Genomic DNA, 64,759 nt, shown 5'->3' with positions numbered 1-64,759 from the left:
CCTGAGACTCTTTCTTGGATGTCTGCCACTGTGATGGTTACTGGATTCTGTTCAGGGAGGTTGCTATGTTCTTTTCTTAGAGAGACCAGCCACTGGGCATTGCTGTTATGTGCTGTCTCTTTCTCCCATATACTATTCCAGTACTGTTCAGTTTCTAGCCTTGGTGGGTCTGCTCGGCTGTTTTGACCCTGCCACTGAGCGTACACTTTTGCAGGTTGAATTGCGAAGAGCCTGTTTATTCGTCTGGCTTCATTGTCTCTTGTGTACCTCTTTAGGCGGCTGCTCAAGGCTAGGAGCCTTTGTTTGGCAGTTTCCAGTGCTTCAGGTATGGACATCTGGCTGTATCTCTAAGGTACTTGCTTTCTCATTGTACCTCTTTGAGCCTCTGTCAGCTTACTCACATCCTTCCGAGTTGCCTTGATTTTGGCCTCTAACCGTTGCTTCCATGGTGGGTATTGTTTTCTTCCATGGTTGTTCTTGTAGCCAAGCATCTCAAGGATCACTGCTGCTGAAGTGTAAACCAGTTCATTGGTTTCTGTGATGGTTGTTGTAGGAATTGCCCTCAATGCTTCATTCACAGTTTCCAGTAGACTTTCAGGTACGTCACTTAACCGTTGTAGCTGGTGTCGGGGTTGCCTAGTGTTCATTGTAGACATGATCTTGTCTTTCAGGTCAGTTGCTGCCTCGCTCAGCGTAATTGTGGTTATTGGGGCTGTGTACCCAATCTCAGGGTGGGAGTGTGGCATAATCTCCTCTCTTACCTGTTGTTCTGGCTCTCCCGTGGCATTGTATTGTATCGCTTCAATCTCAAGTTGTGATAGGAGTTGCCGTTTGTGGATGTTAGAGCACTGAGCTATCAGTTGTTTGGCAGTTAGCCTTGATTGTGGGTTTCGAAGCATCCATTCATTCCACATTCTCTGCATGTAACCCCTCTGGGTGGGATTAGGTTGGATTTTTGGTTAACAAATGAAAATCAACAGAATTTTACATCAATAGCCAATATTTCTGCTGCACTATTAAGAGACCATTCTATGATTAAGCTCATTATTCAACCTAACAATAATCCTAAAAACAAAGGTTACTGGAAGTTCAACTCTAGTCTATTAGAGGATGAAGTTTATTCTCAGGCGATTAAATGAAATCCAAAAGATAACTAATGACAGACAGTTCACCACTCAGAGGGAAAAATGGGAGTTTTTAAAATTCAAAGCAAGACAGATTTCCATAACTCACAGCAAAAGATTGAGTAGAGATGGTAAGCAAAAAGAAATGGAAATTATCAGAGAAATTAACTCTATTTGTTGTAAATCTTTATTGAGTGAAGGTGAGAAACAGAGACTTGCATTACTGCAAACCTCACTGGATAATATGTACATCTCTAAAGCCAAAGGTGCTTTTATTAGATCCAGAGCTAAATGGGTTGAAGAGGGAGAAAAAAGTTCAGCTTACTTTTGTAGACTGGTAAAAAGGCGACAAGAGAAAAATGCTGTTAACAAATTAGTAATCAATGGCAGGGAAAGTTCAAATATGGAAGAAATTAAGAGAGAAATTTTCCAATTTTACAGCGGGTTGTACTCTTTCTCTTATTCATCTCAGGATGCTGATCACTTCTTTAATCACATAAAGGATTTGGCTCCTAAAGTAGATGAAAACTTTAAACAAGTGTGTGAAGCAGAAATCTCTATGGAAGAAGCAGAAAAAGCCATGAGAAGTTTAGCTGTAGATAAATCTCCAGGATCTGATGGGCTTACTATTAACTTTTACAGACATTTCTGGGATCACTTGAAAGAGCAGTTTCTGTTGGTCATAAAGGAAATTTCTAAATGGAACATCCTTCCAACTACCATGAAGCAGGGCGTCATTACTCTGATTCCTAAACCTGGGAAAGACGCCAGACTAATTGATAATTTGAGGCCAACATCCCTCCTTAATAGTGATTATAAAATTTTAACCAACATTTATGCATCTAGATTAAAAACAGGACTGAATCAGATCATCTCAGACACACAATCAGGATTCTTAAAAGGACGATCAATTCACAATAATATCCGGTTAGTTCTTGATCTGATTGACTATAATCATTTAATTGAAGATGATGGCTTCATTTTATTTTTAGATTTCTTCAAAGCCTTTGACACGGTTGAACACAAATTTATGTTTCAGGCTTTAGAAATATTTGGATTTGGACCTAATTTTATAAGTTTTGTTAAAACAATCTATAACGATACAAACAGTGTAGTTATTTTACCAAATGGCTTTTCTCCCAGATTTTCAATTAACAAAGGAATTAAACAGGGCTGTCCAATTTCACCATTACTTTTTATAACAGCAACAGAAATGTTATCAATAATTATAAAAACTCTGTTTTCTGTAAACTTAATGTTCTGGGAGAACAGTTAGCCATCACTCAGCTGGCAGACGACACGGCCATATTCATGAAGGACAGTCATCAAATACCGGAGATCATTCAGACCGTGGATTTCTTCTCTAAAGCATCTGGTTTAAAACTAAATCTCAGCAAGTGTGAATTGTTGCCAGTTCACCATTCTGAACAGTCAGTAATTCATAGCATACCTGTTAGGACTGTTGTGAAATATCTTGGTGTTTATATCACCAAAGACAGTAAAACAATGGAGGAAATGAACTTATGGAAAACTTTAGAAAAATGTAAATTCAATCTAAACATGTGGTCACAGCGAGATATTTCTATACTGGGCAGACTGTTTCTCACTAAATGAGAATGTTAGTCCAGATTCATTTATCCAGCATATTCACTCCCAATTCCTAAATCTGCAAGGAAAGCAATAAACCTGGCCAATTTCAACTTCATTTGGAAAAACAAAACTCATAACATAAAAAAAGGAACAATAATTCAGGATTACAGTGAAGGTGGACATGAAGCCATAGACTTTGAAAGTTTGGATGGTATGATTAAAATTAATTGGCTTAGGTCTTTTCTGCAAAATGAAAGAAATATTTGGTTTCATATTCCTTCAAACATCTTTTCTCATCAGGGCCATTGAATTGCTTCTAAAATGTGACTGATTACAGAAAACTTCCTGTTAAACTCTCTACTTATCATCAGCAGGTGTTACTGTACTGGAAACATAACTTTAGTCCACACAATACTCCCATATGGAACTGTCGGTATGTTTTATGTAGAAACAAATCTTTATTTTACAAAAATTGGATTGATAACGGCATTTGGTCATTAATACATATTATGGATGACAATGGAAACATTATCTCATTTGAAACTTTTTCCAGTAAGTTTAAATTAAATGATAGAAAGCAATATAATAGTGTGATCAAAGCAATCCCTCAAACTTTGGTCCAAATTCAATTTAATTCAATTCAATTTTATTTGTATAGCCCAAAATCACAACAACAGTCGTCTCGATGGGCTTCGAAGTAAAACATGAAATCAAAAGGATCACGAATACAAAGAGTTCAATAGAAAAATACTAAAATGAACTAACAAACTGACTAAGCTATACTGGCATCCCTGCCCTTAGACCCCCCTTCACGGTAAGGAAAACTCCCAAAAAAAACGGATTCCGGAAAAAACGAAGAAACCTCAGGAGGGATCCTCCCCCAGGACGGACAGGCGATTTACCAGAACTCTTAGAGAAGAATTAACTTATCTAAATCTACAACTACATAGATAAAATTCCAGCAGACGAGCTTCATCCAGCCGTGGTTGTGGGGACAGTCAAAGGCGCGAGTCGAGCCGGAGACAGGAACCACAGCCAGGTGTAGGAGCAGGAGCAGAGGCGAGGTACTCGGTCAGGTACAGAGCAGAGACGAGCCAGAGATGAGCCAGAGGCAGGATCCACAGCCAGGTGTAGGAGCAGGAGCAAAGGCGAGGTAAACGGTCAGGAACTGGAGCACGGATGAGCCAACTGGAGTCTGGAAGCACTCCCACTCCCCAGGAGGGGAGAGGAAAAGAGGGACAATACATGAATCGCACTGTACCAAACAGAGGCATGGAGAACTAAATGATAAATTATGATCAAGAATAGAGGAGAGGAAGGGTAGAAGTAAAAAAGGAAAGAGGACAGAACCCCAGTGCACCATAGTTACCCCAGCTTCAACTTCTAGCAGCCTTTTAAAAGAAATAGTTATTAAGTTTAATTTAAACAAATTAACATTAAGTTAAATAATCTCTGAATACTAACTAGTCTGACAATAAGCCTGTCCAAAGAGGAATGTTTTCAGTCTAGCTTTGAATGTAGAAACTGAGTCGGCCTCTCTTACATGAGCTGGGAGTTTATTCCATAAGACAGGGGCTTGGTGACTAAACGCTCTACCTCCAACCGTACTTTTACTAGTTCTAGGAACCACAAGCAGTCCTGCATTTTGCGAGCGAAATGTTCTCATTGGGTGGTAAGGGACTATGAGGTCCTTAATATAGGACGGGGCCATTCCATGTAAGGCCTTATAGGTTAACAGGAGGATCTTGAACTTGATTCTGGAATCAACTGGGAGCCAATGGAGCGAAACTAACACAGGAGTGATGTGATCTCTTCTGCTGGTTCCAGCTAACAATCTAGCAGCTGCGTTCTGAACAAGCTGGAGACTTCTTAAGGAACTCTTAGGACACGCTGCTAACAAGGTGTTACAGTAATCCAGCCTCAACGTAACAAATGCATGGATGAGTTTTTCAGCATCACTCTCAGAAAGTATATTTCTGATCTTAGCAATATTCCGCAGGTGAAAAAAGGCAGTTCTGCACGCCTGAGATATGTGAGCCTTAAATGATAAATCCTGGTCAAGTAAAACCCCAAGGTTTTTAACTGTGGAATTGGGGGCTATACTTATGCCATCCAGGGAGACTATCTGAGCAGAAAGAGTATCTCTGAGGTTTTTAGGACCAAGTATAATGACCTCAGTTTTTTCTGGGTTCAAGAGGAGGTAATTAATTGTCATCCAGGTCTTGATGTCTCTGATGCAGGCGTTCAGTTTCTCCATCTGGTCATTCTGGTCAGGCTTCATGGATAAATACAACTGCGAATCGTCGGCATAACAATGAAAATTAATGCTGTGTTTCCTGATTATGTTTCCTAGGGGTAGCATATAAAGCGTAAACAGGATCGGTCCCAAGACTGAGCCCTGAGGGACTCCATAGTTGACTCGAGTGCACTGAGAGGAATGGCCATTTACATTAACGAACTGATACCTATCGGACAGATAGGATTTAAACCACTGGAGAGCAGATCCTCTGATCCCTATGTCCTGCTATAATCTTTGGAGTAAAATACCGTGGTCGATAGTGTCAAAGGCTGCACTGAGGTCCAACAGGACCAGAATAGAAAGTAGTCCCTTTTCCGAGGCCAATAACAAGTCATTAGAGACTCTAACTACTGCAGTTTCCGTACTGTGGTGAGGTCTAAACCCCGACTGAAAGTCTTCAAAGTGGCTGTTGTCCTGTAGGTGGCAGTAAAGCTGCTTAACTACAACTCTTTCTAGGATTTTAGAAATAAAGGGGAGGTTTGATATCGGTCTATAGTTGGCCAAGATGCTAGGATCCAAACTGGGCTTTTTCAGAAGAGGTTTAACAACTGCATGTTTAAAATACTGTGGCACGTAACCCGTTTCCAGAGAGGCATTAATCATTGTTAATATGGGATCATTAATTAGGGGAAAAGTTTCTTTAAAAAGTCTAGTGGGAATTGGGTCTAACAGACACGTTGAGGATTTGGAGGACGTAATAATTGATGTTATTTCCGCTTGATCCACAATAGTGAAGCAGTCTAATGTTACAGAGGTTTCTATGGATGCCTCCATTTCTAACGCTTCAGCCTGTTCTGGGCTGATAGTAGGAATAACTTGATTTAACTTATGTCTAATATTTGAGATTTTACTATCGAAAAATGTAAGAAAATCATCAGAGCTGAGAGAAACAGGAACATGTGGTTCTACTGAGCTCTGACTGTGAGTTAATCTAGCAATAGTGCTAAAAAGAAATCTTGGATTATTTCCATTCTCTGATATTAAGGTTGAATAGTACTGGCTTCTAGCTCTACGCAGAGCTTTTTTATAATTTAATAGGCTATGTTTCCAGATATCCAGAGACTGCTCTGAACCGGAGCGGCGCCATTCTCTTTCCAACTTACGGGTTTCTTGTTTAAGAGAACGAGTTTCAGCGTTAAACCACGGTGCTACTCGGTTTTGTCTGACAAACTTAGGTTTCAAGGGGGCAACAACATCGAGTGTACTCCTGAGGGCTTGTAAGGCATCATTAACAAAGTGGTCATTTATACTAGGACTGATACTATGGGAGCTGGTCTCAGAGTATTTTCTCAGAATATCACTAAGTACTGGCTGAACTGTGTGTTTAAACTCAGACACAGAACGGTCAGTTAAGGTTCTTCTAAGCTGTTTCTTATTCACTGGGGCAGAAGGATGTTCCAGTGTAAACTGGAAGGTAATCAGAAAGTGATCAGAAATGATGGGGTTAAGAGGAAGGACACTCAGCTGGCTGATCTCTATCCCATGGGTTAGAACAAGGTCCAGGGTGGGCTTATGACAGTGAGTGGGTTCATTCACACTTTGGGTGAAACCAACATCATCTAATAAAGCTGCAAAAGCCTTTCCTAGGCAGTCACTGGGGTCATCAACATGAATATTAAAATCCCCTAATATTATAGTTTGATCAGAATCTAAGACAATAGTCGATAGGAAGTCGGAAAACTCAGTTAAAAATTCTGAATATGGGCCGGGGGGGGGCGATAAATAATTATGAGTAAAACAGGTTTTCGAGTCTTCCTGTTTGGGTGATTTATAGACAGTATGATGTTTTCAAATGAATTATGAGCATTTTTAACTTTAGGGCTGAGAAGTAAGCTAGACTGTGATATTACTGCCAGACCACCTCCTTTCCCTGAAATCCTGGATTTCTGATAGTTAGCATAAGTGGGGGGGGTTGCTTCATTCAATCTAACATAGTCATCCTGATGGAGCCAAGTTTCTGTTAAGGCTAAAAGACTAAGATTGTTATCAGTAATTAACTCGTTGACTAAGAGGGACTTGGAGGAAATGGATCGAATGTTTAATAAACCGCATTTAATTACATCATAATTCTGCTTGTGAGAACTGCTGTCTGTCACTTTTAAGTTTCTATGACACGCTCCTTTCATTTGTCTTTCAGCACATAAGCTAAAGCTCGAACCTGCTTGACTTTCCCTGCATGGGTTTTGCACCGGCACTAACCCCAAGGGAGGCTCAGAGGAGCGTTTTACACTGCTGCTCTGCGCCCGGGTCTCGTCTCTGGATTGTCAGGTTGACAGAGTCAGGCTAGCAGAAATGTTTCTAGAAAGAAGAGCGGCACCGTCCCGGGTGGGATGGACGCCGTCTCTCCGCATGAGACCGGGCTTCCCCCAAAACGCGCTCCAGTTATCCACAAAACCAACGCCGTTTTCTGGGCACCATCTAGAAAGAAAATGTCCTCCAGTTTGGTTCATAATGTTCAAGTTCCGCTTCCATCTCTGTTGTTTGATGGTCGACCAGTTAATTCAAAACTTCCAAACTCATTTATACGATCTTTATTTGTTAGAGAACTGTTTGCAACATTTGACAAAAATCATTCTATGTCACAGCATTACACAAGAGAGGAAATAAGCAAGTTAAGATCCCAGTTTATTAAATATCCAATTTTCCCAAAATACAAAGAAATCCATTTTAAAATAATGAATGCAGTCTGTCTGTGCAAGGAACTATTACATATACGTTTTGGTTTTCCAGAAAATAACTGTTCTGTTTGTGATATAAATATTGAAACACTTGATCATCTGTTTTTTGAATGTATGTATGTTTACAGTTTTTGGGAGGATTTCTTTTTTTGGTGCTCTTCAAAGTTTCCCTTTCCTATTTCTATTCAATTACAAAAGCACATTATATTATTTGGAGTAGTTTCTGGTGATAATCTATTTGATTTGACATTCAATACCTTATTAATATCTGGGAAATTTTTCATTCACAAGTGCAGATTCTTAAAAACCAAACCATTATTCAATACATTTCTTAAAGAGATCAGTTTATATTTTAAATCTCTGACATTGATGTGTAGGAAATTAAATTCACTACATTAACGTGGTTGTTGAGTGGTTTTTATCTCCCTTGGTGTAGCACACATCCAATTGAATGGTCAAACTGTAAATACAGAATGTTGAAAAAAAAAAAAAACAACAACAATAATAATAATAATTCTTGGAAAAGATAAACAAATATATATATATTAAACAGCTGTTAAACTGCTCCAAAATATTCCATTGTACAGACATAACCAATATTAAATTTTACATACACATTTTCAGTCATCTATAGCAAACTGAGACAACTGACAAACTGTGAATACTGCACTCAATCCACTCATCACTCAAAAAACAAACAAACAGTAGATCTAACTCTTACCACGCTGGGGAGAGGATCACAAATTCTGATAAATGTTGCTGTTTCTTTAAATTTTTCTCTTTTTTTTTTTCTCCACTGCATCAAAACAAAGGCTAGAAGCTTTGAAACTGCTCCCGCGGGGGAGGGACCAAGATGGCGGCCTGAGCAGACGCTCCTTTTCATCCAGCTGCGCTAAAAAGTTATTATTACTTTGGAAAATTAGCAACTTAAACGCTGAATAATCTTTTCTGCTGACCCTGAACACCCTGAATGTTTACTGCTCTTAAAATGGATTCCCGAGATAGAAAACGAAGCTCAAAGCAAAAAAATAAAAGTTTGGCTAATGCTAACAACACAACTGCTAGCGGCTGTGACTCGGGCAAGGCGGATCATGACTACGTTAAAGTTCCTGACGACCAAAATATGTGTGGAGAGGAAGAATTCCCTCCCTTACCTCTCTCAGAGGACGGAACACCTTGCAAAGAACCTGCGCTCAAGAAGGCATTGTTTGCAACTCCCAAAGGCAAAGGTGAGAAAAGTGTTGACGGCAACCAGGAAATTGTAGCTGTTTTATCAGAACTGATCAACACTCGCTTTGACAGCTTGGAACAACTGATTAATACCAACTCACTTAAAATTGAAGACCTTAAGAAATCAGTTGACTTTGCTTTTGGTGAAATCCAAGATTTAAAGAAGAGAGTTGACGTAATTGAGAGGAAAACAAACAAAGATGGCGCCACCATCCTCCAGCTACAAGAAAGACTTATTGAATCCGAGCGCTACTCGAGACGCTGGAATCTAAAACTGTACGGAGTACCAGAGACTGTGGCCAAAGAAGATGTAAAGAAGGAAACCATCCGAATCTGCCAGAGTGTTTTTCCTGAAGCTAAAAGCAAACTGCCTGACGTGATTGACGTTGTTCACCGGTTGGGAAAAATGAAGGAAAATGAAAGGAAACCCAGAGGAATCATCGTACAGTTTACCTCCAGAACCCTCCGAGACGCCGTGTGGAAAGCTGCGAAAAACAGCTCTTTTCTGAAAGAGCGCCATCTCCACTTCACCGAAGATCTCTGTGCGGCAGATCGCGAGAGAAGAGCGGCGCTGTGGCCAATGATTGAGGCAGCCAGACGAGAAGGGAAAACCGCTTACTACGTCGGTCCTCGAGCATATATCAATGGTAAAGAAGTCGGCCTGCCTGAGACCTAAACACTGGTCTGTCTACCCGACGATATCAGCTCATCCATCTTTTTGTTCTCTAGCGGTTTGCAATCTAACTTTGTTGAAAATTGGCCATTCATGTTAATATCTTAATATGGTCGTCAGGTTTTTCTGGTTCATAAGTTCAAGTCACTTTAAAGTTGAGCCTGAATGTGTTTAATTCAGCATATTTTTTCATCCATTTGAATTTTACATTAGCGTAAATGTAAAAATTGAACGTTTATTTTCCTATTTTTTATTTATTTTTAGCACACTGGTTGATGCAACACAGCTCACCAACTAAAGTTCTTACTTTATCATCTTCTCTTTGTTATGTCTTTATCTTTAGGTTCATTGAATGCCAGGGGGTTAAAAAATGCTACAAAGCGTAAAGCTCTTTTCTTGTTTGCCAAAAAGTTAAACACAGATTTTTTCTTTTTTCAAGAGTCTCACTCTACAAAAGATGATACCAATTTTTGGAGATCTCAATGGGGTGATAACATTTTCCTCTCTCATGGTAGTCAGCACTCAGCTGGCACTCTTACGGTAAAACATAAATTTGAAGGTGACATTCTTTCACATAAATGTGACACTGAGGGTCATTTTGTCTGTATGACCTTGGCCTATGAAAAAAAGACTTTTATAGTAATAAATGTATACGGTTACAATACAAAACGTGACAACTCTCAACTCCTATCTATAGTAGAAAATGATTTAATAGAATGTTTAAACAAATATCCCAATGCAATTATTATCATTGGAGGAGACCTGAATATGGTGTTAGACTGCCAACTGGATAGATGGCCACCACAAACTGATAATCATAATGCCGAACTTCTCTCATTTATGCAAAAATTTAATTTAAAAGATCCTTGGAGAGAGAAATTCCCAACAAAATCAAGTTTTACATGGAGCAACAAAAATGGCTCCCACCAGTCTCGTATAGATTACTGGCTTGTTTCTGATTGTTTAGATACAGATGACATTAATATTGATATTTTTCCTTCTCCTCTTACTGATCACAAAGCAATACAGATTTCCATTAAATTAAACCAAAATAACTCTAGAATTAAAAAAGCATATTGGATCCTTAACAATTCTCTACTTAAGCTTGCTATCGTGGAAAAACAAATTTCTGAAAGTGTTTCATATTACTTTGAAAAAGCTGTAGCTGAAAACTCTTATAGTAATAACTGGGAATTATTCAAATATGATATTGCAAACTACCTTAGAAAACTTAGTTCTAATTTAAATAAGTCCAGGAAGGAAAAAGAGGATAAAGTCATAAATGACATAACAAGATTATCTCAAATATGTCCAGCAAATCAATCTGAAGATGACAAAATTAACTTAAATTCTTTACAAAATAAACTGGATGAGATTTATAAAAATCGTGCTGAAGGCGCTTTTGTCAGATCTCGACTAAAATGGCTGGAAGAGGGTGAAAGCAATTCTTCTTACTTCTTCCAATTAGAAAAGCATCGTGCTAAATCAAATACACTACACCAGTTAAATATTGATGGCCAACTAAACTCAGACCCCTCTGTTATTGCTAAATTTGTTAGTTCTTTCTATAGTAAACTTTATGCTGTTAATGATTCCACTGACAATCCCCAACAGTTTTTAGATAACATTAATTCACAATCTATTAATCCCTCTGAACGTCAAATCTGTGACTCCCCTGTCACTGTTAAGGAAATACTGACTTCTATAAACAAACTGAAAAATAACAAATCTCCTGGACCAGATGGATTAACTGGGGAATTTTACAAACAATTTAGTATCACAATTGCTCCTTTTTTAACGCAGGTTTTCTTAGAAAGCCTTCGCCAAGGCACTCTTCCTCCAACACTGAATCAAGGAGTGATCACTCTCCTCCCAAAACCCAAAAAAGACACTCTCAATATTGATAACTGGCGCCCGATCAGTTTATTGAATAATGATTATAAAATTATTGCCTCTGTATTTGCTCACAGACTGAAATCAGCCTTGGACTCTGTAATTGGAGAAACCCAGTCAGGATTTATGCACAGAAGACATATTTCTAATAACATCCGGCTTGTACTAGATATTTTAGATTATTCACATTTAATAACAGATGAAAGTTACATTCTTTTTTTGGACTTCTATAAAGCTTTTGATTCAATTAATCACACGTTTCTTTTTAGCTGCCTTCACAAATTTGGTTTTGGCTCTTATTTTTGCGATGCAATAAAACTGTTATACAGTAATGCTAACTGCTCAGTAAAACTAAAATATGGTACTTCTCCCCGTTTTAATATTAAAAGAGGAATACGACAGGGTTGCCCCATCTCGCCGTATCTATTTTTATTAGCCACTCAAACTCTGGCAGATTACATAACTATTAATGATTTGAAAGGCATCTCTGTCTTTGGTAAAGAGATTCTTATTAGCCAATTAGCTGATGATACGACCCTTTTTTTGAAAGATAGCAGTCAAATTCCTCGAGCACTAAATCTAATAAAAGCTTTTTCTAATGTCTCTGGACTTCATCTTAACATTAAAAAATGTGAATTAATATCTATCAAAAATGATCAAACAGGATCCATATGTGAAATCCCCATCAAAGAAAGTGTAACATATCTAGGGATTACCATCACCAAAAACGAACTAGAGAGAAGTTCTTTAAATTTTAGTTCCGTAATAGAGAAAACCAGAAAACGTTTTAACTTATGGCTTCAAAGAGACCTGAGCCTAAAAGGCAGAGTCCTGCTGTCAAAGGCAGAGGGAATCTCTCGACTCACTTACTCTGCATTATCTCTGTACGTAGACAATCAAACATTAAAATCTGTTGACCAAATTTTATTTAACTTTATCTGGAAAAACCGTATACATTATTTAAAAAAATCTGTGGTAATGAACTCGTACGAGAATGGAGGACTAAACTTTCTTGATTTTACAACCCTAAATAACACATTTAAAATAAACTGGATCAAATCTTACCTAAAAAATCCTACTTCAATTTGGAATATATTTCCCCATTTTATATTTTCAAACTTAGGCAACCTTAACTTTCTTCTCCTTTGTCATTACAATGTTGAGAAAATACCAGCTAAACTATCAGCATTCCACAAACAAGCTCTTCTTGCATGGGCACTTCTATACAAACATAATTTCTCTCCCCATAACTTCTTTATTTGGAACAACAAATATTTATTATACAAGAATAAATCTTTATTTTTTCCACATTGGTTTGAGAAAAAAATTCTAGTGGTGAGCCAACTTTTTGACACGAACGGGCATTTATTAAGGTATACTGAATTCAACGCTAAATATAATCTGGTTGTGACTCCTAAAGAGTATGCCATTGTGTTTGATGCTGTTTCCAAAGAAATATGCCAAATGTTTAAAACAACTGCTACGAACGAAGAAATGCCCTCTATGGATGCAACCGCCACCACCACAGGAAAAATTTGTTTTACCCCTACACACAAGAATAACAACAAAAAAATACGTGTGTTGTTTCAAAGGGACGTCATTTCTGTACCGTGTACTAAAACCTACTGGAGACGTTTTGTTCCCGACAGTATCTGGAAGAAAGGATGGAGTGTCACCCAAAAATTTATGATAAATAATAAAATGAAAGAAGTATCTTTTAAAATAATTCACAAAATTTACCCCACCAATAAATTTATGCTAAAATACATTAAAACAATTGACCCTAACTGTATTTTTTGCAAAGAATATCCAGAAACAATTAACCATCTTTTTTGGAATTGTGCTATAATTAGAATCTTTTGGAAAAAATGTTTACAATTTATTAGAAATCGCATTCACCCCAACTTTAATCTAAAGTTTGAACATATAATTTTTGGCTTTCATAATAAAAATTTGGACTCAAATAAAAAACTCATAATTAATCTTATTATTATTTTTGGCAAATTCTATATACATAAATGTAAATTTTCTTCATCTTCAATTTTTTTCCCTGTTTTAATGAAACAAATAGAAATGTATATTGGTAACATCTCCAAGAGTCTTAATCAGAAAGCTGTATGTCTATATGAAAGTTGCAGAAACATGAATGTTTTTATGTAAAATGTATTTAATATGTATGCTCCCCTGGCATATTTGAAGTTTATTTTGTAAAATTGTGTTTTGTATTGTACTTCCGTTTTACACAATAAAGTTGTTAAAAAAAAAGAAAAAAAAAAAAAAAAACTGCTCCCGCGGCAAATTCAAAATGGCGGCGCCCACAACATCAACTACGGTGGCTCTTAAATGCCAAAATAGGCAGGCGCCCAACAAACATTAATTATAGCGGCCTCTAGCGGCCGTAACATCCCGGCCCCGATGAGCGATTGCGAAAGTAAATCGTTTATCCCTAGTTTCTACAATTCCCAAATGTATTAAAGAAGCAAATTTATAGTACTAAACAGGCAATTGCATGTGTGGCAGAATCAAATTTTAACAAGTGCTCATATATTCAAGTCTCTTATGCATCAGTCATAGCACCCAAAAGTCACAGATGGCAGTATGGAACTAGACCTTGGGCAGTTAAGTCTTTGATTTATTTAGATTCGCCCACCAGATTGGCCTCCAGCAGACAAATCTTGGCAGTAGGACGATCAAGTTCACCTGAAGCTGTTTTCACTCGAACACTTCGAACTAGTCCATCTTCGCCCGGGTGAGTAGCAACCACGAGCCCTAGGGGCCAGCTGTTGCGTGGAGTGTTCTCATTGAGGATGAGAACCAGATCACCCACTTGCAAGTTGCGCCTAGGATGAAGCCATTTCTGACGCTTCTGGAGTGTGGGTAAGTATTCCTTCAGCCATCTCATCCAGAAGACGTCAACGAGGAACTGAACTTGACGCCAGCGACGTCGGTATAAGTCCTTCTTTACAAAGGCGCCAGGTGGAAGAGACGGACCTGCGCGAAGTAGCAGTAGGTGGTTGGGTGTCAGTGGTAAGTGGTCAGTAGGGTCCTCACTTAGCTTGGTGATGGGGCGGCCATTGAGGATAGCTTCAATGGTGCAAAAGAGCGTGGCTAGCCCTTCATCATCAAGTGGCTGAAGTGCGATGACAGCGTTGAGCACAGAGCGAACAGATCGTATCAGCCTCTCCCAGACACCACCCATGTGTGAGGCACCTGGTGGGTTGAAGATCCACTTGATGTTGCTCTGCAAAAGGTGGTCTGCTATCTTTCTCTGGTTCCACTCAGCAACAGCCTGACGAAGTTCGCGCAGACCTCCAACAAAGTTGGTTCCATTATCAGATCTGATTTCTTTGGGTTCGCCTCTCCTGGCGATGAACCTCTGCAGAGCATTGAGAAAGGAATCCGTATCGAGGGTGTTTGAGACCAACAGGTGGATAGCTCTGGTTGTAAGGCACGTGAATAGGCATCCGTACCTCTTGAGTTCGCTGCGGGCTCGCTTTACCAGCAGAGGGCCGAAATAATCAACGCCAACGCGGCTGAGGCATGGTTCACTTGGAGTTACTCTCGAGTCAGGCAAGTTTGCCATCTGCTGGTGGTCAGGTACTGCCTTCAGCTTGCGACACACCATGCATGATTTGAGGACAGCATTGAGAGCATACCGTGCCTTTAAAATCCAGAAGCGTTGGCGAATTTCTGAGAGAACCCGTTCCATGCCTGAGTGCCCGAGCCGAAGGTGGTAGTGTTTGATGAGTAACTTGGTGATATGATGGCATTTAGGTAGTATGACTGGATGCTTTGCTTCAAAGGGGATTGGTGCATTCACAAGACGTCCTCCCACACGTAGTAGATCCGTCTTGTCATCCTTGAATGGCTTGAGACTGGCGATGCAGCTTGATGGAATTTCACCAGAACCGAAGCATGAGCCCTGTATATTCTGGAGTATAGCTACTTCTGCAGCTTGTATCTCCTCAACGGTGATAGGTTCTAGGAGTTGCTTGCCTGGTTTCTTGCATAGCAGGCTTTTCAGCCGTAGCAAAATGGCTACTGCACGTCTTAGACGGTGCCAGTCAGAATATCGCTCTAGCAGGTTGTCCAAACCATCAGCTGTTTTGCAACTGGCCATGTACACTGCTTTGGTTTGTTTGATCTCGGCTATCTCAGGTAGGCTGCCCAGCTTGGGCTGAGTGGGCCAGTCTTCCTCTGAGCCTTGAAGAAACGATGGTCCTGAGACCCATCGTTCACTTGACAGGATGTCACTGGCAGACATTCCTCTCGAGACATCATCTGCAGGGTTGGATGCTGTGTCAACATACTTCCATTGATGACGCTCGGTGCGTTCCTGAATCTTTGCTATGCGGTTGGCAACAAAGGTGGCAAAGCGTCGTTCTTGATTGTTAATGTAGTGAAGCACAATAGTGCTGTCAGTCCAGAAGAAGGTTTGATCCACAGGAATTTCTAGATGGAGTTTGATATGCTGGTCCAGATCAGTTGCAGTGACAGCAGCGAGCAACTCCAGGCGCGGTATGGTGGTTGGGTTTAATGGGGCCAACCTAGCCTTGGACATGATGAGTGTGCACCTGTTGTTCACCCTGAGGTAGGATATAGCACCGTATGCAGCCTCTGAGGCATCAGAGAAGTGATGCAGCTGGACTTCTGAAGAATTGCCAGGCGTTGTTATTCTGAGGCATCTGGGAATAGTCAGAGCAGATAGGAGGGGTAGATCTGTCAACCACCTCCTCCACTGATCTGCAATGGCTTCTGGAAGTTGTGCATCCCAGTCCAACTTCTGACGACACAGCTCTTGGAAGAGCAATTTTGCTTTTAGTACGAAAGGACTTGCAAACCCCAAAGGGTCGTAGACGGAGCTGGTTGCGGACAGCAGACCTCTTTTTGTTGCTGGTCTGCTGATGGGTCTAGCATCAAAGGTGAAACAGTCCTGCTCCGCATTCCACAATACACCCAAGGTGCGCTCATAAGGTAAGTCGTCCTGATCAAGGTTGAGCTCGCACACAGACTTGGCCCATTCATCAGCTGGGATGGATTTCATCACCCTTTTAGAGTTGCTCAACCACTTAGTAAGCTTGAAGCCCCCGTTGGCAAGTAGTTGACGGAGTTCTGAGGCGAGTGCGATAGCCGCGTCCTCTGTGGGTAAGGACTTCAAGCAGTCGTCGACATAGAAGTTCCTCTTCACGGTTTGGACCACATCATCACCGTAGCTGCCCTTGTTGTCTTCTGCAGCTCTTTGTAGGGCAAAGGCAGCAGCACTTGGACTCCATACACCCCCAAAAAGGTGAGCAGTCATGCGATATTGTTTGGGTGGTTTGTCTGGGTCATCATCTTGCCACCACAGGAACCGAAGTGCATCTCTTTGGTTTGGTGGTACTCTGACCTGGTAGAACATGCCTTCAATGTCGGCGTTCAGTGCAACAGGCTCTTGTCTGAACTTTAGAAGTACGCCCAGTAATTTATTAGTCAAGTCTGGGCCTTGATGTATGCGGTCGTTCAGAGAAGCTCCTTGGTAGCGAGCAGCACAATCATAGACTATGCGCACCTTGCCTGGTTTTTTAGGGTTTAGCACAGGATGGTGTGGCAAGTACCATATGGCTCCATCTACACCATCTTTATCTTTCACTTCCTCAGCATACCCTTTCTGCAAGGAGTCATTAATGCTCTGTTTGTACATCTGTTTCAGGTCTGGATCCTTAGTCAACCTTTTCCCTAATAGGTCCAGCCTGTGCTTGGCCATTTGGTAGTTGTTTGGTAGTTGAGGAGGATGCTGTTTGAAAGGTATGGGCAACACATAATGTCCATCTTCTTTGGTAACGTTCCTCTTCCAAAGTTCCAGAACTTCTCGATCAGAAGCTGATGGTAAGTCGCTATTTACATGAGCCGGATTATCAAGCTTCCAGAACTTTTCCACAACTTGCTGCAGAGCTGTCTCCGCTTGAGTGCAGTTAGCTGAAAAGGTATCTAGGACACCAGAGACTGGACCATTGAGAGTCCATCCGAGACCAGTCAAGGTTGCATAGGGCTCACCTGCCTCACCGCGTCGGACTTCACGTGGGGCCAGTATGTCAGGTTGGTCAAGCCCAATTAGCAGGTGAACCTCATCGGCTAAATCAATGTCCCCAGGACATATGTTTTCAGCGATGTCCTGTAGATGGGTAAACTGAGATATTTCCTCCACCGTGACCAGGTTGTTAAGGCTGATGTTCAGGCGGTCACGACTGAGAACACCCTTCAGCAGGTAAGATTCACTGCGTTGATGGTCTTCCACCCGTAAATCCACGGACAGGGTGTCAACGTTGACATTCTTTGACTCCATAGTACTCAGTTTAATGTTCATCCTATGTGTCTCAAGCCGTAGTGCACGAATCAGCTGCTTGGAGCAGAAGGTGCCATTTGCGCCATTATCTAGAAGGGCGAAGGCGTTGATCGAGAAGTGGTTGTCTGGATCGGAGACCACGACTGGTAGAATGGGTAGAGCAACTTTCTGCCCATTACGGTGGTTACGCTTCCTGGTAGCAGTGGCCTGGATCTCTGGTTGTTGGTTTGCAGTTGGTTCTTCTATACTGGCTGTAACAGGTGAGTTGTTGTTGGTTGTTGTGGTAGATTGGTTGTTGTTGGTTGTTGTCGCTACTATTGCAGAATGAAGCCAACTGTTATGCCTTTGTCCACACCCAGGCACCTTGCAAACCCATTTGCGCGTGCAGGTTTCTCTAGTATGCCCCGTCATGAAGCAGTTTTGGCAAAGTTTTTTCTGTCGCACCAGTGTCAGCCTGTCTTGTACTGTCATGCCTCTGAAAGAGGAGCACTGGTTAAGGAAGTGTTCTCCGCTGCACTTGGGACATTTGAGGGTACCGCCTTTGGCCTTGGAGCTGGTGGCCTCTGACTCTGTGGCAAAGGACTGTGCCTTCATCGGCTTTGATGATGACTTGGATGATGTGCTGGTTGACATGCCGTGGGTGAGGAGAGATCCAAAGATGGGATCTGATCTCTTCTCAGCTTCCTCTTCAACAAGTTTAACAACATCATCCAGCCTTGGTAGGCGGCCCGATCTTGTGATCTCATAATTAACTGTCAGCCACTTCTTCTTGAGATCATATGGCAGTTTTTCTACTATTTGTAGCAGTGCACGCCCTCCATTTAATTCCTCCTCACACTTCATGGCTTTTAGTGTGTCTCTGCAGCTGCGGAGGGTGTCAGCAAAGCCTTGCAGCTGTGTGTTGTCCTTTATTGACTTGTAAGTCAGAACCTTGCCAATCCAGGCCTGGGAAATGGTGTATGGATTGCCGAATCGTTTCTTGAGCGTTGCCATGGCTTCAGTATAACCCACACTTGGCACAGGGTGATACAGACAGTGGCAGATGGCCTCCCTAGCTTGGCCGAAAGTGTAGTGGTGGAGCCGAATAAGCTTTTCTTCATCTGGGACTGTGTCCTTATCGACCAGGGTGGTGAAAAGTCGCATGAACTGCCAGTATTTCAGTGGCTCTCCATCAAACTTAATAATATCAGCAGGAGGTAGTCGCATTGTGTCAATATGTGCCTGGTTTTGTCGCCGTGACAACTCTAGCAGTTCGGCTACTGATGTTTCATTGTTGGCCGATGCCCCTAGTGGTGATGAAGGACCCAGGTTTCTTGTACTTGACTGCAGTTGCCTGCCAGACTGTAAATGCAGCTCACTGCGTAGTCGTTCCTCCTGCTCCACCATGAGCTTGGAAAATTCTTGCTTCTCATGTAGCCTGTGCTCACGGATCTCTTTGAGCTCAGCAAAGATCTGTTCTAGAAAAGGAGTGTCGCTGGTTGGTCGACTAGTTGATGCCTGCTCTGCATCTTGGCCGTCATGGGTTTGTTGTCCCTCCTCATCTAGCCAGGTCATAGCTGCATGACGCAAGTCATGGATGTCACGTAATACAGCTGACAAATAACTGGATGAAGCATCTATGTCGTCCTCATCTTCTAGGGTGCTGTGATATCGCATATGAGCTTCCTGGAACTTTGTTTCAGCCTCCGTAAGAGCGTGCAGCATGACCTCAGTTTCATTCAGCCGGGCCTGGATCATAAGTTCATTCACTTGGCTGATCAGGCGTGTGACAGTCCCTTTTGCAGCCCCACGCTGTCGCTTGAGAGTCTGCTGCTCCTTGCCTTTTTCTTCTGACATCATGGCTTTCGCTTTGGCAGTAGTTGGGTTGATTCTCCTTCGTGTTTGACTTTAATTTCCTACCAAACCATTATTCAATACATTTCTTAAAGAAATCAGTTTATATTTTAAATCTCTGACATTGATGAAAAACAAAAATGCAATAAAACTGTGTGTTTTCATTGAAGATCACATGCTGTATCACAATCCCTAGTATTGTAAACTACAATTCTATATATTGTGTTTTATTTACTTACTTATTTTCTTTTTCTGTCTTTTTTTTGTGTGTTGTTATTATGTGTATGTTTAAAGTTCAAATAAAAAAAACAAAAAAAAAAACGTAAGAAACAGCTTCCTTAATGAGCTCGTATTTAACGGACGAGAACTGCAGAGCTGAGAGCAGGAGGAGACACGCGGGGCGGCCTCAATAAACACTTCGGTTGTCCGGAGTGATCTGGTGCCGGGAACTTTACGTGCCGCGGGGCAGAAGAGACTTTCTGATGACAGAGAGTTTGCGCTCAGTGTTTTTATACACGCATATGCAGTGACGTATGTATCAGAGGATGTCGTATTGGCCAATCTACATGCCAATCAAGTCCCTTACTTCACAGTGAGGATTTTGATTGGCTGGTGGATTTTTAAGAAGTACTATTTTTAAAAAATCCTTTCTGGCCCGCGATCTACCGTCTTGTCCTTGAAGATCGACCGGTCGATCGCGATCGACGTAATGAGCACCCCTGCACTAGACAGTGCACTAAACCATTTTTCTTCAATGATTTGTGATCTTCACTGGTGTCCATGGATTACATGAAATCTTTCCACCTTTATCCACCTTTGTCATGGTAGGGAGAACACGTCAATGTAAGGGTGGGGTCATCTAAGATAGCACAAGGGTTAAAGAAGCCAGCGCAGTGGTGTAGAACATTTAAGCTACGTGACCGGAACTTCTTTTTTAGGGGTGCATTATCACTTTTTAATCCACACCCAGCAGCCAATCAGAAGAATTCACCTGGACTGTCGTACAAACAAGTGATAAACTAGCAAATCAGATGCCTCAATAAATGTATGTGATTTCGTGTTGAACGTTTGAAAAGCTTGAAAGACACATTCTCCTTAGATCGCCTTTGAGTGATGTGGGTGTGGCCTTGCAACGGCTCAGATTAATCATGCCTTTTGACGTTGTCTGGCTCCAACATGGCAACATTCATATCACAAAAAAATTGGTGACTGAATTGACTTTTTTTGGTTGGAGCTAGAAGTTCATTTTATTCTGAAGTTCATAGAAGTTCATTTAATTCGGGTAAGTCCTAGCCCCGAACGTGGTTCTACTTGTTCTCCATCTCCCTTTCAGTCTGTAAGGAATAGAGACAGTAAAAATGTTAAAATCACGTCATTATTTACAAACCTAAAAACACTGATAGGAAATGTCTTACCTGTGTTTTCCTGTACTTCTTGTTACGACGATTCCAGAAGAACTGCAAACAAGAAACAGCACCGTTTCAGTCAGAATGCCACCATTTCCACTTTGACTGTGGCCTGGGCCATGAACTCACCAGAAGCAGCAGCCCGGCTGCCACAATCAGCAACACAACCACGATGGCGGCGATGACTCCCCCCGCCAAGCGGTTCACTTTGAATGTGGGGGGCTCTGCGTCCACATAGTAGACCAAGATGTTGGTAAAGTCTAGCTTTTGGCCGCCCACCATAGGAGCGAACTTGTTCTGGTCAACAAACATTGGGGTCTTCTTTATCTGCAGGAGGACAGCCAGTCAACGGGTCAGAATCTATTCTGAATGTGCTCATAATAGATTTAGAAAGAACATTTGCTTACTTCTCTTTCCATGTAGTAAGCCATATCAGCCAGTTTAATTACAGTGTCATTCATGGGTTTCTTTATGTCCACCTGGATCTTTTTGGCATCAGCATCATACTTAAAAAAAAGATGTGATTATTAGTAATCAGGTGAAGGTTAAAGTCAAGCAATCCACAGCTAGCCAAACCTTACCTCAACTTCTTTCACCAAGCTCTTGTCAAACTTGTAGCGTGCTTGAATGGCATCGCCAAGAGCGCTGCAAAGAGAAAAGCAGGTTGAAACAGGGAAATGTTACCACAGAGCTACCGGTAGTTCTTTCTGCTGAACTCTGACCTCTTCAACAAGTTTTTATCCACTGACCCCTGAAGAGGTGCATGTTCCAGGATCAGACGGATCCAGCTGAGGGAAAACAAGTTCAGCATTTAGATAGAATCCAAAGAAAATGAGATTAAGGGAGAGAGAGAGAAAAAAAACGTACTAGGTCTCCACCAACTTGTCACAGATGAGGTCTTTGCCTTCCTTTTCTGTGCGGCGCACCCCAGCGCTGTTGACGCACCAACACTCCTCTGTATTGTTGCACTGCTTGGGCTTGAATTTTCCGTCGTTCTCACACTCTGGGTCGTAGATGACATCGTTGTCCACAAAGCCCTCCCCTGGTCTCCCCACAGTGCGGGTGTCTCTGCCTTTTGACCTTCTGAGCATCTCCGTCTTCATCAAGAAACATTTGGGGGCCACTGAGGGTGAAGAGAAGATTATGTAAAATCGGGAAAGTGCAACATACAAACACGTGTGTTTGTGAAAGTGCTCATTAACATACATGCATTGCAGTTTAAGGGTTGGTTAATATCTTTTGTCAAGGGGATGGTACACTGGCATGGAGGCCCAGTACAGGAAGCCCATTTCACGGTGTCACATTGACCTAGAAACATCAAAAAGCGTTAAAACAGAGCTTAAGAGACAAACGTTCTCTTCACGTCAAACTTGTCATTTTAAAGTGAAATTGAAGCGTGTTTTTGTAAAGAGTTCACAGAAACCGCCATTATCGCTTTGGAGGAGGAGGACTTAGGGCGAACAGGTAGAGCGGCAGGTCTACTGAGCACCTGGCTGTTGGCTTCTCCAAGAAAACGAGTCTCCAGAGAAGCCATTTTCACCCCAACACCCACAACTGTAATGTTTGGTGAATTAAGCCATTGATTTTGTAAATGTCCCTGCCGCTGTCCGTAGTACTTATTTACGACTGTCGCAAAGCAGTATATTAAAAGTGTGTCATCTGAGGCGGGCTGGCTTGGAACGTGGCTCGGCGAGCAAGGGAGAGAAATCTACAAAACGCTCCAGTGGGCTGACAGTGAAAAGAATTATCCAGTTAAAGTCCTGGACAAATTTGCAGCCTACAAAGACCTAGGAAAAACAAGAGGATCGCGAGGCATTGCTTAAAGCAGAGGAAACAAGGAGCAACTGAGACATTCGACCATTTTGTGAAAGACTTGAAACTTCTATTGCTGGATTGTGAGTATGGTGACCCAGATGACATGCTCCCGGATGCCATAACTGCTGGTGTGAGGGAGAAACGTGTCCTGGAAAGACTTTTGGACAAAGGTGAGGAGCTGACACTAGCTAAAGCTATAAAAATCCCTCAACAGTTTGAAATGTCACAAACACAGATGAGAATTGTGAGAGAGGAGGAAACACAGGTGTCAGCAGTGTCAAGCAAACCAAGGTTTAATGCACAAAATAAAAAGGCTCACACTCAGTGGCAGCAAAAAACCCACACAACCAAGCAAATTGTGCAAAGTAAAACAAAGATGTGTTCCAAATGTGGGAAAGACCCCAAACACAAATGGAGTAAAGGTGTATGTCCAGCTAAAGGACATACACTTGCTCATGCTGTAATAAGCCAAACCACTGGGCATCAGTTTGCCGCAGTCGCATGGTGAGTGCTATAAATGTGGAGTCAACAAATGACAAGTGTGAGGAAGAAATACTGGACATCAACCTCACTACGGATGCAGTTCTCGTAGCAACATTAGTGGAAGATAAGGGGTTAGTGGACACTGACATCCTGTCTCAGAAGGTGCAGTTTAGGATCGACACTGGTGCAAGATGTAACACGCTCACTCTAAACTGTTACCAATCCCTAAACCACAAAGGTGAGCTTAAAACGTCTAAAAGAGTGCTCGAAACCTACTCCAACCACAAAATAAAGCCAGTTGCATCAGTTGACCTCCCGCTAAAATACAAAGCGCACAAGGCCAAAGCAGAGTTTGAAATAGTTGACATTGCACAAGAAAATGTGTTGAGTGGCACAACCGCAGAGAAACTGGACCTTATCATGAGACTTCACACTCTACAAGATGCTGCTTTAAACAAAGCAGGTGAAGTTGGAAATGAAGCTACAACGCCAGAAACACCTGTCGGGCTTGAGAACTCCCAGAACTGACTCGCACTACAGGAACACTACCAGGTAAATACACAATAAAAATTGATCCAGATGCCAAACCTGTTGTAGATCCTGTGCGCCGACAGCCTGTTGCACTCAGAGCTAAGATAGTGAAAAAGTTGCATGAAATGGTGCAAGATGGCTATATCACAAAAGTTGACCAACCAACTGAATGGGTGAGCTTGATGGACGTAGTCACAAACAAAGACAAGCTTACAATCTGCATCGATCCAAACAATGCTATAAAGCGAGAGCATTATCCAATGCGCACAATAGAGGAAGTTGTGTCGACAATGCCCAACGTTAATGTATTCTCGGTCCTAGATGCAAAATCAGGTTTTCTCCAGATTGAACTAGATCACCCTTCGTCGTTCCTAACAACCTTCAACACACCCATTAGAAGATTCAGGTGGTTGAAACTACCATTTGGTATCAAATGCGCTCCTGAAATATTCCAATGCATTATGGATCACATGTGTAATGGATGACATCCTCATAGCAGCGCCAACCCTAGTAGAACACAACAAAATTCTAAAGCAGGTTGTGCAGCGAGCTACGACTTACAACTTGAGGTTAAACTTCAATAAATGCCACCTTCGTCAGTCAGCTGTGTCTTATGTGGGACACTTAATAACAGCGGATGGGCTAAAACCAGACCCAGCGAAAACTGAAGCTGTTAGGTGCATGCCGCCCCCTACAGACAAGGAAGGTGTCCAACGGTTCCTAGGTTTCGTGACATATCTGTCAAAATTTATTCCGAACCTCAGCGAAATCGACGTTTAAAACTAAATCTCAGCAAATGTGAATCGTTGCCAGTTCACCATTCTGAACAGTCAGTAATTCATAACATACCTGTTAGGACTGTTGTGAAATATCTTGGTGTTTATATCACCAAAGACAGTAAAACAATGGAGGAAATGAACTTATGGAAAACTTTAGAAAAATGTAAAACCAATCTAAACATGTGGTCACAGCAAGATATTTCTATTCTGGGCAGACTGTTTCTCACTCAATGAGAATGTTAATCCAGATTCATTTATCCAGCATATTTACTCCCAATTCCTAAATCTGCAAGGAAAGCAATAAACCTGGCCAATTCCAACTTCATTTGGAAAAACAAAACTCATAACACAAAAAAAGGAACAATAATTCAGGATTACAGTGAAGGTGGACATGAAGCCATAGACTTTGAAAGTTTGGATGGTATGATTAAAATAAATTGGCTTAGGTCTTTTCTGCAAAATGAAAGAAATATTTGGTTTCATATTCCTTCAAACATCTTTTCTCATCAGGGCCATTGAATTGCTTCTAAAATGTGACTGATTACAGAAAACTTCCTGTTAAACTCTCTACTTATCATCAGCAGGTGTTACTGTACTGGAAACATAACTTTAGTCCACACAATACTCCCATATGGAACTGTCGGTATATTTTATGTAGAAACAAATCCATATTTTACAAAAATTGGATTGATAACGGCATTTGGTCATTACTACATATTATGAATGATAATGGAAACATTATCTCATTTGAAACTTTTTCCAATAAGTTTAAATTAAATGATAGAAAGCAATATAATAGTGTGATCAAAGCAATCCCTCAGACTTTGGTCCAAATGTCCCCCAGTTTGGTTCAAAATGTTCAAGTTCTGCTTCCATCTCTGTTGTTTGATGGTCGACCGGTTAATTCAAAACTTCCAAACTCATTTATACGATCTTTGTTTGTTAGAGAACTGTTTGCAACGTCTTGCAAGAATCCTTCTATGTCACACATTACACAAGAGAGGAAATGAGCAAGTTAAGATCCCAGTTTATTAAATATCCAATTTTCCCAAAATACAAAGAAATCCATTTTAAAATAATGAATGCAGTCTATCCATGCAAAGAACTGTTACATATACTTTTGGTTTTCCAGAAAATAACTGTTCTTTCTGTGACATAAATATTGAAACACTTGATCATCTGTTTTTTGAATGTATATATGTTTACAGTTTTTGGGAGGATTTCTTCTTTTTTGTGCTCCTCAAAGTTTCCCTTTCCTATCTTTATTCAATTACAAAAGTATATGATATTATTTGGAGTAGTTTCTGGTGATAATCTATTTGATTTGACATTTAATACCTTATCAATATCTGGGAAATTTTTCATTCACAAGAGCAGATTCTTAAAAACCAAACCATTATTCAATACATTTCATAAAGAGATCAGTTTATATTTTAAATCTCTGAAATTAATGAAAATCAAAAATGCAATAAAACTGTGTATTTTCATTGAAGATCACATGCTGTATGAAAATCCCTAGTTGAAAACTACAATTCTATTCTTGTTTTTTTTATTTGTTTTTTTTCTCTCTCTTCTCTGTTGTTGTTACTATGTGTATGTGTTTGTTTAATGTTCAATTAAAAAAAATATATCTACAGGAATATAAATACGTTACAACAACAACGCCCGCTCTCTACAGGTGTCTCATTTACTACACCACACCTGAGCGCGCCCGCAGGCGGACGGCGCCTTTATCAAATCTGGTAACCACTAAGAGGCGAAAAGGGCATTTTTTTCCACCCAGTTCAGATAAATCAAGACTTCTTAAAGACTTACACTCCTGGGCTGATGCTCCAACTAACATTAAGGCAGCAACAACTGCAAGAATCCACAGCTTCATGATGTAGAAATCCAGCTATAAAACAGCTATTCTGGAGCTCCTCGCATCTGCTGAAGTCAAAATAGAGTCACAGATAGAGTCACAGTTTTCCAGCCCTAAAGTCATCTGAAAACCGCCAGACTCAGCCAAAAACTACCCAAAGGGGGTTTTTGGCTGATATATATATATATATATATATATATATATATATATATATATATATATATATATATATATATACACACACATAAATAAAATGAAAAAAAAATATATATATATATATATATATATATATATATATATATATATATATATATATATATATGTCTATATATAAAATGAGTAAAGTTGCAAAAGTCGTAAAGACGCAGCTTTCACTGCGGAAGTTGAAGCAGAGACTTTCTCTGTGATTATTTTATGAACTCAAACATGGAAACATGATTACCAAGTAGAATGAGATGTAGATGAGCACTGGCGTTGCTGATTGGACTTCAAATCCAGCTGTGCTTGTAGAATTGTCGGTTGGAGAAGACTTGTCCTTGGGGGAAGTAGTGTTCTTGTGCGGCGACTAAGTAGTCTCTGCGCTGGACTGGAGTTCAGACCTTGAGATGGTGTGTTGCGATGATCCAGCATTGCTAGATAAGGATCTTGTCCTGCTGTTTTGGCCTTTAACAAGAGCTTTTTTGTCATTTTCACTGCTGATTCAGCTTTGCCGTTGCTTTGGGCGTGTCCTGGTGATTATGTCCTATGATGGAATTCCCACTGTCTGCTAAATCTTTTGAACTCTTGTGAAGTGAATTGGGGACCATTGTCTGTATTACTGTATCTGGGATGCCTTGACGAGCAAAATGAGCTTTCAGTTTCTTTATCACTGTAGTGGATTTTGTGTCTGGTAGATAGTCTATCTCCCAAAAATTCGAGTAATAGTCCACTGTGATGAAATAGTCTCTGTTGTCAAAACAAAACATTATAAATTATTATATTATATTATTATGTTTAAATACAGTGATCATTAACTGAAGTATAAGTAGAGCTTGATTTATTGCTTGAAAAGGAGTGGGAAGAAGCAGGTTTATATAATCCCACCTCTAATGAGTTCATTCATTTGATAGTTTTACAGTGTTTTAAATCCGGTTCTGATCAGATAGATTCTTTTGAAGTAACAAAATCCAGTGCCTAGTAATGATTGATGATCTTCAGAAAACATTCATTCATGATTTCAGTAAACAGCAACGGTACCGATATGTAATAATAATTGATTATCATTAGAACACATGATAACATTAAACCAGTAATTATTGCTACACATTGCAGATCAAGTAAAAAAAATCGAAAATTGATTGTAATTCAAACATTTCAGTAATCAGTATTGAACATTACAATGTAACACTCATTGGTTGTAATTAAAAGAGCTTTGATTATTTCACCACAATCAAGTTCACACATGTATTTGGAATTATTCAAACACCTGTTGATCCTTAAATCCTCTTATCTTCATATCCTGAAATAAGAGTTTCTTTATACATTTTCTTGAATATTTGAATATTTGAACATTTTCTGAGCTCATTACTTAAACCGTTCCAAAGTTTAGTGCCAGTAGTGAGTTACTTCCTGTTTTATTTTGTAGCATTTCCTGTTTTGTTGTTCAGGTTTTACCTTTCCCCATCAGTCCTGAGTGTTTCCACTTGTGTCTTGTTGCCTTCTATGTATTTAAGTCTTGTCTTTCCCTTCCTCCTGTGCTGGTCCATATTATGTCAAACCCCGAGTTCCTGTGTAGTTCAAGTTTCGAGTTTTGCCTGCCTGTTGCAGTGGTTTTGTAGATTTTTGGTTTGTTTATTAAAACTCCTTCTTCCCTGAAACCTCCTGCCTCCTCCTCTCTGCACCTGGGTACTCCCACAACCCCCCGTAACATTTCTACTGTTGTATCCTAATATATGTTTAGATTTATTTACGATTGAAATACTTTTTGAGACTTTAGTTTGTATGTGTCTGATGTGTGGCTTCCAACTTAGTTTGTCATCGATTAAAAACCCCTAAGAATTTGATTTCTGTAACACTTTCGATTAAGACATTATTTATTACAATTGAGGGCTCTTTATTTGCGTTGTAGTTTCCAAAAAACATCACTTTGGTTTTATCTAGGTTCAAAGATAATTTGTTGTAATAAATCCATAGTTTTATTTTGTTTAACTCTGTGTTCACCACCTTGATAAGTTCCCTATGATTTTCTTTATAATAGAATATATTTGTGTCATCAGCAAATCATGAGTTTCATAAGCTTTGAAACATTGAATATATCATTTATGTAAATATTGAATAGTAGCGGGCCCAGGATTGATCCTTGTGGGACACCACAACTTATCTCTTTGGTTTCTGATGTAAATTCATCAATCTTGATAAATTGTTTTCTTCCCGTTAAATAGCTTCTGACCCAAGTTAGCGCTAGTCCTCTTATCCCATACACTTCCAGTTTGTCAAGCAGAATTTCATGATTGAGAGTGTCAAATGCTTTGTTTAAATCAATGAAAATTCCAGCTGCATATTTCTTTTCGTCCAGAGCATTTGTGATTTCCTCCACAGCATCAATGATAGCCAATGAGGTTGATCTGTTTTCTCTAAAACCATATTGGTTTTCATTTATAATGTTATATTTTTCAATAAATAAAGCTAATTTATCATTGAATATTTTTTCTAAAATTTTTGAGAATTGTGGAAGAAGAGAAACAGGTCTATAGTTTGTAAATTGGTGTTTGTCTCCACTCTTATAGATAGGAATCACTTTGGCTATTTTCATTTGATTCGGGAATCTCCCAGTTCGTAATGATAAGTTACATATGTATGTTAGAGGCTTAGATACACTGTAAATGATTTTTTCACCACCTTCATATCTCTATCCTCACAATCTTTTGAGTTTTTACTCTTGAAATTATTCACAATTGATATCAGCTCATTTTCTTTCACATCAGACATCAGACAAATCACACAGACACAACTTTCTGTATTTCTAAAAATACAGAAAGTTGGTTCCAATGTGAGAACATTTCAGTAAAGACAAAACTTAATTTAATCCCACGGAGAGTATGTTTAGCTTCATTTGAACATGTCTGTACTGGTTCCTCTTTGTTCAACCTGATCGTGCCAAATCCCAACGGCGTTTGGATTCACATCTTCCCACAAACACACTAAAAACCTGGACAGCCTGAAGCATCAGTCAATCTCAGAGGACTTCTTTGAAAAAGAAACTTACTAAAACCAAATCCCATTGAAAACCCATTCCAGTAAAGTAAGTCAATCTTTTCACTCGTCAAGCTGGAAGAGGAAATTGAAAAGGAAAGAGGAAGAGGGAATTGAGCCATCAACCACAGGCTGAGATAAGAATAAAAGGAGCAAACCAACTGAATTTCACAATTCAAAGTGTTAATTTAAAACAAGTTAGGCAAACACAGCAAAACCAAAGCAAAATAGACATGTGAGTGCTCTTTAAAAACAGCTGATTAAATACAAATGTTACAGTTTTGCAAAATAACCAAATTGGATTTGATAAAAACACGTCTGGGTTCTGTTGGGCATGCCTCCTCCAGGGGCACAACACCTTCTGCTCATTCCCACAATCAGCACCTCCACACTGGAGGACCCCCACACTGGAGGACCCCCACACTGGAGGACCTCCACACTGGAGGACCTCCACACTGGAGCACCTCCAGGCAGCGCCACATTATTGTTCACCTTGCATAAGTCCATCCAATGTGGCCTCTGCCTGCCACGGATGTGGACAGGTTCCCAATATATTGTTGCCCCACTTAGTATTTTTCTGTTCTTATCTTGTCAATGTTTCATTTTATGCTTTATGAGGTTGTGTGTGTGTGTGTGGGTGTTGTATACGTTTTCTTTTTTTTCTTTTCTGTCTTGCTTTTTGTATTTTACATTCGGAAAATGATTTTAATGAGTTTTTTTTCTTTTCGGTCAGCTTATACAGGTTAAATACATGTCTGTTCATACCTTTGGTTCTTTGGTCGTTGCTTTTTTTATTGCTTGAGTTAACACCTTTCTGACAAAATCAAAACTTTATTTATTGAGTACTTTTCCAACAAATGTAGTTCAAAGCTCTTCACATTAAAAACGAAAATTCCAAATTTAAATACCAAAGAGAAAAAAGAATTCCGAGACAAAGCTCAATTTCATACTTTAAGAAGAGTTTTCATACTCAACCATTTATTCCAAAATGTCAGCACTTTTGTTTCTTATGTGAACATTTGTTGTAAAAATAAAAATAAGTTTATTATTCTCCAAACAGATAAACAGAAATGTCATAATGAGGAGCATGAGAGCCACGGCTACAGCCCGTACCTTTACTGTGAAATGTTTTCTTCATAGTATTATCAAATATGTACAGCTGTAATTAAGTTTTACCTGACTATATTTCTGATGAGAGGACGACAACAAACAGTTTCACCAAAGGTTTCGATCGTTTTCACAGCTTGACACAGAGCAAGCACAGGTGAGTCAGTGCAACAAGAAAGAGGCGGAGCAAAGCAGCTGCAGGACATGAAAAAACAGTGACATCACTCATCTGAAGACTCAGAGAAGAGACTTTTACTGTGAAACCAAAAAAATAAAAGACTTTTACTGTGAAACTAAAAAAATAAAAAGACTTTTACTGTGTGTGGCTGCAGGGTGGCGCAGTGGTTAGCGCTCTTGCCTCACAGCAAGAAGGCCTCCAGTTCAAGTCCCGGCTGGGGGAAATGATAAACCTACATCAATGGGGGACCTTTCTGTGTGGAGTTTGCATGTTCTCCCTGTGCATGCGTGGGTTTTCTCCGGGATCTCCGGCTTCCTCCCACCGTCCAAAAACATGCTTCATAGGTTGATTGGCAACTCTAAATTGTCCATAGGTGTGAGTGTGAGAGTGAATGGATGTGTGATTGAGGATATTCTACCCTGCGACAAACTGGCGACCAGTCCAGGGTAACCCTTGCCTACGCCCAAGTGGCCGGGATAGACTCCGGCAACCCCGTGACCCCGAAAGGGAATAAACGGTTAAGAAGAAGATGAATGAATGACTTTTACTGTGAAACTAAAAAAATAAAAAGACTTTTACTGTAAAACTAAAAAAATAAAAAGACTTTTACAGTGAAACTGCTGCCAGCCGTGGAGAATGTTTCCTAGTGCGACACCTGCTGGTCATGTTCTAGAACTGCGCCCACTCCTGTATGTTTTTTGAAAAATGAAATGTTTTCTCTTTATGGTTAAATCAGTTCACGTGCCTTGACTTTAACAAATTCTATAACATGTCACATTATGTCCAGATTAATGCAAAACATTTTTTTCAATATTTTATTTTCTTTTTCAAGTGTACAAAACATACAGTTTAGGTGCTCTTTAGTGGTGGCTGTATTACAGTCGGGATAGCTCTAGTACGTATGCAGCCAAAAATGGCAAGCTCTGCATCGGGTGTAATAAAGCAACCATAGGCTTTGGAATACCAGTCAAATATTCTGTTCCAGAAGTCAGCCAATGAGGGACAAGACCAAAAAGCATGAGCCAATGTGCCTTCAGATATTTTACATCTATCACAAATGGGAGTAATTGAAGGATTTATTTTGTGCAACCGTACTTTGGAGTAGTGGAGCCGATGGATGATTTTAAATTGTATCAGTTGGTGTCTGCTGTTAACAGAGCAAGAGTGAATCTTGGATAAACACTTTCCCCACATTGATTCTGATATTTCAATGCCCAACTCTTCACTCCAAGCTTCTTTCATTTTTGTTGATGTCACCCTGGTGCTGTCATCAAATAAATGCACTATTCTAGAAACCAAATGTCTGGAGCCAGGGGGACTTTTGAAAATGTCATAAAGATCATGTTCAGCTGGAAGATCTTGAAATAATTTAATTTTGGACTGCAAGTAATGTCTAATTTGTAAGTACCTATAGAAGTGTGAATTAGTAATGTTAAAGTTTTGTTTAAGTTGATTAAATGATGCAAATTTGTTATCTATGCATAAATCTTCAAGCTTAGACAAACCCCTCTCATTCCATTCCTGATATAATTTGTCATCCCAAGGAGGCAAGAAAGAGTGATTATGGCATATTGGTGACTGAACAGAAATGTCCGGGGCAAAACATTTTTTTAATCAGAATATTAGATCCCTGAACGAGATTGTTTCCTTCAAAAACTCTTAAATATGTCAAACCACTGATTTGAGTTCAGAAATGCAGGAAGTTGGTCCCAATGAGAGAACATTTCAGTGAAGACAAAACTTTATTTAATCACATGGATTAACTTTATTTACAGCTATTTGCTTCACAATAGATGTTGAGCTGTGACACCACCATGGCATTATGATAAGACACAAAAACTTTGCATGAGTATGTTTAGCTTCATTTGAACATGTCTGTACTGGTTCCTCTTTGTTCAACCGGATCGTGCCAAATCCCAACGGCGTTTGGATTTACAACTTCCCAAAAACACACCTTAAAACCTGGACAGCCTGAAGCTTCAGTCAATCTCAGAGGACTTCTTTGAAAGAGAAACTTACTAAAACCAAATCCCATTTAAACCCATTCCAGTAAAGCAAGTCAATCTTTTCAATCGTCAAGCTGTTGACCTGGATTTGTTGTTTAATTTCAAGCATTGTAGTCAAAGCAATAAAGAATGTGCACAGATTCATTACAGACAAGTTGAAGTGTATAGATAAAAAAAAAAAACAGAAAATGAAACAGAAAAAAAGGACACTTAAACCATATTTGCTTGATTAAAAACAGTGGTCAATAACTAAACTCATGTAGAGCTTGATGTATTGATTGAAAAGAAGCGGGAAGAATCAAGTTTATGTAATCCTACGGAGCCCGCCGGGTGCCAGTGGTAAAAAAGAAAAAACATCTAAGAAACCGTGCGCATGGATCAATCAATTGTGCTCCTACTGTTGTGCAATCATGTGCACACGTGCATTCATTGCGTTTGCATGTCTCTGAGCAGAGCAGATGGACTCTCAGCTTTGTGTTTGCAGGGATGTGAGGGTGCTTTGGTACAGTGTGCACAACGAAGGAGACTTCGGACCGCAGTCCGTTTCCCTGTTCTGCCGCCCGGACTCAGAAGAACCGGCTTGTCCCGGGAGATTTGTTCCTCCAGACCGAGGACGGGCTTTGGGACAGGCGGAGACGGCTTTTGGGGGGACAGTCCTGACAAACCGTGCACACAATCATCTGATATTGTGTTACCAGTCTGGTCCAGACAAAGCAAAGGCTGATGGTTATTCCAGTTTAAGTTGATCCACGGCTAAATCTGTTATTAGCACGGCTAATGTTGTTAGCTCGCTTGTTGTTTTAACCTATTAACTTAAACCTAACCCTTCTTCTGTGTCAGCTCAGCCAAAAAAAGGCCCTGGGTGCACAGGTTTAAAAAACTATAAGCAAAAACGCACTTAGTAATAATCATAACAATAATAAAAGCCCGTTTAGAAGATCATCTCCCTGTGTCGATCAGAGCTTGACCTGTTTACATCAAGACTTCTCGTCCTCAATGGATTTATCCATGCAATCTCTACCGTAGACGTCATCGGACCAACATACTGCCAATCAAATAGTGTGATGTCATCATTAGTTGCTGGTTATGTTCGGTGGTCTGCGACTCATTTCAGTCTGCAAATCATTTTAGTAAACAGAAACAGTAAAAATCATTGATTATCATTGCAACAGATGATCACATTAAACCAGTAATTATTGCTACACATTGCAGATCAAGTAAAGAAAATCTGTGAAATCAAATCAAATCAGACTTTATTTATAAAACAGCGCTTCTCATGCATTTGTGCAGCTTGAAGCGCTTTAACATTAAAAACAGAAAACACACAACATAACAGTAAAAACCCAACCCAGCCTTCACCCTTCCCACTCCCCTCCAATAAAACATATGACCCATGGCCCCCACGTACAAAAATAATAGAAGTAAAAAGAGCAAACCAAGTGAATTTCAGAATTCTGTCTAGAGGGAAGTGTTATTTTAAAAAACCAAAGCAAAAAAAGTCACGTGAATCCTCTTTAAAAAAAACTACATAAAACAGCTTATTTCTGCAAATGGAAATTTTACATTTTTGCAAAATAACCAAATTAAAACCTCCTCATGTATGTGAATAAAACATGATTCTTTTTTTAACTTGTCCTGTCCAACAGCTGAGCAAACACATCAGAGCTGATGGCCTCTTGTGTTGGACTTATTTTACTGTTACAACAGAGGTTATGAATCTTCTGTATGAACCCCTGTTTGTTTTTTATCTGATTTATTTAGTATGATTTATCTTTAATGTATGTATTGTTTTTACAGAGGAAAGAGAGAGGTGGAAAACTGTAAAGAGGGGAGGAAAGGGGGGTGAAATGGAAGAGGATATGAGCGCAAAGCTGAGAAGGTTATGATTTTGAGCTGGTGATGGCTGCCTACGCTGCCAACGTTAATTTTGTTACTTTGATCTCTTTTAAGGGCTCATTTTTGCCCATTTACAGTTTTTGAAAAAATAAATGTAAATATTTTTGATCAAATTGATTGCTGTTCTTGTCTTATACTGCTCGGTCCACCACAGAGCTTCACATGGTTTATACTGGATCTTTTAGACAGAAAAATGTGACATCCATGACTGAAATTCTCACAATAAAACAAGCTTTTATGATGCAAACACGATTCTTAGTGTAATCCCTTTTATGATCAATAAACAAAAAAGGTGAATAATGGATCTTTACTGGTTTAGGAATCCCTTATCCAGGGGTGTCAAACTCATTTTGGTTCGGGGGCCACATTCAACCCGTCTGATCTCAAGAGGGCCGGACCAGTATCTTAAAAGCAAAATAACAGCTTTGTTTTAGTTTTTTTACTCAATTGGAAAAAATGCCTCGGCCAACATAGTAGCCTAATCACTTGGGGCCAATGGATCTCAAATAGAATTAGTTTCACTTAAAAAAAAGTTGGTCTATTGAAATTTATACAGACTGAAAATTTTACATCTGACACAGTGAAACTTTTCTTTATGGTGAGTCTCATAGTGGTGCTGAATGTTATATATTTTGAACACTGCGACCTGTTGATGACATACCAAGCATGCAGGTTTTGCATTCAGCTCTGTGAACAAATTAAACTCTGTCCATTTTTCCTGGAAAGCTCGGCAATCCACTTCTTTATGACGACATTTTGGTCATTAGAGTGGTCATACTTATAGCAACATAACACTGGTAAGGCTCATGGGGAACCAAAGTGTATCTTACCCAGACGCAGAGCTGTTATGTTTCGCTTTTGGCACGTGCAGAGATATGCTGTTTCACCTGTTTTGTGTTTCCTTTGCTCCCCCTAGTGGCGGAATTGCGCATTTCGGTTATTTCTGTAAAAAAATCACAACTAGCCACAGGAATGGACTAGAATCTTGCTTTCTTTTCTAAACACTTGTGATTTTTACTCGTCGTGTGTGGACAGAACTAAACCACCTGGCGGGCCGGATACGGCCCGCGGGCCATATGTTTGACACCCCTGCCCTAATCACACAGTGACAGAAAAAAACAGCAGCCTGACGTCCATCTGGGTTCTCAGTGAAGAACACAAAGTGATCACTGTGGTGCTAAAGAACATTCTGAGCATTCTCACCTCCTCTTTGATGTATGGGGTAAGATAACTGCCAAAAAGAAACATACGCTTAAAGACAAAGATGTGCACACTTTGTAAATTACAGACATGAGTACAGCATTTGGATTTATGCTTGACATTTCTGTTTTGAATAAGACTTTCCAGTTCTTTTTTTATTTAAATCCAAGATTTCTCCTGTTAAATGACTGTCAGAAAAACGTCACAAATTTACAGACATTTATTTTGAGTCACTAAACATCGACTGAACAAGGTTAGAATTCAAACTGACCACAACAATGTCAAGATAAAAAGACGCCTCTGCAATGAGAACCACCAGACACTGGGGAAGAGTTTAAATGTCTTTTTTTTACTTCTTTTTTAGCATTACTGTATTAACGTTATGTAAATGCAGATCATTGATATATATCTCAATATATTTCACAGCTAAAAGCTTTTTCCAAGGGCATTTTATCATCTGGTCCTGATTCACGGCCATTTGAATAAAGAAATACTGTAAGAAATGTATTTCATTCTTAATTTTCTTCATATAAATCCTCCATCATCAGAAAAATGCCACAAGAACATGTTAAAAACACCATTTTCTTCAACGTTTTTGTTTCCTTTTTGAGGCTTCAGCACAGAGATCACATTTACTGTCAGCTTTGCTTATGGCAGTTTGTGTTTCTTTTCACAAAGTTTGTCCGTTTTGGATAAAATTGTGTATTTTTTAGGGGCTTTTTATTCTTTTAGTTTGTTTGTTCACGGAGCTGCTTCATGCTTTCTTCTAATAAACAGATAAACATTCATGATACGGCGACTTATCGGCATACTCCTCAAGGACACGTCTGACAACAATACTCCACTTTTAGCCGCATTATTCCCAGATGAACAGCTAAAGGAACGATATCCTGGAACGTTGCATGTCAAAAATGTAGCGCGTAGGCCTCGGGGTCTGAGACATTTATTGTCCACAGAGTGACACAAAACCCGGGGAATATGGGTGTTCCCCTTCCCAGAGGTTTAATGTGTCAGGGCAGAGCTGGATCTGTTTGCTCATTGTCATCAGTGGGTTGGGGTGATGGTAAAACAGAAAGTCTTCATCAGTCAGGATGAGAGAAATCCAGATGAGGCGACGGTTCCATCTGCCTGCCGAGGCAGAGAGGATGAAGAGTCGAGGAACCATGAGGCGAGTACAAAACTTCTCTGCTTTAGGTTTAGTTCTGCTTTAACCTGTGCTACGTTTTCACTTTATTCTCTTTATCTTACATCGGCTTTCGTCATTTCTTTCTTTTTTTGAGACTGTTTTTTTATGAAAGACAGTCAGAGATGAAAAAAAAACAATTTAAAAACAAGTAAATGGAAATTTCCCCTCCTTTTCTGATGAATAGCTGTGCAATCAGCCAAATTAAATCAGATGTGAATGTGTTTGGATCTACGCAGCATAGCTTTAGCATATTCTCTGATATGTAATGTTTACTTTGAAAGTTAGAGACGTAAAAGCATGAAGGGATCATTACGGCATCTATGTGAGTTAATCAGTGAGAGCGGAGCATCTCTGGTAACAAGAGATGTTGAAAAGTGAAAATTTAAGGAAGTAAAAAGTTAACAATATAATGTACAATAATGTAGGAATTTTAACAATAAAGCTTCTTAAATATTGTTTGACTAGTACAGATACTAAGAGCAAATACAGTTTTCTGAACTGTGTAGCTCTCATAACATGGCGTGATTCCTCATAACATAACATATTGTATTACATGCTGTACATTGAGCTCTTTTCAGGTGAAATCTTTGAATACATTCGCTCCCAGCTCAGTCCCCAGAGAAAAACTCGATCTTTCTCGTTTTGGGAAACCGCCGATTTATTTTGGGTCAGCTGCTCCAAGACAAAGGAGGCAGGCGTCACCCCACCTCTGTCCCTGAGCCTTTGAGCTCTGGATTGATTCTGCGGCGCATCCGTCAGTCCATAGGATTTATAAGAACCCCAGAGCTGGAATTGAAATAATACAAAAACCAAACTAATATTGATCGAGATCATTCTTCTTAAACCAAAAAACTCTACAAAACTGACTCCACTTTCAGTTAAAATGGGATAAATCTAGCATTTGTTAGACATTAGACCATCGTTTTGAAGGTTTTTGTTTTGTTTTATTTTAACTACAGCTGCTTTAGGGTGTTAAATGAATGGCCGAAACTTTAAAGTACATGTGTCCTGTAGTTGAAAAGTGTCTTCAGACAAAAAGATGACAGTGAAACAAAAACTGCAGTCACGGTTTAATTGTGTATACTTATATAGCCCTTTACAGCCTTCCTAGAAGGCCCAAGGTGATTTACAGTCACAGTCCCATTTATCCATTCACACACTGATGCAGGCTCCGTTTTTGTTTTGCATTTTGTTTTGCTTCTTTAGCAGTCGAGCCCATTTAGCTATTTCTGCATTTTTTTGTAAAACTTTCGCTCACATAAACTCTTAATTTTTTTGATTTTCTTAGTAGCTCAATGCATAGCTGTTGAGCCCAATAAGGCTTAATAGGCCTTGGAATTAATTTAGCTCGCAATACCCTTTAGGTATTTTCGAAGTTTGTAGATTCAGCACTAAAAAAGCTTTAGATCAGATTCCAGTGGATCTTATGGATATTAGTAGGATTGTAGTAGGGGCCGTTTAGCAGCGACAAGCAGCAGCAGCCATCTCGGAAGCCATGCCAACTGCTTTCAAGCAGCTCTCATTTTTTAAAGACAATTCATTGATTTTTTGCACATTTTTTCTTTATTCCTAAAGTCTTAAAACTTCTAAAAGTGTAACCTGTCATCCAGAGTAAAGCATGAACACCATCAAATTGATGGGAAAATGAAAGCCCATTAATGAATGCACTATTAAATAGATTTTATACACCCACTCCGATGAAAATCATGTTTTTGGTATTTGTAACATTTTTTTGTTGCATTTCTTTTGATTATGGAGGAGAAATATTAAGAAGATTAGACTTAAAATTGCATTTTTAAGGGTGTGTGTGCTTTTATACTGAAATTGTCGTGAATCAGGAGCAGATGATAAAATGTTGTTTGCAAAAGATAATGTATGTGATGTACAAATTAGGGCCAAAAGCTCCCTGCTCCGCTTCATTTTGATGCATCCACTTGCAGAAGAATACATCTACGTACGTCTCTGTTTTCTTTGTCTGAGCTGGAATCTGGATCAAAATGTATAACTGGATAGCTACAAATTTGCCAGCCATTTTAGTTGCACTGGTAATATAACTGCCACCAGTAACACCCACAACTCAGAGGTGAATTTCAGACAGTTTTTTTTTGTTTTTATTTTGGCTTAAAAACCTCATCATTATATATATATTTTAAAAACCTCTGGGAATATATGTACAATAGATTAAAAGATGATTGTAGTGGGTCTAAATAAGTTCTGATGCAAATAGACCTCTGCTTCGTTTAAAGTAACAGTAAAAAAATTATTAAATTTTAAAAGACAAACAATATAAATTGTTTTTGGAAAAGATGTTCTCCTGAAATGTTTTAGTGAGCTGAGGAACCTCTAATTTAGTCCTTTCTTTGCCTTCACAGATTCATTTTCTTTTGGCTGTTGACTGTTACTGTGCTGATGGAAAACAGCAGTGCAGGTATGTCACTTCTGATGAACCACTTTAGAGTTATTGACATACACCAAGAGGCATTCAAATGTCTTCTTCAAGGAACCAGGTTTCATTGGGAGAAACCCACCTGGGTTTTAAAGCTTTAAAAACGGGTTCCTCGAAAAATCTGTAATTGACTGGGATGCTCAGTAACACACCCAATGTCTGCACAAATCTTAGACAACAGGTTTAAGAATGGTCTTGCTCCAGTTAATTGAGGAATATAAAATTTTGTGTAATGAGTGCTATGCCTTTTTCTCATCCTTTTCCCAGTTGATCCAAAGGAATGTGAAGCAGTAGGCAGCAAATGTAGCTCTGAGGCTGATTGCATAAAGATCCAAAGCAGCTTCATCTGTGTGTGCAAGATGGGTTACCAGGGTGATGGCGTGCAGTGCGACGATATGGATGAATGTGCCAGTCAACTCGACAAATGTGGCTCGAAGGCCAGCTGCATCAACACCCTAGGCAGCTTCAACTGCATTTGCCTCGATGGATACACAGGGGACGGAAAGGACTGCCAGGATATTAACGAATGCCTCAAGGATAATGGGGGTTGTCACCCTGATGCCATCTGTACTAATTTTGAAGGAGGACGAAGGTGTGAGTGCAAAAGTGGATTTCAGGGCGATGGCTTCCAGTGTACAGATAATGATGAATGCTCAAGACAAAGCATTTGCCACTGGAATGCGACCTGCAACAACAATCCAGGGTCTTATGTATGCAACTGCAATGCTGGTTTCAAGGGCAATGGAAACTACCTTTGTATGGACGTTGATGAATGCTCAGAAAATCCCAGCGTGTGTTCTTCCCTGCCGGGCTCAACAGGCTGCGTTAACTTGCCTGGCACCTACCGCTGCTCATGCAGGAGTGGCTATGAAACTAGCGGACAGAGTTGTGTTGATGTCGATGAGTGTGCAAGAAATATCTGCAGCCCATTTGCGAAATGTGAAAACAGCCTTGGCTCATACAAGTGCACATGCAATAGTGGATTTGTGGGTAATGGCCTGGTATGTGTAGACATCAATGAATGCAATCAACGCAATGAATGTGACCCAAAAGCTATTTGCATCAATCGAATGGGAAGTTATGAGTGCGCTTGTCGGGAAGGTTTTGTTGGAGAAGGACGAAAGTGCGACGACATTAACGAGTGTGCTCAACCAAACATCTGCCCCTCTGTTACTACTTGTGTCAACACTGATGGGTCCTATTATTGTGACTGTGGCAAGGGCTACAACTTCAGTGGCACTAATTGCATTGACATTAACGAGTGTGAGGCAAAAATCTGTAGTTCTAATGCAAATTGCACAAATTCTCCTGGGTCCTATACTTGCCAGTGCTTAAAAGGCTTCTTAGGAAATGGCTCAGTCTGTGAGGATGTAGATGAATGCTCAACACCTTCACTGTGCCATTTCAATTCCATTTGCACTAACCTACCTGGCTCTTACAGCTGTCCTTGTAAAGTGGGTTATACTGGAAATGGGATGTCTCAGTGCAATGATATAAACGAGTGTTTAGTAGAAAATGGAGGTTGCAGCAACAAAGCAACATGTGTCAACAGTCAGGGTTCATTCATCTGCCAGTGCCCTCTAGGCTTTCTTTTGATTAACAAGACCCTTTGCCAGGACATAAATGAGTGTGAGACCAGGAATAATCCATGTGGTGTGAATGAAGAATGCAAAAACACAGATGGTTCATACAATTGCCCTTGCCAGGTGGGGTACTATCGCCCTGCTAGCAACATGGCTTGTGTTGATATGGATGAATGTAAAAACAAACCCTGCCATCCCAACGCCACATGCCTCAACACCATTGGTTCATATTCTTGCACATGTAAGCGAGAGTTCACAGGAAATGGCAGCTACTGCATGGATATAGATGAATGTAAAATAAGCAACATATGCCACTCAAGAGCTTTATGCACCAACCTAATTGGAGGCTTCATCTGCTCTTGTCAGTTTGGATTTACCGGTGATGGCTTCACATGTCAGGATGTGGATGAATGTTCCCTCTCCAACACCACCTGCCCTTCTTTTTCAAAATGCATAAATTCTCCTGGTTCATTTGTTTGCTCATGTTTAAATGGAACCATAGCCTTAAATAATAGCTGTGAGCCTCCACCTCAACTGTGTAATCCTGCTTGTGATACCAAGGGTTTGTGCCATGGTTCAGCTTCTGGATATCAGTGTGTCTGTGACCTGGGCTTCAACGGTAATGGATTGACTTGCTCTGACATAGATGAATGCCAGATGGATAATATTTGTCCACAAAATGACACCAAGTGCACAAACCTCCCAGGGTCATTTTCCTGTGACTGCAAGACAGGCTACACTCTCAATGGATCACACTGCATTGGTAAAGTATTTACCAGTTATGCATATTATCATTGTTTCTCCGATGTAAAATGTATTGTAAAATGTATTTACATTCACAATACTAGAAGCAAATGGGTGATCACAACTGCTACTATTGGGACATGTTTGCAATGTTTTCCAAGGCACCAAATAATAGATTCATATGAAAGGACTTCTGAAGTCAAGTTCATCGATGATAGGTGACTCTGCCAATCATCAAAGAACCTTTAGCTATAATGATAGATCAGCTCGGATGGTAACTCGATAACTTCCCTGTTTTTCTCTTAACAACACCTGTGTCTTCTGTGATTTTAGATGTGAATGAGTGTGACACTGGACAGCAACAGTGCAGCAAATATGCCCAGTGTGTAAATACTCGAGGCAGTTATTCCTGCTTCTGCCTAAGTGGTTTCACGGGGGATGGAAAAAATTGCACAGGTGAGTTTTAGATTCCAGTTTGACAATTTCATCTGCTTTGTTTTTGGTCATTGTAAATTGATTCTCCTGTGAGCCTTTTTAGCACCTTTTGGAGCTGTATCCTGACATTTTCCCATTTTGGATAAATTATAGACTTTGATGAGTGCCAAGTCCAAAATGGAGGCTGCCATCCAGTTGCCATCTGCACTAACACGCCTGGATCTTTCTCCTGTGCTTGCCCACATGGCACGGAAGGCAATGGTTATGACTGCCAGGATGTGAATGAATGCAATCAGAACTCTACCCTGCGAAACAACTGCAGCTCTCTGGCTCTATGCGTCAACACTAATGGGTCCTATTTCTGCCAGTGCAAAGATGGATACCAAGGGGATGGCTTTGTTTGTGATGATGTCAATGAATGCGAGCTGTCCACGGCTTGTGAAAGGAACATGACCTGCAACAACATTCCTGGTTCCTACAACTGTTCTTGTGTCATAGGGAGAGTTTATGAAAAGGGCACATGTGTGGACGAAGACACCTGCATGAATTCAAGTACCAACTGTCACCCACTTGCTGAATGTTTGGTTTTCCACGGTTCCTACTTCTGTCAATGTCCGAAAGGCTATGAAGGAAATGGCACGGACTGCTGGGATGTAAATGAATGTGACCAATCCCAGGGTCATGCCTGTCCTTCCTTTTCCCACTGCTTCAACACAAATGGCTCTTATATCTGCACCTGTTGGGAAGGTTTTCAAAGCAATGGGACACTCTGTGAAGACATAGATGAATGCACAAACAGGAGCTTCATCTGCCCTGACAACAGTACCTGTCGAAACCTAGAGGGGAGCTACAACTGTTTGTGTGACCAAGGGTTCTCAGAGAATGGCTCACTGTGTTTGGACATTAATGAGTGCTTTCTGGGTCTAATCCAATGTCCTAATTTTTCCAACTGCATTAACAAAATTGGATATTCTATTTGTGAGTGCTGGGAAGGTTACCAAGCCAGTGGCACTGTATGTAGTGATATCAATGAATGTACTTACAACACCACCTGCCCTGAGAAAAGCACATGTGTAAACACAAATGGCAGCTACCAGTGTCTTTGTGATATAGGATTTGCGAGCACTGGTGACTTGTGTTTGGACATTGATGAATGTATTGATAAACAACAGGAAGAGCTTTGCAACAATGGGTCATGTTTAAATGTAGCAGGCTCATACTATTGCAAATGTTTTGAAGGGTTCAGGAGTAATGGGACAGAGTGTGTGGACATAGATGAATGCCTGGATTCCTCTAACTCTTCAGTGTGCCAACCCAATTCAGTATGTTTCAACACCATAGGCTCTTTTCATTGCTTCTGCAGTGAAGGCTTTAGACGGCATGGTAGCGAGTGTCAGGATGAGAACGAGTGTCAGGTTGGTAGTCCATGCCCAAAGCACTCATTGTGTCACAACACAGAGGGGTCTTTCCGGTGTGTATGTGATCCTGGTTATGAACTTGTTAGCTCTGGCTGTGAGGATATAAATGAATGTAAGAACGACACCACTTGCCGCAGTGATCAAGTCTGCACAAACTTGCCAGGAGAGTACAATTGCTCTTGTCAATTAGGGTTTCATGAAGAAAATGAGGCATGTGTGGATGTCAATGAATGTGGGAATTCATCTTGCAGCCCATTGGCATACTGCTGGAACACCCCTGGTTCCTTTTCATGTCACTGTCGTCTGGGGTTTGCTGGAAATGGTTCCTCCTGCGAAGATGTGAATGAATGTGTTGCTCTGACCAACCCATGCCACCTCGCCGCTGAATGTCAAAACACCCCAGGGTCATTTGTGTGTGTATGCAAACCAGGCTTCATAAGTGTCGGGCCACTGTGCACAGACATGGACGAATGCCAGCAAGCAAATGGACGGTGCCACTCTGCTGCAACCTGCATCAACAATGTAGGGGACTTCAAATGCTTGTGTAATCATGGCTGGATTCCCACCAAAGACAATGGTCGTGGGAAAGATGGATGTGTGGATTTGGATGAATGTACTTTATTCTCACCATGTCCTGGAATGTCAGTCTGTACAAACCTACCAGGGTCCTATTCCTGTTCCTGTCCAAAAAACAGCATGGAGTGCAGAGTCTTGTCTAAGGATGGTTGGTTGTTCATTTATTATTCACAAAGCAGAATGTTAAGAGTGTGTCCTTTTCTTTCAGTCTTTCTTTCCTCTATCTGTTTAGCCTATTATAAAGATTAAAGAGTTTGAAACAGGATATATGAGCAGCACCGTGGGGTAGTGGTTATCTTGCCCCACAGCAGGAAGAATCTGGTTCGAATTTTGACTGGGTCCTTACTGTGTGGAGTTTGCATGTTCTCAAGCGCTCATGGGTTTTCACCGGCCACTCTGGTTTCCTCCTACAATTGAAAATCAAGCTTCAGAGGTTAATTAATGAATCTAAATTGTCCTGCAGCCTCCATCTGCAGGACAGTTTCTCAAGTTAATGTAACTCATGACTATCTACCAAGGTACTCTTGTGTTCAATACAGACCACTATACCTCAAGTTTTGGTCAAGGTTGTTCCAAGATGACAATAGCTCATATGCTGTAACTGAAACATGATCTGTTTGCACTAAACCCAAATCTTTATTCATTATGGACCTCAGTGATTAAACCAATTAACTTTTTCTTACTGTAGTGCAATGAAGAAAAGATAAATCCATCAATCAGGGGGTTGCTGGAGCTGGGTGAAGGCGGTGTACACCCTGAACAGGTCACCAGTCTGTTGCAGGGACACACTGATTTTCCAACCAAGGGACAAATTAGAGCCACCCATTAGCCTACAAAACATGGTTTTGGACTGTGGGAGGAATCCCAAAAATGTCTGGAGAGAACATGCAAATTCCTCACAGAAAAGTCCCAGCTAGATTTTGAACTGCTAACCACTGTGCCGCTGTGCATTCCCCACTGATAAGCTAAATATTATCTGAAATACTAAATTGTTCATTTAACTTATGCATAACTATCAGAAAACCCTACTAGTTTTAGTTTTTATCCTGTTAGCTTTAACTATTTAACAGAAACCAGATTGGCAAAAAGAAAGACTTTCCAAGGACACTGAGGTCTTTACTCAGCAATCTTAAAATACATGAAGTTGATTTCTCAAATTGTCATTATTAGCTCTATTTATTGACGGAACATTGTCTTTTGTTTGTAGAGACTGCATTTTAAATTCATGATTGAGTTTGTTTGCAGCATGTGGGATAAATCTCTGAAGGGTTCTCACATTATTTTTTCTAAGTCTTTGGTAGTTTGTAATACCCAACTCCAACTGCATGTAATTGTGCAAAATTCACAAGCCTATATTTGCATTTGTGAAGCATTTTTAATATGTTTTTCTATTTTATTTTGGGTTCTGAGTACACACAGACAGATAAGTTAAATGTTACTTTTCAAAATCTTACATCAACAATACATTAAAATAAGAAACTTCAAAGGAATATACAATCAAATAATAAAAAATATTAAAGGTTTAGCCTCAAACACAAAAGGGGATCATACAAAGATATAACTTGTGTGTCAAAAGATCACAAAAAGTCAGAGCAATTTAATTTTGGGTGAACATTTAAAAATTAGCTTATCTGTTGGTGGTCTTTTATTGTGACCACTTAACCCTAATTTAACTTTACTTAAGAAATAATTTGGGGGTTTTGTTTTGTAGAAGACAGTAACAAATGGTCCCAGTCCCATAATGCAGCCGGTAATGATGAGCAAATGGTTTTGTCTTCCTGACAGAGGCCACCCTTTACCCCTTTGGAGCTGAGGTTGGAGACACTGAAGTGACAATAGACTCAGAAGATGGAAACTCTCCATACATCGCTCCACCATCAGGGTTTCCGTTCATGGGGAAAACGTTCAACAGGGTGTTTGTAAGTCCCTAAGTAGTTATTTCTGATGGATGTTGATAACTGAGTAAATCTTATCATGGAGCTGAGCCTAATTTTATTTTTGATGATAAAGAAGGACAGAGTTTGTGGTAACAGAGAAGTTTGTCATTAACTCAGGAGTTTGTTGGCCTTTTGTGTCTCTTTCTTCTTTCCTTTTGTAGTTCTCAGACAATGGCCTGGTCCAGTTTCAATCTTTGGCTGAGAATGAGCAGTTTCTCCTCCCAGCTCCATCGGCTAGCGGTTTTCCTGATGACCTGAAGGTGGCGATGTTGGCTGCGTTCTGGGACGATGTGGACCTGACCCAAGGAGTAGGGAAGCTGCATTATAAGGTTAGATCTAAACAGGTGTAACAGCATTTGAGCTTAATCTGCTGCTATGATTGCAATCAGACAAAAAATTAAAAAGGAGAAAATGCCTGTTTTTAACCAATCAACTGCTTGGTCTTAATCTAGCTTCTCTTGTTTCAAACCTTTAGGAATACAACAAAAGCGATGTGTCAGATGTTTTCTCGCAGATAGTTTTCAATCGAACAGCTGATGAAGTGACAAAGTTTGAGGCCAAGAATAGCAGGCCTGCCTTCACGCCGGCATGGATCCTCAAGATCACCTGGGACAGAGTGATGCCTGTTTCCTACCAAAAAGTCAACTTTTCAGAGGTTCGCTTCCTTTCTCTTTTCTTTTTAAAGTCTGTGTTTCAGACTTTCAGAAATTCTATTTGAAATGAAGCCCCACTACGGACAGAGTCTTATTTGAAAGTCCAACTCTGATCATCTTTTGATCTGTTGTAAAGTGTTCCCAGTGGTCTTTTAATAACGATTATGCTATTTGTATCCCTAATTTAAATACCAGTGTCGTTTTCTAGGACAGTGTTTTTAAACCCTTTTTGAGCCAAGGCACACTTTAACCTTGACAAAAATCCCGTGGCACACCGGCATCCAAAAATTAAAAATTAAGGAGAAACTCATAGTTCGTATTGATCTACAGACCCTCTGCAATCTCACATGCATTTTTGTGATAATTGTGGCAGAAAAAGGTGTTCGGCGGATTATTGAACTACATCTCCCATGATGCATTGGGTTAAAGTGAGAGTGTGAGCGTCTGGGCGCACGACTCTCTCCTCTTAACGTCGTGAAACCACAACGACCACAAATCAAACTGTTTTTTAATTTTTTAACTCAACTTTTATCACATCTTAAAAAAAACAGCTGCAACTTCCAGCTTTTTCTGCCACAATTATCACAAAAATGCATGTGATATCATGGAGGGACAGTTTATCAATAGAGTTTCTCCTTTTTCTTTTTTTTTTTTGAATGTCGGTGTGCCGCGGGATTTTTGTCTAGGTTGAAGTGTGCAGTGGCTCAAAAAAGGTTGAAAACACTGCACTAGACAGTGCTCTGAACCTTTTTTCGTCAATGATTTTTGATCTTCACTGGTGTCCATGGATTACATGAAATCTTTCCACCTTTATCCACCTTTGTCATGGTAAGGAGAACACGTCAAAGTAAGGGTGGGGTCATCTAAGATAGCACAAGGGTCAAGCAGTATTGTTATGGAAAACATGAGCCTTTTTCATTTAAGCAGAAAGTCAATCTGTTTCCATATGTGGAGGTGTGGCGCCACCTTCAGGTAAGATTGTGGTGATACAGGACCTGGAACAGTAAACCTTTTTGTTCTGGTTCTATTAAAAATGTCAATTTCGTTAGCCCATCATCAACAGAGTTCTCATTTATTTTCAGACCAACACTTTCCAGTGTATCCTGACCATGGACGCAGCACGCTCCTTTGCCCTCCTGCGATACGGGAACATGAGCTGGGGTCCGGGGCTGAGGAAATATCACAACGCTTTAATTGGCTACACAGACGGAAGAACCTCCGTCATGGAGGTCACAGACCCTGCAGACAACCTTTTTGGGCCAGGGGGAAGGTACAGGCCTCACGGAAAGAAGGGAACTCTCGGAAAATTAGGCCAGTTGGTATACAATCTAACTTGGGCAGATGGGTCAAACGCTGATTCTCAAATGAAGTGCCGGATGTGGGCCATGAAAGAGCCCGCCCCTGCTGAGTGGACAGGGCTGCTGCCTGGCTGTCCCTGCACACGCAACCAGGCTCTGGAGGACCAGTCCTTCTTACAGGACGACGCTGATCCAGGCCCAACGGTACAGAAGCTGAGGGCTCAGCGATGGGGGGGTACAGGGCAGGTCTTCAGGTCACTCCTTTCCAACAAATTCGGAGCAGGGAAGAGGTGTGTTTATGACCTAGAAGGCCCCTTACTGGCTGGATACAACGAACGCTACTTCTCCAAGGAGAGCTCACAGAAACACATTGGTAAAAAACTTTGCCGTCTTTCTCAGATCTGACATTAAAGTAGGATGTTTAGTGTGACTGTCTAAAGTAACATGTGTGCTTACATCCTGTAAAAGTACCTCACACATCTTTCTGCAGATGAAGACCTCCTGCCATTTCAGTGGTGTTGTATTGAGTCTCCTCTATGTGAGCTTTATCTCAGGAAGAGGCCTTTGGATCGTTGTCAGGGTTACGGCTGGAATGGTCCAGCTGGCTCCGCCCAGTCTAAGACTGCAGTACCAGGAACTGGTGAGAGGACCCAAAACCAAAAACTCAGCCTCATCCAGGAATGTATTTGGAATGTATGATCTTTTTAGTAATATGCGATCCGTGTCCCTGCAGCCATGGTGTACGGAAGCCTCCATTTCATAACCTTTGATGGAACAAAGTACTGCTTCATGGCCCTTGGCGAGTTTGTCATATTACGCCTCTCATCCAGCACCGGCTCCAATGTCTTCACCCTTCAAGGGCAGATGGACAAGCTCTACACAAACACAGGGAAACGGATTGATGTCCCTGTGGTGGTGCGCATGGCAGCCTTCCACCAAAGCTTTGGCAAGGTAAACATTCTGAGTGTACTATAACCTCAAAGGCCAACAACCTCTCAAAGGGACTCATGATTAAGTAGTGATTGCTGCTAATGGTGATTGATGCACCCCTTTCAGATTGAGTGGAGATGTTCAGACAAAGACAATGGACTGAAGGTTTTTGTGGATGATACAGAAGTCTTCGTCACAGTTGGTAATAAAAACACATCAAACCATTTTGCTTTTGCATTAAACTATGTCTGACATACCTGTAATTTAAATATATATTGCTCAATCAGTAAAAAAATCGCAATCTCTGCTGCACATATCCTTTCAGGTGTTGTATATTTGAGTGAAAAGAACTTTGCAGTGCGCTGCCCCTCCATGGATAAGTGCGCAGTGGTCTATGACGGCGGACTCCATGTGGTCGTGTGGAGAAAGGATAGCTACAGACAGCTGGAAGCCACGATGGAGGTCCCTCAGACCTTCTACAACCGCACTCTGGGTTTGGTGGGTCTCTGGAGCTCCAGCGGCGCTGACGATTTCCTCATGTCAAACGGCAAGATCCTACGCTCACAAGACTCCAAGCCCCTCACGGAGGACGACGTGCATCAGTTTGGTCTGTCCTGTGAGTGCAACATTCACTTAGCTGACAGTATTTTATTTTGAAGGAGAGGCTCAAAATGCTCCAAAATATGTACTGTGAGTACATAGCAGTTGATTAACACTGGATATTTGCTCTGTCTGAATCTTTATTTTTTCTAATTTAAATCAGTTCAGTTCATTTTACTGTCCCTTTGTTTATAGGTGAAAACTGAATTTAGGATTTACTCATATAATTTGGATATATTTTCAGCTTTTTTAAGGATTAGCATTCTGAATATTTGAATACGCTCTGCAAAAAAAAGGTCCCCTAGAAGTCAGTCAGAAATTCTGCAAATTTGAAAGAAAAAAAAAGTGAATAAGCAGAAAAAAAATCTGCCAAAGGGGTAAAAATTTGGTCTTTGCAAGAATTCTTTATTTTAAGAAACAAATTCTAGACACATTTTTTACAAACAAAGACTATGTTGCTGTTGAAAACTTTATTAATGAGATTATTTTTCTTGCAAGACAAAAAATGAGACAATTTTTAATTTCTTAAGATTCAGTTGTTACAGGGTCGTAGCGACGGAGGTCAAAGGGGGGCAGCACCCCTCTCCCAGCAAGAAGCTTACCCCAACCCATTTTCCCCCCTATTTCTAAATCAATCTTAGTATCAATATTTACAAAGTTTGATAAATCATCACTAACCTTTTTGAGCTCTCTAAAATAACAAATACATTTTTTTTTAAATCGTTAAATTAAAATTTGCCACCCTTCCAAAGACTTCTGCCCCCCTCCCGTCTCCTATACAAATTGTTCTAGCTCCACCACTGTTTTTTGAAGTGTATTCATGTACTTTAGGAAGGGAGCAAATAATTTTCGGCACATGGAAATACAGGACGTGTCAGCGTCAGTCAATGTGGTATTGAAGCGTAAACATACACGTCTGCGTATTCTATCAGGTGCTGTTTTTATGCTCGATTCATGTATTTCACAGAGCCTACAGATTGTCATGGGGTACATCTGTCAATACGCTGAACTCCATTTCATATGTGTGCTGTTAGGGGCAGTACCAGGACCAGAGAGCCTCTTGTTCTCCTCACCTCCAAGGGTTCCTCAGGTGTTCCCCTCCACCTTTGACCTCCTGGAAAGCTCTGGTCCTTTTAAAGTCAATGAGGTGAGGAAGGTCTGTGAAAACAGCGAGTCGTGCGTCCATGACACGCTGGCGTCCAACATGTCTGACCTGGGTCTGCTAACTCTGAATGCTGAGAAACGCTTTGAGAGTCTCGCTGTCCTCTTTGGTGAGTGTGTTTACATCCCAACGGCTTCCTGTGTTTTTGCCATTCTGCTCTTCTAATGCGTTGTGGTTGGGCAGGTAACATGCCTCCTATAGTGACAGGCCCCGTCGTGATCCAGGCCAAGGTCAGCTCTCGGGTTAGTGTTCAAATAGTTGCTCAGGACCCCAATAATGACCCCATCACATACTCACTGCTCTCACCCTGGCCTGTGGGGGCTTCCATTGGCGAAGGTGAGAAGATACTTAATGTTCAACCAAATGTACCTGCTTTTCCATTATCCACCACTACTGGATCTCATTCCAAAGGGACATTGGGAAGTTAGATCCCACCAAAAAAACACCATAACTGTAGAGTGTCTGTATTAATGACATTCATCTCAGTTCTGTGATGTTTGCTTCTTCAGTCTCTGGATCCCTCACATGGATGCCGCTCAGCACCATGCCGGTCCAGCTGACCATAAAGGTCAGTGACACGCTAAAAGCCAGCTCCTTCTTCACCCCCATCCTGCGAGTCTGCAGCTGCCTCAATGGGGGGACCTGTCTGCAAGAGAGTGTCATTGAAAACCATCTGCAGGGAAAATTCCAGGTAATGGATTTTTGGTGCTGTGCATCTGTTTTTCAGAAAAGGTTTTGGTAGAACCTTTTGAACTTTTGTTACATTTCCTGATCATTATTTGAATATAACATAGTTTGTGGGGTATTTTCCTACAAACTCTTTAACAACAGGGCCACTGCTTGAATCTCTAAAAGATCCTCTCCAATTAAATGTTTATATTTGGTGTTTTTAACATGTTCTTGTAGCATTTTTCTCATAATGGAGGACATTTTAAAGAAATATCTGAATCAGGAGCAGACCAAAAAACCTCTTTGAAAAAGCAGTGACGTAAAAACTACAATTGGGGGTCCACATGCTCCCTACTGCGCTCCATTCTGATGCAACCGCTTGCAGACAAATAAATCCATGAACGTCTTTGTTTTCCTCATCTGAGCTGGAATCTGGATCCAAACTGTATGGCTGGATGGCTTCAATATTGCTCGCAATTTTTGTTGCCCCGCAATGTTCATTTAGGGGTGTGAGGAACTGTAGGCTAGCGGGACAGCATGTAAACAGAGAGCTCTCAGTCATGGATGATGGGAGGTGTGAGAAGGGTTCCTTTGTATCGACAATCCCGTCCACAACTTAGAGGTAATTGTCTAATGAACTACCGCCACTCTGCAGAAACTATGTCCTAGAAAACGACAGTTTTTTTATTATGTCTAAAACAAGGATAATCATAATTAAAGACCATTGAAAATGATTTTAAAATAGATCAAAAGATGACCGGAGTGAGAATTTAAAATGTTTCAGACAATTCATGACTCTCAAGATGTACAAAAATGTTATTATCTTGATACTAAATAAGGAATTTATTAGTTTTCCATGAATATTTGAGAAAAAAAACAAGACATCAAAATGTATGTTATTCCAACTGCAGTTTAAAAGCTTCATATTTATAAGACTATATTCACAAATGGAGGTGACTAAGATTACACTGCTTTGAGAAGCTCCTTTAAATCGATCAATCCATTGTTAAAGTAGGAACTCTTATTGGATGTTTAAACTCTATATAAGTAGAAATTATTGCTCATATAAAATGAAATCCTAAGCATCAAAATGATGCAAAAATAATCTAAACTTCAAAAATCAGATCATCTATAAAAAAAAAAAACAACAGAAAACTTATTTTGGTAATTTCTTTGTAAAGAACAGAACTGACTGTTTTTTTTTGGTCCAAACTGCAGGTTCTGGGGTGTCTGTGCCCGAAGGGATTCAGTGGGAAGTTCTGTGGGAATGTCACAGATGTGTGCCGAGGCAGACCCTGTTTTCCAGAGGTACCGTGTCAGTCCAGGTCCCAGCCTGGAGAGTTTACCTGTGGAGAATGTCCCGACAACACCTTCCCCAACGGCAGAGTGGGATACAAATGCTTTGAACGCGGTTAGTTGCGCAGAATGTTAAAACTTGATCAGCTATTATTTTTTCTTCTGATAAAGTTCCTCACTTTTGCCTCTGTGCTCCTCCTCAGACATGTGCAGTCCCCCGTTCCCCTTCCCCTGCCACAAAGACGCTGAATGTCAGAGCATAAAGTCAGACTACAGCTGCAGATGTAAGCAGGGCTTTACTGGAGACGGCCTCAACTGCACAGGTACCATGGAGCCAGCCTATACTTCACCGCTGACTTCTTGTCCCAGCATGCCTGTGCTGCACAGTCACTGTTTGTGTTTGTCTGTCTTGCAGATATAGATGAGTGTGCGGCTTTCATGACCTGCCAGAATGCCAAATATGATTGCAAGAACAAGCCCGGCTCATTTGAATGTGTCTGCAGATATCAAAACAGCAAGGACAGAGAAGGATGTGGTATGTGCAGGACTGTGGATCCAACTTTCTTCCAAAATAAGTGAAATAGTGCAACATGGTACTTTTGTTACCATGTTGAATAAATCTGAAAGAATTTAATGTTTATGGACCTTCCCTCATCTTCCTCACTATTATTATCTCTCTTCTAAAGGCACAGGGATGTCAAATGTAAACAAATTCAAAATGCAAATAACAGTCTGCACTCAGGAACACTTAGCTTCTGACCAAGTTCCCAGCGCGCCGCATCAGGCTGAATGTACATAAAGATGAGTGTGTAGGCATGAAAGGATGTTACAAAGCATCAATGCTCACAGCAGTCCAGCTGCCAAAAAAGCACATCGTGCAACAAAAATACGAGGAAAGAAGTTATCTGTCAGTCAGCAAAGCAGGAAAAAAAAATCCATAATCACTGTTATTCCTGAAAGTCAGGAGGATAAAAGGAAAAATGATAAAAGCTTGTTTTTGGTCGGAAACCATTGAAAAGCATTAAATTTAAAGAAAGTGGTTCAGAGAAAGAAGGCTGAGTTTCCTCTGCCGCAGGGGGAAAGCAGAAATCAATGACTTCGACTCTGAGAGCTGCAGTTTTAAGTATGGATCAGTGCTTCGCAGCGTTCAAGTTCAGCAGTAAAGATGTCAATGCATCAGCTGTGGAAGCCAATCTGAAGGAAATCTGGCTCCTGCGGTAAAACTGCGTTCAACAAAAAATGCTCCAGAGACTCATCACTTTTTACAAGTTAGCCCACACTTTCACTGCTTTTGTCATTTTAGTTTTTAACATGTTCTTGTATATTTAGTATATTTCTGATTATTTCTTTATTCAAATCGTTGGGAATCAGGAGCAGATGAAAAAAATGTCTTTTGAAAAAAGCAAATCTGTGACACAGAAACCATGCAGGGCAGGCCACAAGCTCCCTGCTCTGCTCCATTCTGATGCTTCCACTTGCAGACATAGATCTTCCTCATCTGAGCTGGTCACCGGCTCAAAACAGCACCACTGGATAGTTCCAATCATGCCACCATTACCAGTAATGTTCAATTAAGGGTGTGAGGGACTGTGAGCTAGTGGGAGACAGTGTAAACTAATGGGTAATGGGGAGTGGGGTTGGCTTACACAGCAGCCGGCCCACAGCTCAGAGGTGAATTTCTAATGACCTACTGCCACTCTGCAGAAACTTTGTCCTACAAAACAACACAGGTTGTTTTTTTTTAAATTGGCAAAAACAACATAAACATTATTAAAATATAACTGGGAACACTTTGAAATTAGATCAAAAGATAATCGAAGTGGGACTTGAACATCACTGACATTACACCAACTATTACCCAGCAGAGTGTTTCATTGAATCATTGAAAATGCAAAATATCCAGGATTAACTTTGATTTCTGTTCATTGTCACTGCTGTGAAGTCTCCTCAGAACCTCTTTCTTCTCTGCATCTCTTCTGGAGCTGTGAGGGATTTTAGATGAAGGGGTGTTTGCTCTGTATTCTGTTACTCACATTGTTTGTCTCCCTGCAGGTGACTCTTCCAATCCTCCAGGTAAGAAACCTCCATAGTTTTTTGTGTCATGGCTTTGCTCTGTTTCTGTTTGTTGAGAAAAACGTGTTTGTCTGGATCTGCAGGATATAACCTGTTCAATGTTTCTGTGCTCTGGAGGACGAACAAAGGGGATGGCCTCAAACAGGTGAGCTGGAGACCAACGGAAGACCGTTGACCCAAACCTGTTACAGTTCATTGCAATCTCTGTTTCCTCTTTAGCTGGATGATATTCTGAAATCAGGCTTCACAAACAAGTTCTACAACATCAGTAGGAGAGAAGGAGAGACGGCGTCCCAAGGTGGCGCGGAGGAGTTCTGGGTGGCGGTGTCCAGTGACACCCCCCATTGGTACATCAGAGACTATCTGTCCCGAGTCAGCAATTATTGTGACATCAAGGCAGTGGAAGTTGATGGTAAACATTGTTTTGTTGAATTTTCTGCTTTTGATTAAGTGAATTAGCGAAACTGGAAGCATTTGATGAGAAATAAAAGTGGTTGTTGAAGTGTGATCCAGTGGGTCTCTGTTTGATAGATTTGGACGAGTGCAAGGCCAGGGAGGTGATGTGTGTCTATCCTGCTCTGTGTTCCAACACCTATGGGAGCTACAGGTGTGTTTGCAACGGCAGCACTGATGTGGAGGAAAGCCAGTCCTGTGTGATCGGTGAGCTGATTTACATCGAAGAAAAACACTCAAACTCTTTTTCTCCATCAGGGGTTCTCCAACTTCTTTATTGGTGTGCTGTGTTTGAATTATAAAGTCAGAAACCCTCCTACAGTGTCATTAACTGTCTGTTTATATATAAAATAGCAAGTGTAAAGGAGAATGTAATGCAACTTTAAAGTGGATCAGTTGTGATGCCTTTTTTGCACATTTGATTTACAATTTTTTAATGTTCTCATAGTCTAGACAAAGGTGTATAAAGGTGGAAAGATTTCATGTCATCCATGGACACCAGTGAAGATCACAAATCATTGAAGAAAAAAGGTTCAGCGCACTGTCTAGTGGGTCTAGATGACCCAACTCCCAATGTTAAAGTGCCTAGGATAGCACAAGGGTTACACAATTAAAATTGAGGAACGAAAGACTCAAAACAGCTCTAGTAAAAACTATATACATGACTGACTTTGGGTGGCATACCAGGAAGATATATTATAAATATTTCTAATTATTCTTTTCTTAGAAGCTACTTTTAATCGTTTATAGGCATCTTTTGGCTCCTTCCTGGAGCCCTTCCTTTTCATTAACTGACTGTAACCCTGTGAAAACAATCTTCCTTAAATTTGACATCCACTTCCACTGCTATGCTGATGACACGCAGCTCTATCTGTCAACCAAACTCACCTCTTTAAAGTTGGATCTGGTTTTCAGTAAATAACTTTTCTCTTTGTATTAATGACCCCACTGGTCCTCAGTCTCATCACCATCAACTACAGCAATTCTTCTGCCTTCCCCACAAATCCCTCATCAAGCTTCAACTGGTCCAGAACTCAGCTGCTTGTATAATTACTGACCCCCCTCCCCTTTCCACACTTCACCTGGTCTACAGCAGCTCCACTGACTTCCTGTCAGATTCAGAATTGAGGACAAACTCCTGCAGTTCACCTTTAAGGCCATCCTGAACCTCTTTCTCTCTTCCATGCCTGTCCAGTCTCCTCCACATCGCTGTTTCATCACACTCACTCAGATCTTCATCCTCCCATCCTCTGACTGTTCCTTAACCCATATCAGCACCACGGGGTGAAGAACCTGCAACTGCTCTGCTCCCCAGACTTTTGGGACTCACCCCCCCTGTTATCAGAACCATTGACTCTCCCTGTGTTTGAATCTGTAGCTGTTTTTCACTGCAGCTGTTTCGCTATGATTTTAACATCTTGGACCCTTTGTGTACACTGTCTCATGTTATTTAATCATGTTTTCATTGGTATTTGCTAAATTAAAAGACCCTTGAAATTAAATGTATTATTAACTATTATTATTATTAATTACCCTCATGTTTATGCTATTTCTCCAACCGTTTGTCACTTGGGTTCTGCTTCTGCATGTTTCTAAAAAAAGCAACAATAAAGTAATACAGGAGTCATGTACCTTATTCTAATTCAGAGAGTAATATTGTAATGTGAAGGATTCCATTAGGAAAACAAAAAGAGGTTACCTATACTGTGTGAGAGGAACTTGCAGAACTCTATTTATAACCCTATTGGAGAATTACCAAGTAAAACACAGTTTGTTTTCTGTACATTCTAAATAGTTTATGAGTTTTTGTGCAGTAATGTAAATGACTAAGTAACTGTTGTTTGGGGTTTTCTGGCCGTTTGCAGACACAGGGAAGGTCATCCAAACGAACAAGGACTTCATCATGGCTGTGGGCCTGGGCATCGGCATCCCTCTGCTTCTGCTGCTGCTTCTCACAGTTCTGGCCTGTTTTTGCTGCCGCAAGAAAACTGTGACAGGAGAGTGAGTGACACGAACACCAAACACACACCGTCCGGTTCAGGCACACAAGGTCAGGCGCAGTTAGACTCTGCAGAGAAGCCACAACTATGGATGTAAAAAACTAATTTTCTGTGAATTCTTAAGGCAGATTATCTGTTGGTGCAGAATTTGAAATGCTTGTGGCTGCAGCTCCGTGAGGCGGCAATCATCTGCTGCTGTAGAAGGCTGTAAATCCTGTCCACTGTTCTGCTGCTGCAGCAACGTCTTCTGTGAATTTCATGTCTCAGTTGGCCCACAGACTGCCCACACTCTTACTATATTAAACAAAACACTTCCCTCTAACAGCTTGGGTGTAAATGAAACTACCATGTGTAACCCTGAGGATTGCTTGCAGAAGCATTTTAGTACAACAGAAGCTAATGAGGATGAGAGAGAAACATGTACACACACACTCATCAAAACATCAGCATTCACACACTGGAAGGAATTCGATTTTCAGTCATTTCCGGTGGGAGAAGAAGCAGTCTGTCCGTGACTGAAGCTCCAGCATATGTGAGTGCAGATGCATGACATCTGGACCAGGTGTTAGTGGGCCTTAGAGACCCTAATCCCCTTGATGGCAGACCCGCTTTCGCTAAAGCAGACCCTAATGACATGGGGGGGTGCAGCAACACTAACACAACACTGTAGGATTATCCAAAGCGTGATGCAGGGAAAGGTTTATGATGTTTTATTTAAACACGAAGGAGATGTAATTACTTTCAATGCTTACTGTAAATTACATTAAAATGAAATCTGGATTATGCTGTAATTTAAATGTCATTTATTTGACTGCAAGAATGACGGATAACAACATGTCAACAGGTATAAAAACTAAACAAAGACTCAGTGTAAAGAGCCGGACTGAAGGCCTCTCACCCAGAACTTTGTACTGAGCCATGCTGGAGCATGCTTGTACGCTTGGTTCAGCATCTTCATGGCTTGAGCATGGATGCCACTGTTTCACACACCAAACAGCTGGCCGTAGCCCACTTTTTGTTTTGGTTGGTTTACATAAAAAACGGAGCATGTGGATGTGCTGAATGCATGATATTGTGTTGCTCAATGAAATATACAGTAAGCTTTGTGGTTTTATGGTGAGCTCCTTTGAGAATGGGCTGCACAGTGGTTAGCACCTCCGCTCACAGTGAGAAGGCTGGCTCAAAGCTGGGCCCTCCTGTAAGCATGTGCGGGTTTCCTCCAGGCCATCCAGCTTCACCTCAGTCCACAAACATGTTTCATAGGTAGATTGGTGACTCCAAATTGTGTCTTTGGTATGTGAGTGTGGTGCTGAAATGGACTTGGATGGGGATAGGCTCCAGCATCCCCATGACCCTGCAAAGGTTTAAGCATTTTTAAAAGATGGACTGGTGTTCTGAGCAGTTTACTTGCAAAATGGGGTGTGATGTTATTGGCATCATAGGTTTGTTGCAGAATTTGTGTTCATGTTCCCTTGGTGTTGCCTAAGATGGAACAGAGATATCTCATTTACCAAATAAACCACATTAAAGTCAAACTTACTCTGGCGCTGCACAGATTTACTGGTGTGAAAAGGCTCTTAACCTCCTTGAGTTGCAGATACAAACACATTTTCACAGACAGAGCTTGGTTCTGAAACAGTTTATTATCTCAGACACTGATTAGTTTTCAGGCTTAAAACCTGAACTGCGGTGAGACCAAACAACCAAAACCATAAAAACAAATGTCTTCTGCAACTGCAACAACGATGTTGGCCCAAAGAAAGAGGTTGGTGGCACATTCGTTAGAGAAAATGAAGTAAGAGTCAAGAAAAGAGTTCAATAATGTTCGGGCAGACATGGAGTAGTGGATGTGCTAAACGGCGTGCAGGCACTGGTTGGCGTGTGGTAGTCGGGTGGTCAGCAGTGAAAACGGAGTCTCACATTCAGGGACTTGAGTTTTGGGACTTCTTAACAAAGTTCATTTGCTTAACTTTGTGGTTTAGAACCCGCAAACCGTCTAATATTCCACCCCATTGGTCATTCCATTGTACCACACTTAACAACCCCATGAAATGCTCATTTTAACAATAAGACTCCAAAGGAACTTGGATTTGCAAAGGTTATTTTCAAACATCTCTGGTGAATGATTGCTTTGGAAGTGTTAGCTTGTGTCAGTGATCGACAGAGATTCGTGCAGCATTGCCTCATTTTCATGTCAAAACGTTACATTTTGTTCTCATTTTAGTGGTACAAATATTCCTTCATGAAGGAGCAGTGGTAAGGAGATTCAGCCTGAAACATCTGAGCTGCAAATCTGACAACAGCAAGTCTAGAAGCAGTCAGATGTTTGGGTTTCATGTTTCTATCAGCTTTAACCCTTGTGCTATCTTAGATAACCCTTCCCTTACATTGACATGTTCTCCCTACCATGACAAAGGTGGATAAAGGTGGAAAGATTTCATGTAATCCATGGACACCAGTGAAGATCACAAATCATTGAAGAAAAAAGGTTCAGAGCACTGTCTAGTGGGTCTAGATGACCCAACTCCCAATGTTAAAGTGCCTAGGATAGCACAAGGGTTAAAAGAAGCACATCACCCTCAGCAACTTGCGTTCATGCGTGCACTTCCAAAGAAAGGTCTATGTAACTGCACATTTTGAGGTATGGATGGCGTCCTGTTTGATTCACCAAAGTGTTAATGGTTTGAAAATTGATCATGAAGGAGAAATAAATAATTCCGTAATTCTATGACAGCAAGTCTTTCATTTATAGGAATTGAGCTATGAAATTAAAAACCTGGAGCAAGATTTATGAGATTTGCACTATTCAATATTTCCCACCAAGACTCTTTTACCTGTAGGTAGCAGACATGTACTAGTGCAGTGTTTTTCAACCTTTTTTGAGCCACGGCACACTTTAACCCTGACAAAAATCCCGCGGCACACCAGCATCCAAAAAAAAAAGAAGCAGAAATTCATGGTCTGTATTGATCGACCCCCCCCCCTCCCCTGGATTTTTGTGATAATTGTGGCAGCTAAAGACGAGCTTTAGCTGGTATTTTTGTTAGAACTGAGCAACTTTATCAGCAGAATTAAGAACAAGGAAGTGAAGACTTTGAGCACTTCTGATTGGTCAGACTGATGACATGTGATTAAGCCTTCAAGAATGATTGGCGGAGACAGTTAAAGGGGCGGGACTTTTCCTTACACAGTTATAGCTGCAGCTAAATCGCGGTACCGTGATTCTTATCAAAATGTCTTTAATAGAATTAAATAAACACAAAGAAAAAGTAATTTTAAGATCTTTTATATTCCTAACTACTCAGTGTTTTATCAGGGCCTGTTTGGATGAACAAAGAGCTGAAATCCTGGAGATGGAAAATGTTTTTAGATCAGTGAATGAGGGCAATTTCTCCACGGTGCACTTGACCATCTCCCAGTGTGCCGCGGCACACTGGTTGAAAAACACTGCACTAGTGAACAGTAGAAAAAGAAGAAGAAGAAGAAGCCCCTCCCTGCATGTCCAGTGTGAACACCACTCAAGGACCCGCATTTCGCACGTTCTTGAACGCTCGCCAAAGATGCATGTTTTCTATGACCGTTAATTCTTGATTGTCTACACACATAAATATATAGCAGAGCCAGAAAAGATCAGATGTGCACAGAAACTTTAGCAGCATCGACAAAAATTCACCTATTTGAAATTGTGCCATGTGTTTGTGATGACTCTCGCTTTATGATTGTTTTCCTTTTTCTTACAGCCTCCCCCACTCGTCCCCGGACTACCTGCAAAACCCTCCACCCTTTAACTTCTTTGACCCTTCGTTGCAATACATGACCCACAGCAGCCCTCGCATTATAGACAACGTCACACCCAGGCACCGCCTCCGATAACCCACGGTGCAGGCCAGCGTGGACTTTTATTTATACTTCAACAAATAATTAAACCCAAGAGCCTTTTAAGGTCACTTCTTGTGATGCACAAAGTGGTGCCAAGTCAGAGAGAGTAGTTTACAGTTTGCAGTCAGAGTCTGACCAAGCAGAACTCTACAAGCCCATGGCAGCAAATGCAGAGGAAGGCTAAACCACTGCAGTGCTTCTCGGCCTCCACACAACGTTTGCATTTTCCAGACTATGTGAAGTTCAGGCTTATTGTCATTCACAGCAACGCTCCCGACTTCTTCTGCTGGATCAAATTCTGCAAACACCTTGGCTCTAACATGTGAGGGGTTGCTGTTCTCCAAAGGGATTCATCAACCTGTCTTGGTTCTCTCTTCATGGAAGGATTTATGCCTCCCTTTAGTAAACAGTTCTAGTTGGAATCTGGACTTCAACAGCAAGTAGAAACCATTTGTAAATATGTAACTTACAAATATGGCATCCAGATTAACCTTTTTGTGGAAATGTTTTTTGTGAGAGAAAAAATAAAACGTATGATTAAAAAATTGCATTCTTCATGCATCATATTATTTCGAAAAGCAAGTCTCCAAAACCCGCTTTAAGAAAAAAGGCCTCCAAATAGGACATGTCTCATTTGTTTTTCTGCACCAAACAGCATCATTGCATGCAGTTCTGATGCATTAATGAAGCTTTTCTTCAGTGACTGAGTGAAAGCCCTCCCTGCAGTTTCCACTTTGGTCACCAGGTGTCACAGCTGAGGCTCCTGACGTGAAAATCAGTCAGATTTGTTTATGGGATTTAAGCAGAAACTCAGCACTGTCTGGGCCGCATACACACAAATCCAAGGGACAAGACACCTGCTCTGCAGTTTTCATCTGAGGCGGCTGCAGCATGCGGTGGAGCCCGCCGACCCCTGCAGGATGAGATCATCTGAGAGGGCCACAGAGCGAGGCGGTCCTGCAGGTGCAGAGACAGGCGGCCCAAATGCTCCAACCAGAGAAGAAGTTGCTCAAACATATTTGAGTTTTACTTCCTGAGTGTGGTTTTTTCACAGACGACCTCTCTGCTGCTGTATCAGAATGATCAGAATGATCCGAGAGTAAAAGAAGACTCACATGGATTCTTTTTTTTTTTTCCTGGAGAGAACAAATCTAACGCGAGTAGGTGTCCTTCAAGAGTGCAGAGTGAAAACAAAGTCACCTTGGCGAGACTGCTTGGTGGTGTCACTTTTCTGGAAGGCTCCACATTGCCCTGTTGCACGTGCTGCAGCATCTGAACTCCAGCTTCACTCTCACTGCAGCAGACAGACTGGAGGCGAGCCAGGCAGGGAGAAGAGATGCTGTGACAGAGGGGGCAGAGACGGCACAGGAATGAAAGATGGAAGAAAAAAACAACCAGAGGAAATCACCAGAAGCTGGAATTGTCCCTCAAACTAGACAACAGGTCTGTGGAAGTTCAGAAGAAAACGTGCTTAAAACTATCCAGTTCATCAGTACATTACTGAAATAAGCAGGGAGATTTTCCCAAATCCTCTTCTACAAGTTTTAAGCCAGTAATCCTTTTTGCCTCAGTTTTTGAAGTCTATTTTTCTGCCAAAGGTAGTTCCCAAAAGCCTGCAGGTTTGGTTTTAGTCTTGGACTTTGTGCTGCTAATTTTCTTGGTGCAAGATTGCAAAAGCTCCTTTAGCTGGCTGGCTGGCAACCCTGGCAACCCTTCAATTGAAGGCCGATGCACTTCACCTTTAGCTGAGCATGAAGTTTAGCTCCAGAGCACATCACAGCTAGTACTGAATTCTTCTCACTTTTGTGCCGCATCGCTGAGTGTTGACAGGTAATCTCACATGATGATCAAACACAGGTGCAGACAATAGAGACGTCTTTTCACTCAGAACGTCTGTGGAGCACGAGCAGGCACGATTGTCTCCCGTGGAAAGCGATCGGCTCATCTGGCACAGAACCAGCAGGTGCATTGCAAATCCTCATTCATTAATAAAGCCGTCCCCGTCTTTCAGTTACACAGGTAAACATCTCATATTAGTTGCTGGGATTTATTACCTCATAGTCCCCATCTGCCACCTCCACACGCAAATGAGCTTTTTGTCTTTATTTTTCTTGAAAGCTGCTTTATCTGAGGACTTAATTGTGCAACAAGGAAACAAACTGGACTTTCCAGCAGCCTTTGACCTCAACAGTAAAGAATGAGAGCAGACAAAGCCGTCTGGGTGGGGCAGTTACATATTCACCATGCTGATAATGGGAAAGAACGTAACATAACTAGTGCTTAACTTGAGCAGAGTTTTATCTGCAGAAAACATACGTTACTATGGACTTCTAGATCAGAATCAGGTCTTACACAAGGAAGATTAGTTTCAAGTTTTATAAACTGTTAAATAACATCTTTGGGGTTTCGGTGTTTGCCGTGGATTGACTTTCACCTTTCCGTAGATCTTAACCTTATGCAAATGTCTGAGATTTTCCAAACTGGTGGAGTAAACCTAATCCCAAAGCATTCACAAACAGAAAAAAACAAATCCTATTGTTTTTATTTTCTATACTCATTGCCAAAAAAGGTAAAAGGTGAGGGTGCACACTTCTGCATGCAGTCGTTTGCACATGCTGCAGCTTATATGGTTCTTGTGACAGATTGAGGTCTTTGTGCAGTCACCTCCAGCATTACATAATCTGCACAGTGACAAAATCCCCCTAAGAAGAAAACAGATTGAAATGAAAGAATCCAGTGTGCTCCAGATTAGTTAGCATAGGGTAACGCGTTCCACATCCTGAGATTGCTCAGATCACGCGGCATTGGCAGAATCACCTGTGCGGATGGGAGAGGGGAACCACTTTGAGTCGTCACTTTGCACATCGAAGTATGAGATGCTCATAATTATCTTACTGTGGTGCCAATCTGCCCCTGCAGAGTTCAGAGTAAGGAAGAGGTGGTTTAAGGACAACACCTTCTGGTACAGCAATAAGAGGTTCCTGAAACCTTCCCTATTTGCACCTCCAGCTCAGTGTCTGCCATGGCGTCAGCGCAGATAAAGGTGGTCACTGGGAGGCCGGAGAGCAGTGAAGCGTAAGACGTCAGGATATCAGATACCAGCAGGCCAATTAGACCCACAATCATCTAACAGCAGGAACTTACAATATTTGTAGATGCATGGTTTAACTTTGACATTTCTTCAATGGAGATACAACCAAAGAAAGTGATACAACTTTCAGTCTATGGCACAATTTTAAAAGCACATTGTCTTAACATGACAAGCAATGTAGTCAGAAATTGTAAT

At 40.8% G+C, this 64,759-nt stretch overlaps 4 protein-coding genes and 1 long non-coding RNA gene across 5 annotated transcripts; 2 read left to right on the top strand and 3 right to left on the bottom strand.

Annotated features, from left to right (window-relative positions):
* Nucleotides 1-14,119: 14,119 nt before the first annotated feature.
* LOC111948793 lies at nt 14,120-16,989 on the bottom strand. The gene has a single exon (XM_023963489.1). The coding sequence runs from the start codon at nt 16,883-16,885 to the stop codon at nt 14,120-14,122; it is 2,766 nt and encodes a 921-aa protein (XP_023819257.1). The 5' UTR covers nt 16,886-16,989.
* A 4,015-nt stretch (nt 16,990-21,004) lies between these two features.
* Nucleotides 21,005-26,550, bottom strand: LOC101161527 (epithelial cell adhesion molecule-like). The gene is made up of 8 exons (XM_011492195.2): nt 26,472-26,550; nt 22,255-22,356; nt 21,916-22,171; nt 21,771-21,836; nt 21,630-21,693; nt 21,456-21,554; nt 21,178-21,375; nt 21,005-21,099 (listed from the first exon to the last, which is right to left on the bottom strand). The coding sequence occupies exons 1-8, from the start codon at nt 26,533-26,535 to the stop codon at nt 21,022-21,024; spliced, it is 927 nt and encodes a 308-aa protein (XP_011490497.1). The 5' UTR covers nt 26,536-26,550; the 3' UTR covers nt 21,005-21,021.
* Nucleotides 26,551-39,587: 13,037 nt separating this feature from the next.
* LOC110016568 (fibrillin-1-like) lies at nt 39,588-44,816 on the top strand. Its single transcript, XM_020709828.1, has 3 exons — nt 39,588-42,113; nt 42,428-42,550; nt 42,683-44,816. Exons 1-3 carry the CDS (start codon nt 40,127-40,129, stop codon nt 44,770-44,772), a joined length of 4,200 nt encoding a protein of 1,399 aa, XP_020565487.1. The 5' UTR covers nt 39,588-40,126; the 3' UTR covers nt 44,773-44,816.
* Nucleotides 44,817-49,645: 4,829 nt separating this feature from the next.
* Nucleotides 49,646-62,019, top strand: LOC101155537 (mucin-like protein). The gene is made up of 13 exons (XM_023963724.1): nt 49,646-49,957; nt 50,976-51,212; nt 51,287-51,439; nt 51,613-51,794; nt 52,991-53,183; nt 53,272-53,391; nt 53,484-53,603; nt 55,121-55,141; nt 55,225-55,286; nt 55,361-55,553; nt 55,673-55,801; nt 57,460-57,595; nt 61,335-62,019. Exons 1-13 carry the CDS (start codon nt 49,714-49,716, stop codon nt 61,465-61,467), a joined length of 1,923 nt encoding a protein of 640 aa, XP_023819492.1. The 5' UTR covers nt 49,646-49,713; the 3' UTR covers nt 61,468-62,019.
* Nucleotides 58,290-63,501, bottom strand: LOC105355740. The gene is made up of 3 exons (XR_002291782.2): nt 63,275-63,501; nt 62,674-62,812; nt 58,290-59,076 (listed from the first exon to the last, which is right to left on the bottom strand). It is a non-coding gene; the product is annotated as an uncharacterized LOC105355740 (long non-coding RNA).
* Nucleotides 63,502-64,759: the final 1,258 nt, after the last annotated feature.

The sequence above is a fragment of the Oryzias latipes genome, chromosome 15, assembly GCF_002234675.1.
Source record: "Oryzias latipes chromosome 15, ASM223467v1".
NCBI lineage: Eukaryota > Metazoa > Chordata > Actinopteri > Beloniformes > Adrianichthyidae > Oryzias > Oryzias latipes.
Note: the sequence above shows the minus strand (reverse complement) of the source record. Positions and strands in the feature narration are given on the sequence as shown.

Excerpts from the sequence above, each read along its gene's own strand:
- LOC111948793 (XM_023963489.1), bottom strand. The coding sequence starts at position 16,885 with ATGTTCTACCAGGTCAGAGTACCACCAAACCAAAGAGATGCACTTCGG.
- LOC101155537 (XM_023963724.1), top strand. The coding sequence starts at position 49,714 with ATGGATAAGTGCGCAGTGGTCTATGACGGCGGACTCCATGTGGTCGTG. Across the intron at positions 53,392-53,483 it reads AGACGGCCTCAACTGCACAG|ATATAGATGAGTGTGCGGCT; the intron begins GTACCATGGAGC and ends TCTGTCTTGCAG. Across the intron at positions 55,802-57,459 it reads AAGCCAGTCCTGTGTGATCG|ACACAGGGAAGGTCATCCAA; the intron begins GTGAGCTGATTT and ends GGCCGTTTGCAG.
- LOC110016568 (XM_020709828.1), top strand. The coding sequence starts at position 40,127 with ATGGGTTACCAGGGTGATGGCGTGCAGTGCGACGATATGGATGAATGT. Across the intron at positions 42,114-42,427 it reads CAATGGATCACACTGCATTG|ATGTGAATGAGTGTGACACT; the intron begins GTAAAGTATTTA and ends CTGTGATTTTAG. Across the intron at positions 42,551-42,682 it reads GGATGGAAAAAATTGCACAG|ACTTTGATGAGTGCCAAGTC; the intron begins GTGAGTTTTAGA and ends GATAAATTATAG.
- LOC101161527 (XM_011492195.2), bottom strand. The coding sequence starts at position 26,535 with ATGAAGCTGTGGATTCTTGCAGTTGTTGCTGCCTTAATGTTAGTTGGA. Across the intron at positions 22,172-22,254 it reads ACCCTTAAACTGCAATGCAT|TGGCCCCCAAATGTTTCTTG; the intron begins GTATGTTAATGA and ends CTTCACCCTCAG. Across the intron at positions 21,694-21,770 it reads GATAAAAACTTGTTGAAGAG|CGCTCTTGGCGATGCCATTC; the intron begins GTCAGAGTTCAG and ends TTCTCTTTGCAG.